The sequence below is a fragment of the Amborella trichopoda genome, chromosome 9 (assembly GCF_054954075.1).
Source record: "Amborella trichopoda isolate Santa Cruz 75 chromosome 9, AtrichopodaSantaCruz75HAP2 v2.0, whole genome shotgun sequence".
NCBI lineage: Eukaryota > Viridiplantae > Streptophyta > Magnoliopsida > Amborellales > Amborellaceae > Amborella > Amborella trichopoda.
Genome location: NC_142344.1, coordinates 31,448,577 through 31,520,665, shown reverse-complemented (window position 1 = coordinate 31,520,665; position 72,089 = coordinate 31,448,577). Strand labels below are relative to the sequence as shown.

Sequence of the window (72,089 nt, the reverse complement as noted above, 5' to 3'; positions counted from 1 at the left end):
ATAATGTGTTGTATGATGCACTATTTATGGCACTCAAAATCTTCTTTTTTTTCATATTCATACATCTCAATGTTGAGATGATCAATTCAAGAACTTTTCAACATTAAAACAACCTTTTTCGATGGATTTTTTAGGTGCATCTTTATTTCTACATTTTAATGTTGCAACCTTATATAATTTTTTTCTTTATTTACATAAATATCCATTTTATTTTTCGTTAGTACTAAATAATGACAACTTTCATTATTACTCATATGTCCCTTTTTTTTGGACTTCATAAAGATTTTTTAAAAACAAGACCAAATTGCCCAAATTCTGTTTTTGAAAAACCGAATATGAGGGCTTGAATTCTCTATGCGTTTTTCGACATTCTCTCTCTTTACAATTCACACAACATATGCGAGTTTCGACATTCTCTCTCTACCTCCAATTTATGTTTCGATAGTAGTTCCATATCAAACTCCAAATTTGCTGCATTTGCATTGTGCAATCTCTCTCTAGATTCATCATCTGTGCTTTGAGGCATGAAATCTTTCGCAATTCCTATCAAAAGACCTGCTTTTCTCGACCCTTACCAAAATAGTATTCAATCAAATTTTGCTGAAGCCACATTTGATTCGATGCATTTGCATGTCGATTAGCATATTTGGTAAAAGGGAATTCAGAAGTTCAGATCTTTCTCAAGCATAGAAAGGTCTTGAAGCTCCTTTTAGTGATAAGAGAATATGATGTTTCAACTATTGGCAATACTTCTTAGAGAAAGAAACGTTCATTAATTCACTAGGTGACATTGGAAAGTGACGAGGTTGAGGGGTACTGTGAGAGCCACTAAGGTGGTAGGAGCTTGTTGTTTATAGAAATAGTTGTGACGCTAAAAAAGTGTGCTTAGAAGAGGCACTATAATGACAATGATTAAGTTCAAACGCAACAAAATGATGCAATTTTTGTAGGATCAGGTCATTGGGTAAGGTTTATCAGAGCTGGTTGGGTCAATGGCGAACCAGATGGTTGTATCGGTCAACTTCAAAAGAGAGAAGAGATAGAGAGTAGAGAGAGATCCTCTGAATCTGTGTTACCACTGCTGTGTGTTTTTTGGTCTCTATGGAGTGGGCAGCCACCATGAAAGCAGTGGATGTTGGCCTTTTTATATGGGCTTCTTTGTGTTATGAGCATTTCAAATCAGTTTGAAAGATAAATTTAGCTGGGCATGTTTGGGTTTTGAACAATTAATCTTCAGTGAGAAACTTTTAGTTGGGCGAGGTTTGAGCATTCATGAGAGAGAGACCCCATGATCACTAGAAACTAAAAGGGCTCACTGAGGAGGAAGGAGATCGAGGGAGAGAGAATCACCAAGGAGGAAGCAAATAGATGAAGGACAGAGATGAAGAGAGAATCATCAAGAAGGAAGCAAATAGAGAAAGAGTACAAATTGGAACACAAAGGATCACTAAAACAAGAGATGTGAGCTGCTCTGTTAAAAACCAAAACCCCAAAATCAAGGATGAAACTCGAAAGAGAGAATGTGGAAACTTGTGTGTGATGCAGCCTTGATATTCGGTTTTTCAAAAACCTAATTTGGGCTCATTTCAATTTTTGAAAAACTGAAAAATATTTGGTCATTTTTTAAAAAATCATTATGAAATATAAAAAACAAACATACAAGTAATAACATAAAGTTTTAGATATTTTCGTAATAACAAAAAAATAAAACAGATAATTATGTAATTCTCCTTTTTAGTTTTACAAAAAATTTATGAATATGAACCAAACAAAGAAGCATAAAGAGGTTAAACTCTTTTGCCTACTGGAGGGCCTTATCGCTAGAGTTAAGGGTTAGGGTGAGGGTTAGGATAGGTTTGAGGGAATTCAATAGGTCCAGCAAGATGGGAGGATGATGAGATGGATTCCAGGGTTTAACAGGTGAATTTTAAGGTTCAAAATTAAGTTTGAACCTCAGGAGGTTAGGAATACTGTTAGGGGGGGTGGGAAAGACATGCCCTATTCTTTTTTTCCAATAGTTTATAAGTTAGTTTTCAATGGGATTGGAAACCACAACGTGGTGACTAGGGTATGGGCACTACAACCCTAACCCCTTTCCAAAAAATCCACATTTATTTTGTGGGTAATTCAGAGGGGAATTACCACTATACTTGGACTTTGAAAACATAGAAAACAAATTCCTCAAGGTTCTTAGGAAACTAGCTAACTCAAAAACTTATATTGCAACTAAGTTGGAAACTTTTACTTTCTTGAAGCACTGTAACTTAAGAACACTGAATTTAAAACCAACTAAAATCATTACTCAACAACGGAATGAGAGAAACCTAAAAGACTTAGAAAACTATATTTGTTAATGTGCTTTTTAAATGTAAAATCGGAAAAAAACCTGTAGATATGGGCATTGCTTAGTTGAATAAAAGACATCAAATTCTAGGGTCTTCACTATTTATGTAATATCAAATTAATCTTTTAGTAAGTTTCTTACAGCCAAAAAATAAAAGTACTAAATTTATGATTTTTGAAACATAAAAAATGACTACATACTAGAAATCAAAGTTTTTATAAAAGAAATAATATAATGCAAAGCTAAGAAAAAATAATTAGTAGATCTGAGCTTAGTCTAAATTCACTTAAACAGTATAAAAAACACATTAACTCCACTTAATGAGAGACTACACAGAATAATCATAAAAATTACACAACATAATTAATCGAAATCATTTTAATTAATGTATCATTTTAGTCTCCTCCAATACCTCAACATATTTTCTTCTAAAAATGTAATGCACATTTTTCCTCCAAAATTTAGTGCATAACTGAGAAATCTAATATACTAACGAAACCTCTCCAAATATTTATGGTTTTTGAAATTGGTATCAGAAAATTGCGGGAAGTTTTTGCGGGGAATATGTGGCTAGATGATAGAAAGGCTTTTATGACAAAAAAAATTATCACAATAGAAGTATGTTATTCCCAAGTCTATCATGATAAAGATATGTGATTCTAAATCTAATAATGCAATAGGCATGACAAGTTCAAGTTTGGGTGTACTGCATTCTTTGTTTACGCTCCCAACACAAGTTAGAATATTTTTTCTTAATTTTTTCAAAAGTATCTTTGCTTTATTTTCATGCTAGTCTTCTAGAATAATTCCACTCTTTCTTTTAAGTAAATGATCAGACTCTCTCTCTCTCTCTCTCTCTCTCTCTCTCTCTCTCTCTCTCTCTCTCTCTCTCTATATATATATATATATATATATATATATATATATATATATATATATATATATATATATATATATATATATATATATATATATATATATATATATATATATATATATATATATATATATGTATGTATGAGAGGCATTAGGGCTTGGGTAAAAAAAATCATATAGGTCAAGATAGAGAACGTTGGGCGAGAGGCATAGAGAAAAGCTTTTGAGAGAGAGAGAAGCTTGAGAGAAAATTGGAGAAGTGGACAAGAAAAGTAACTTGGTAAACTAATAAAAAAAAACCTTCTCTCTTGTTTTTTTTTTTGGTTAGGAAGATGGGTACTTGTTGTTTAAGTAGCTAGTTAGCTTTTTAGAAAGTATTAGTAGGATGATGTTGGTGTTGGGAATAGAAACTATAACATGATGACTAGGTTGTAAGGTACTACCATCACGACCCCAGCTTCTTTCTTAACCCTCCCTCTCTTATGCATCACACAAGGTACATAGCCCATAATATAATACTAAAAACAGGTTGGAGGAGCAACACCAAATAGAAATAAAATTCAGTATTCATAGTTTTTAAAAAGCCTGGAAGGTAGAAATTTTTGCATGTACCTTGAAAGGCAATCATGTACAACGCATGCAAAAGAATTTTGTGCGAATGCAACAAATAGGAAAGTGTGTATTACGTCATATAATATATCAGTCATATAATATATCGAAAAGTTTTGATAATGCAAATTGTATATGAGTTGTACACTTTTACTATAGTATTACCACGAGCTTATATATAGTAATTAATGAACCTTGTGTATAGGGCACAATTTTTTTTTTTCAAGAAGTTCTTCTATCTCTCCCGCTCTCATTTTCTCTAAAATTTTATATAGTATGAGAGCATCGCCAATCATTGTATCTCAGCCTTCCACCTTTAAGCCATACCTCTACACTAAGTGTGTCCTCTCTATGCATTTATCTCTTTCTCCACACACTCTCCATACATGCACTAATTGGGAAAAGTTTATATAGAGTCGAGCTCTAAACAATCAAATTAGAGCCTACCTCAAAAATTTCACAAGAAGAAGTTGCTTTGATGCCCAAATATCTCCAAATTGATCATCTCGACATCAAGATGCATGAACATGAGAAAAAATGGATTTCAAATTTTGGAAATATTGTATTTTATAACATATTTTTAGACCGTCAATTTTCAAGATTTTCAAGTTTTCATAGATCTGTCGATTTACACTATGTTTGAAGCATTAAACTTTCTAAATAAAGATGAATAGGCTATCATAAAGATTTCCAATATTGAAACCACATTTCTCGACACTATTTGAAAGTAGGCTCCAATTTGATTGTTTAGAGCCTAGTCTCTGTACAAACGCACTAATTTCATTTTTGTTTCCTTTGATTATTGATTAACAACCAAACCGCCTCTCTTCCCCATCCATTAAACTCTTTCTTTCATTTCTCCGTTATTTATTATCTTTATCGAACTCCATCACTATTAGTTGGTCAACCACGTCTCTCTAGGAAAAATTTGTGGTCTTATCCAACTCCATCCTCTCATCTTCAAAGCCTTCTCATTTTTATTTTTTTTATTTATTCACTTCGCCATTTTCACACAACCCATCCAAACCTGAAATACTTTTTCTCCAATGGACATTTCATCCTTAATGGCTAAAGACCCATGTCCCTCCGCCCTTAATGTGGGAAACTTGATGTCGATTAAATTAACACATAACAACTATCTGTTATGGAAAACCCAAATGTTGTTGTCGATTGAGAATTGAGAACTTTTTGGATTTATTAATGATATTTGCCTTATGCCTAGTCAAAAGATTTCTTCTCATGATGAAATCGAAAATCCAGACTATAAGTCATGGTTAAAGTCTGATTGGCTTCTTAAAGTTTGGATCAACGGGACCTTATTAAAAAGAATGTCTCAGTCTTGTTATTGGCCTTGAGACTTTCATAGATCTATACAAGCACTTTTCAGTCCAAGGAGTTCCAAGTTCCCCAGCAACTCCAACTCTGTAGGAAAGGGAATTCGACCTTATCAAATACATTCGTATATTCAAGGATATCTGTGATGATTTAGCAAATGTTAACAAACCCATACCATATGAAAAATAAAGTATTTTGGCTTATTAATGACTTAGACTCCACAATGATAGCTTTGCTACCACTATGCTTAAGCCATAAATCCCTTCTTATTATAATATTATACATCTTCTTATGAGCAATGAGATTAGCAATCAGCCTCATACTTTGAAGAACACTCATATCTAAATTAAAATATGGTATTTGTTGGACAACAAAAAAATTAGACCCAACAAAGGTAACTGGAATTACAAAGGTAGAGGCAGGCACAATTTTGGTGGTCAACAATTTTTCAACTCTCAGGAATATGCATTTGTTCAAAAAGGCTAGATTAGTAATGCAGGATGTGGTGTTGGCCTAGACAAAACAAGAAAACGACTGTACACCTCCTATGCAATACATGAATCAAGGCTTCCAACAAGATTCTCATATATAACAATTAACTCAAACACCCCAAGATAAGTATCAAATTTGTGAAAATTTGGACATATTGCATTGAAAATTGGCATTGGTTCAACCACAAGTAACATGTAGAAGATATTCCTCATGCTCTTCTTGCAGTGATTATAGTTGATTCGTAAAAGTAAGAAAATTTCCTGGACACAGGTGCCTCCACCCATATGATAAGAGATCTAGGTAAGTCCCTTGTCCCTATAGAGATATAAAATAATTATGGTCGGGAATGGTGAACATTTGACTATTTTACATGCTGGTGATGCAAAACATAGTTATTAAGCCTTATTATAGCCTTTTCAGGTCTTTTAATTTTTCTTAATTCAATATCATCTAAATATTATTTAAGCTCATAAACAATTTTAGGCTCTCGATCTAGAACACTATCTTGCTGGTTCTCATATGTGTATTTTACCTCAACAGGTTTGCATCTGGCTTATCTTTCGTTTTCTTCATGGAACTTTCATTAAAAATAACATTTCGACTAACAATAATCTTGTGGTCAGTAGGTTCCCACACTCTATACCCCATTGTGGCATCAATATAACAAAAAAAATGCAGTTTTTGGATTTTGCGTCCAATTTTGTTCTCTTATACTTAAGAATAGAATATGCATCACAACTAAAAACATAAATGAAAGAAAAAGATCTACCTTTCTAAACCTCTTATGGTGTCTTGAAATCAATAGCAATACTGGGAGACCTATTAATTCGGAAACAAGTTGTACAAATTGCTTTCACCTAAAAACATTATTCTAACCTTGCAACATATAATTAACGCTTGGCACTTCCATAAATGGCATGGTTCATCCCTCAATAACATCATTTTGCGGTGATGGTCCAAGAACTATCAACTGCCTAGAACTATCATCCTCACTATAAATTTACTAAATTTACCAAAAAAAATTTTTTCCCTATTATTAGTTTCTAAACACTTGATGCTCTTTCTTTTCTAATTTTTTACCAAGGCTTTAAAATTTTTGAAACAATTGAAAGCATCTAATTTGTTTTTCAGCATATAAACCCACACTTTTCTTTAAAATTCATCGACATGTGTTCCAATGAATCAGTTCTAAAAAATCCTTACTTCTTGCAGTGGATAATGCAAAGTGTAATTTATTATGCTTTCTAAATAAGTGTGACTCACAAAATCTATATTGAAATATTTTAAATTATGGATGAATTTTTAATCTAGAAATACCATCAATATACGCTCATTCATGTGGCCCAAACACGTATGTCATGTCATGATGGAATCGACCTCTATAATATTAGCCTCTCCCAAATTATTTCTTCAGCCATTAATTCTCATTTTGCAACTAGTATTACTCCCTTTGAAGTTTTCTAACATCTACTACTATAGTAAACTTAAAAACTTGCTTTTCCCAATGATAAGAAACTCCTACTGAGACTTGGAACGTATCTGCTACTTGGGTTTATACAAGTTACTCAATTGAATATATTGATTCTCACATCTCTAACTCCTATTATTTTATGTAGTCATCTTTTCCCATATGAAAACATACCTTTATCAAATCCTTATGCAAAAGGATGCATCTGAATCAAGTAACCAATAATGTTTCCTCCCTATCCATATAAGAAGCTTCTCAATCTTCAGAAAACTCAATTTCTTGTACGCGATTTTCTTGAAGCTTTAATGAATTAGGTTATTCATTAGGATTAGATTTAAGGGGCTTCTTGGTTTTTTTTGTGCCATGCAATCTTGCTTCACATGACCTAATTTTCTTCAGCCCCAAAACTTCACTTTCTTAGCTCTCTCATATTGGATATTGTCCGACCACTTCCTTTAGTTCTCTCAATTGATCTACCCTACGTTATAAACACATTCCGAGAGTAATCATGTCTAGAATCCACCCATACTCTATCATAAGTGTTAAAATAATAGAATCAAATCAAAGGAACTTCACAATAATGATTTTAATGATTAGCTCATCTTATGATTCCAGCATAGAATAAGGTAATATAGTTGCCTTAACATCTTCATTGATTTTTATGTCAAGTACTATCAACTTGCTAATTAGGGCATTAAACTCATTTAAATGCCCATTACAAGAAGCATGATCATTTATATTGAGAGTATAAAGTCGACGGAGGAATTTTTCATCATATAGAAACTTTATCTTCATAGGTCTTTTTCTGCTTGTCTTATAAGTATTTTACCATATTTTCTGAGGAGACTTCTGAATAAAATGGATTCATCTAAAGCTAAAAGAGTATTTGTTATAGTCAATTCATCCTTCTTATCAAAATCCTCATCATTCTTCTTTGCAGGTTTCTTTTCTTCGTCATTTAAAGTCACTACGTAGCCATCATTTACGAATATTGCATGCATCTTTAACTTCTAGATTTATAAATTCGAACCATTGAATTTTGGGATTTTACATTTGGGTGAACTTCCTCCAGCCATCTTCAAAGATCTGCTATCTAGCACAAATTTTGTGCCCAACAAGAATATTCAATCCTAAATCTCTGAGACCAAATATAACTTACCCTTTTTCTCTTGTACTTATTTTCTCTCCACACAAAATCTGTTTATAAAAATAGAAACCTGAAAGATACCTATATGATGCTCTTCTATTCTCAAACCTTTTAGATTTAGGTTTATCAAAATGATATCCTATCAACTAGAAACATGGGAAATCCCATAGTACTAGGTGTCTTAAAATTATCTCCTATAATATATGAACTTAAAAAAATTAGGAATAATCCTTATGGAAATAGGACTTCACCATGCAACATAAGAATTGGGTCATGAGGTTTCCTTTTGACTTACTCTTATATGTAATTGTCTATGCACAAATCTGAGACCAACTATCATAAAAGAAGTCTATTTCTTCTTGGATCATGCGCAAATTTAGTTATTTAGAGGATTCGATAGAAGTAGGTCCCATGAAATTCAAAAATAATGAGAAATCAACCTCGATATACCTATTCTTTGCAAATCTATGGTAGAACCAGCTTAAATAGTGTGAAATACAAAATAAATACAAAAGAACACAAAAAAATAGAAATAATAGATCTAAATAAATAATTGAAGCATGAAGATCGATAATAATAGAACTAAAGAACATAAAGATTGATGAAAATGAAGATAAAATATTAATTAAACTAATGAAGCTAATAAAAGGATAAAAGAAATAAAGGATGATGGGAATAATAAATTTAATAAGAAAACAAAACTAAATAATTAAAGAAAAAATAATAATGAAGCAAATCAAATAAAAAATAAAATAAAAAAGAAATAAAGCAAAAAGAAAGAAAGAGCCTAGAGCGCTGAGCTCTAAGACCCGACAACCAAAGTTGGGCCGGATCATACTATGAAGATTAAATCCTCACTTCAAGATTGTTGATCTGATTGAATGCAATCCAGGAAAGAGGGAGATGCTTAGATATTCTACATCGAGGGCTTTTGTTGGCTAAAAAAAGTTTTTTTTTGTCCCTAATAGAAAAAATTTAACCAATTAGTTTACTTAATGGAAGTTTAGTAAGACAAAGTTAGGCGGCAAATACATAAAATTGAACTTTGTCAAAAAACAAAAAAAGGATTGCCACTTTTTTTAATCTTAGATATTTGATAAGATTTTAGTAAAAACAATTGTAAAATAAATAACTATAAAAGATAAAGCTCAGGTTAAATAAAACTCATCAATAAGGTTAAATAAAACTCATCAATAAGAAAAGCGTCTTAATAATTTCATAAACCCATAAAGAACAAAGTTGAAAATTCTTGATTTGATTTCAACATACTGAATAATCAAGATGGGAATTGCTAACTTCATTTCAATTAAAATTGAAATCAACAATTAATTCTTAGCTTTGGTAACCAAACTAAAGCAAACTTATTTTATTGTTCAAATTGAGAAAACAAATTAGCCATGACAATGGCTAGAAACGATTAAAAATCCTTGATGATTAAAAGGAGACACAACAAAACCTCTTAAAAAAAAAGAAGATGTTGTACATAGAAGAAAACCTCTCTGTTCGACTGAAGAGTGATGTCTGGCAGGTAGCAAATCACAGACTTGAAACCCTAATCCTACACTCTACTTACCTACAGTCCACAAAATAAATAGGAAAAATATCTCCTTATCCCTTGTTTTTAACTTATATATCTCAAGAGACCCAATGATTGAAAATATTACTTGTAAGCAAAATGTCTTCATCTTTTTTATCTTACAACCCACTAGACCCCTTTAACCATGAATTTTTGACCCAAAGAAACATTAAAATGACACCCTCTCCAATTTTTTTTATTTTTCATTAATGTTCACTCTATCAAATCACCCTCCCACTCTCTCTCAACTCCATCTCTCTCTCTCTAAAACCTAAAGTTGCAAAGAAGTTCCACTCTCTACATCGTTTCTCTCTCTAAAAATTATCTCCCCTCTTTACATCGACTCTAAATCTTCTCTCAATATGTGTTGATCAATGTGACCATCCCTCTCCCTCTCTCTCAAATCATCACTCTTTCCCTTTCTCACTTCACGCGGTGATCAAACTTTCAACCATTTGAATCCTGCACCGGCCTATAATCAGTCCTTCTCTCTCTTCTCTGGATTTATCAAAGTTTAAATCTCTTTCTCTCTCTACGTGGTGACCAACCTCTGTGAACAGGTGTTGCAGAAATGAAGGCATCACAAGTAAAAGTCTTCCATCTCTAGAGTCCACCCCTTCTATTGATGTTTCCCTCTCTTTTGGTTGGTACCCATCAAACTCTAAACTCAAACCATTCTTCCCCATCCAAAGCTTCATTGCCTCTCAGGGTTTCATCCATGGCGCTCTCACCTCCTGTCCCTCTCTACCCATCTCCACCATGTTCCCCCTCCAAACGTTTCCCTCACGCATTCAAGATGACAAACTTGTACAATTCTCTCACATCTTTGGTACTCCACAGCTTCTTAGACAAAAACCATGGCTTTCTCTCTTTAGCTATTGAAACAATGAGCTCTACCAAAACTCAGAGGAGTACAAGCTCCAATGGAAATATGAGCTTGAGTGGGGAAATGGTTTTGCTTTCACTTCTGAAAATATTGGTGATGTTGGGTATTTTCAAGATCTCTTTGATCGCATAGCGAATGACAATATTCGAATGCTCATTGTGGATTCAGTTCAAATGCAAAGGCAGGGCACCCTAGAATGGTTGAAGTGGGTTAGAAATTTTTTTGGAGAGAGTGTCATTTTAGTGTGTCTATGGGTACAAAATTAATGGTCAAAGGGGTCCAGGGGATTGTAAGATACAAAAGATGGAGACCTTTTGTTTACAAGTAATATTTTCAATCATTGGGTCTCATGAGATATAGAAGTCAAAAATATGGGATAATGAGATATTTTCCCAAATAAATACAAGGAAACGAGAGAGAGGGAGAGCCTCAGAAGTCTAGCACTGAAAGAACCAAAAGTTCATATTTCCGGTATTCCTGATGGCCCGCCATCTAATTATGCTCACTAAGCAGCCTATTATACACCGCACGACTACCAGATATTTGTCCTCAATAAACTTCCCGTGGAAGCTATAAAGTACTATTTTTAAATATATGGAAAAGAGAGAGCGAGAGCCTCAGAAGTCTAGCACCGATAAAAAGAAAAGTTCATATTTCATGTGTTCCTGATGGCCCACCATCTAATTATGCTTACTACGCAGCCTATTATAAGGCGCACGACCACCAGATATTTATCCTCAATAAACTTCCCTTGGAAGCTATAAAGTACTATTTTTTTCTATGCTATGAGCCCGCATATTGTAGAAATGTGGGCTTGACAATAAATATATTTTTAAATATAATTTGATCCTAATTTTTAGAGAATATATAATATTTAATATGGAGATTATGAATACGATTTTTTTTTTGAAAACTAGAAATAATAATTATATTAAGAAAATTTTTGGACCATTTGTTACAATTGTTTTTAGATGGACCACCTATGACGGTCCACCCTGCATGAAACAATTTTCCTTTTATAATATGTATACTGCTTTAAATATGGTAGATATCCTGTAAAGATTTTTTCTTTCAATAAGAATAAACTAACAAAAAAGGAATAAACTAACAATATAGTATAACATAATCACTTTAAACGTTTTTTTATTCGTGGTCTTATTGGTTAAAATATGGCGAAGGCTTTATGGAAAAATGTAAAGTCTCACCTCAAGAAACACTTTTTCAGTGTTGAAAAACCTTCAAATCAATCATCTTGACATTGACTATTATGGTTGTGGAAAATAATATGATTTCGAGCTCTAAAAATAAAGTATATTGTAATATATTATCTAGACTGTCTATTTTCAAGTGTTCACATATCCATAATATTTGTACCTTATTTTTAGCTTAAATTTTATAATCGATGGTAAGAGTAGAGTTTAGACCCATCATAGGGATTTCCCATGCATAAAGTGTTTTAATGTGAAGCTTTACTTTTACTCTTTTTATTTTTTTTCTCAGTGTTTCAAAACTCAGATTGACGGAGCAGATTGTTCACCCACAAATCTATGTCAGATTAATGGACCGACGATTCAAATCAGGTCTAAATTGGTTCGAATCGGTGATCTAGAAAATAAAATAAAATAAAATGAACTAAAATTAAAATAGGCATTTATGCGATGGTGAGTTAGTAGGGCCCTGAGAAAATATTAGATCATCATCGTGTGAACTTTATCTCGATTATTTGGTATCGGCTTAAGAAAATAATAAATAAACTTGAAAAAAAATACAAAAACTATATTAGAGATATTTTAAAAAGGACACGGGTTGAGACATATACTCTTATGAAGCCAATTCACGACTACTTCGTATACAAATTGGAAAATCTAGACAAAAAACTGTTGGGTTTGAAAATACTTTTATAGAAATAATTTATCTACATTGCCAAACACAATATTTACCAATACCAAACATCCAAATTCCCAGCTAATTTATCTACATTGCCAAACACAATATTTACCAATACCAAACATCCAAATTCCCAGCATCCAAATGCTAAAAGTAAAAATTTTGGACTCCGTTGCCAACTTTTAATTATCAAACGTCCCCCTAAAAGTTCTTTTGAACAAGACGCCGCATTTTATTTATAAAGCCCCGCTTCAAAGTGCAACGCGCATGCCCCTGCGATTTAAGAAATCTAGCAATGGCCAATCCAGCGCGCCTAAATTAATTGAGAGTTTCCGGTTTCTTGGAGTTCCTTAATTCTCTACCTTTGGTCACTGAGAGCGTGTGCGAGAGAGAGAGAGATTCCGGCGCTCTCCCTTTCCAGAAGATGTAAGTTGCTCTTTGCTCGAAACCCTAATCCATTTTTCATATTCTGTTTACTGTGTTTTTCTCACTCTAAGTTAATTTCTTGTTTCAGTCAACAATACTCCGATGAGATGTAGATATGCATGTGTGCAGTTTTCTTTTAGTCTTAATCTTTCCTGATATTTTACCAGATTTAATTATTTCACCGTTACTTTGTTGAAAGTTAATTGTTTTTGGTGTTATTCAATTATCCATGGACTGGATTTCTTGCTTTTTAGATCAGACTGATGTGATTATTGCTGTTATTTTTCATTTTTAGATTTTGTGAGATGGTCTTCTTTTATCTATATATATTTTGGACGGATAAACTGGTATTTATTGTTTTGGACAAGATTTATGAATCCACAAATATGATAATTGTTTTATTTGGTGATTATTTATGGGGAAAAATGTGCTGCTCATGAAAGGCTGTGTGCTCAATGTCAGGGTTAAAAGATAATGCATTTCTTTATATACATGTGCTGAAATCTTCTCTAGCAAATTCTATGTAGTCATTTTAAATATGAGGAGCATGAGGTAAGATAAGAGCAAGCGCGTCTAGTTAAATTTCTGGGCCTCTTGTAATATCCTGCCTCATTACCTTTCTAAATGGGTTTAATCTATCTTACCTTCCCTTGTCTCAGTTCCCGAATCTTAAATCTCATGGACTGCAATCTGGGTCTGTAACACTTGATATTTTATGTTTTTGGTGAGTTCCCCATTTTTTGATTCAACTCGTCTTTGAGGGTCCTTGAGTTTTGTTATGAAAACCTCAGGTTTGGAAGAGCTTTTAGTATTTGAACTAAATGCATTGGAACTATGACATAAAATATTGTGGTTTTGCAGTGGCATGTGCTTCTTTATTTAGAATAGTTCCCATATTTGAATCCTGCTGTTCTCAAACTTGGTTGCAAAATTCACCTAGTTTTTAATAAAATCGAAAAACTCAGGCAAGTTGACTTGGTTTTGGCTCTCCATGTTGGATACTGAGTTCAAGTTATTAGACACTGATACAATGATGCATGTGACCTTCAAAATTGCACCGAACAGATAAGGGGCTTATCTACTTGGTCTCGAGGTTATTTTTCCACTATCCTTCTTGGATTGCAATTGGCATGTGTTTTTACTTATCGTGGGCTCTGCTACTAGTTTTCACTGTCGGGCTCTCTTTTTTCTCGTTTTTAGAATTCCTGGCTTGATTTCTTGCAACTAACTTGCTTCTCCTATCCTATCTTAGGGTAAGAGAGCACCATATATGCTCGTGAAACCCACCTTTTGCACTCAAAGAATCAATGTTTTCTTTCCTGTTCTGTATTTATATATGTAATTTTTTGAAAAGATTAACACAATGTATTTATATATTCGAATTATCTACAAAGAAGCCATTTATCTTTTGTACATGGAGGTCACAATCATTCTCATTCATTAGATGTCAAATTGGACAGCTTGGTGTGAGTCACAAAGTCTTAGATTTTTTTTTTTGGAACTTTGTGTCTATTCAATCAAACTCTTACAACCACACAGTTTGGAATTTAAAGGACAAGAATGATTGTGACTTCTATGTACAAAAGATAAATGGTCTCTTTGTAGACAATTCCTTATACATTTGGCTACATGTGTTCACTTGGAAGTACTTTCTAGGTATTTGTAACTCACTATGATTTGTTCAATTTTTTTTGTTTAATGACCATTTTCCCCTTCTGCGGTTCCTTTTGTAAACTTTAAGCTTATCTAGATACTTGAGAGCAGTATTCTGTGTGCTACCTCAACGAATTCGCCCTCGAATTCACTGGCTCATCGTCAGAGTTATCACCACGATATTGAATGAGATGCTTGACTTTGAAAACACCAAAAGTGCGGGTATGACTGGGAAACTTCAATTTGTAGACATTGTCATTAATCTTTTGCACCACTTCACACAATCCAATCTTGCGCTGGCTCAATTTATGATATACAGAACTACTTGATCAGTTGGTTGAGAAGCGTAAGAGGGAAAAGTCTTGAATCACTTCTAATCATACATCCTTGAAGATATCCATTCAAAGTAACTGTATAGGAAATCTCACCTCTATGACTTGTAAGATTGAGCATTGAATCCGCCCAAAGGATATTGCCAATCTTACAATGAATTGATGAGAGGACAATGCCAGTTCAAAGATTACTGCCAAACCCATGTTTCACAACTTTAGCATAGGCCTGGTTAATTACGTCCATACTCGCTAATCATCCACTACACCATTTTGATGTAATAATACCATCAAGGGTATATTGAGAAGACAAAAAAACCCAAAATTTTTCATCTCTTGGAAATATTGTAACTCAACCTTAAAGATATACAATTCAAAGAATAACTAGAGATCGATGTTTTCCCGATCATGGCGTCTCTCATAAGCATTTCATCCATCACGTTTTGTGCAAATTGAAAACTAACACTGCTGCAATACAAGTGCGTAACACTATGAATTACAAACATACCTGAGGAAAACTCTTCTTTTAGGATGCAAGGAACACTTTGAACTATGAGGCTCGTTCTTGCTGAATTTGGTGAGATTGAGATGCAAATATTAGGCTCCTTAGGTTTAGGTTTTGGGGGAAGATGATAAGGAACAAATTTGGTTCTTCCATTAAAGTAGAGCGACGACTCAACCTGAATTTTCTCAAAGAGAAAGATTTAAGCGCTAACGCGCCGCGCTAGGTTGGCCCTTGCTTCTTGTTTCGAGTAAGCAAAGACAAGCAAGAAAACGGATGCGTTAGTGCTGCGCTAGCCGTTGCTTCTTGGCTTTCGAACCTACGCTTGCTGGTTTTTTGCTCTTGCGAGGCCCTCTAAAGCTAGTGCTTTGATGTTGCAAGCCCCGATTTGATATGTAGCCTATGCAAAGCAAGCCAATGGTGGCAAGGGCAAAGCGATTGTTGAAGAGAGCTTTTTGCTCTTGCAAAGCACTCTGAAACAAGAGCTTTGCTTCACCTGCTAAGCACTCTGAACAAGAGCTTTGCTTCACTAGTTGAGAGTTTAGAGGAAACTACCTTGAACTCTTTGGTTTGAACATAATGTGACACCCTAAATTCAGGTAAAATCGAAGAAGAAGAATATCATCATCCTTACCTCCATCAACACCACTCTCCTTACTGCTTTCTCTAGAGACTAAGAAACCAGTTACCTTTAATATTTTGGCAACAACTCCTTGACATCCACCTTGTTTTCATCAAGAATAGAATCATCCACAAAATCCTCTCCAATTGTAGGATCTTCTTCTTGATCATGTTTTGGATTGGATCATTATTAAAGCTATGATCACCCACTTCTTTCTCAACACCTAAATCTTCATCCAGGTATTTGTCAAATTCTGGCAGTGACTCCCAATCCACACGTGCTGAGCTTGAGTACTATTTGATGAGAACAAAGTTTATTTATGGTTGTCCTCGGATAAAGTTCCATAACACATGTTCAAACCATTATCATTTTTGTGCCCAGGTTGATGACATTGTGCATCGAACTCTTGACTGGGATCACACCATGAATTTGACGCATCTGACACCAACTTGGTTATCGACTCATCTGCCTCAATCTCATCCTCCTGAGATGGGGCTTCCTTCTGTGGAGCTAGGGTTTCCACTAATCTCCTCAGATTTGCAATCCCTTCTCGCGAACTAGTATCAATTGCTTCTAAGGTTGCCTCTTTTCCTCCTTTTCTTCTACTTGGAAGCATGACTTGTGTTCTAGGGCACAAAAATTGACGCTACAGTACCATGCTGCAATATTGTGCTACAGTACGTCCATACTGATTGTCGGGCTTTGATACCAACATAGAGCAAACCCAGTAGCTTGGAGCTAGGGTTTAGCAACGAAGAAGGTAAGGAAGATCCAAATATAAAAGGAGATTAAAAAACCAGATATAAAAGGAGTATTTGCTACTCTAGGGTTTTGAATAAAAGTCTATTACAAGATGCTTCATTATGCTTGAGTACATTTCTTATATAAGAAAACCTTAAACAAGACTTGTTTTGAACCTCCCCTGGATAACCTTGTTCCTGAATTCCCTGAGCCACTGTTGATTGCTCTTAGTCCAGATCCTAGCTCATTGCCGCCGGACCTGTATACTTCTGTTTCCCCTGGTCAGCCGTCCAGCTCTGCCAACCCTCCTGCGCTACCCCTTGAGTCTATAACATTTGCAAACTCTTCTTCCCATCTGGTTGAAGGCGACGAAGAGAGTACAGGTGGGAAAGATAGCTCTCGGGTTTCTGACAGGATGAAGGAGATCTATAGGGTAATGGGTTTCGAACATACTAGACCTGAAGGCCTAGCACGCAGGTTTTTGCAGGCGGACGCTCAAAGCAAGTTTAAGGTGAATTTCACAGGCCAGCGTGAATTGCTTAACCTCTTTTCCTCAATTACTTACGACAAACCTACTTCGGAAGTCGAGGCTCTTCCCTCCACTAACCAATCCCCCTCTTCTCTCAGCCGATCACCTAGGACTGCCCCTTCCCCAGCTTCTTTCCATTCTTAATGAAGATTCTTTCCTGGAATATTAGAGGGCTGGGACTAAAGTCCAAGAGGGACTCGGTGCGAGACCTCTCTGTAAAAGTTTCCCCGTCAATCTTGGCCTTGATTGAGACAAAACAGCCGGAGCCCTGCAGTCCGTACGCAGTGTGTGGGGCAGAAGGCCGTGTCAATGGGTTTCTTTACCAACGATGGGGGCTTCTGGTGGCATTTGGGTAATTTGGAACCCAATAGAGTTTGACCTCAGTTTCGGCCACTTAGGAGAATTCTCTGTCGCTGTCCTTCTCTCCAGGTCTACAGATAGTGTACAGTTAAAGTTCTCTGCCATCTATGGTCCAAATTCCGTCTCCCTTTGCGGTCGTGTTTGGTCTGAATTGGACAGGGTAGCTACCCTACCACATTCTGTATGGTGCCTGGGTGGTGATTTCAACATCACCAGATGGTCCGGTGAAAGGAACCACAACTCTTATATTTCTCAAGGAATGTTGGATTTCTCTGACTTTATTTCCCGACAAGAGGTTAGTAGAGATTCCAATTTAAGGGAATGCTTTCACCTAGGCCAACCACTCGGCTCAACCCACTCTGGCGAAACTCGACAGATTCCTTCTGTCTCTGGATTGGGAAGTTTTGTTTCTTGATTCACATGCTTTAACCCTGTCAAAACCTACCTCTGACCATTGTCCCATTCTTCTGGATACTTAGTCGATTTTTAGGGGGCCAAAACCTTTTAGGTTTGAATTGGCGTGGTTGGAAGAGTAGTCCCTTCTAACCCTGATTCCTAGTTGGTGGAATTCTTTCTCCTCCCAAGTCTCGGGTAGAGATTACAAACAAAAATCCAGCTACTCAAAAAGTCTTTGAAAAGCTGGAGGCAGTCTCGGCCCGGTAATTTTACTCAGTTAAAAAGCTCTGCTCAACTCAATCCAAGACCTAGATAATATCGAAGAAGCCAGACCCCTCTCAGCTTCTGAAGCACAGCTTAGAATCCAAGCTAAGACGGATTACCTCTCTACTCTTAAGAAAGAAGAGTTGTTTTGGTGCCAAAGATCCCGGGTCAAATGGTTAAAAGCAGGGGACCAAAACACAACTTTTTTTCATCGGATAGCCAACTGTAGAAGGAGGGAGAATTTGATATCCACCATTAAAGTGGATAATAGGATTCTAACTCTGCCACATCAAATTGAAGGGGCTATCCTTAATTACTTCAAGTTGCTTTATACTGCCCTTGTGGGTCTCAAGCCGAGGATGACTACCTTAGATTTCCTTACTGGTCCCGGTCATTGGTCCAGTGTGCTGGAAGGACCTTTCACAGTAGAGGAAATATCTAAGGCCATTGACCAATTAGCCAATGACAAAGCTCTGGGGCCGGATGGTTTCCCCATGGCCCCCTTCAAATCTATCCTGGGAATCTTCCTACCTGATATTAGGAGTTTCTTTGAGGAATTCTACCATAGGGGGATTGTCAATAGAGCTATCAATGCTACCTTCTTAGCCCTTGTCCCCAAAAAAGAAGGTGCTGAAGGGCCCAAGGACTTTCGCCCTATCAGTCTGCTTAACTCGACTTACAAAATTCTTGCCAAGGTCTTAGCTTCTAGACTCAAGCAGGTACTTCCTTTCATCATCTCACATTCCCAATCTGCCTTTATCAAAGACAGGTTAATACTGGATGGTGTGCTAGTAGCTCATCAGTGTATCCACTCTAGGCACCTATCTAAGAAACCTGGATTGATTTTCAAAATCAATTGGGAAAAAGCATATGATCATGTTGACTGGTTATTACTAGATGAGACGATGGTGAGAATGAATTTTGGACCTCGATGGAATAAATGGATACATGGATGTATTTCCAATCCCCATTTCTCGGTCCTTATTAATGGAAGTCCCCAAGGCTTCTTTGTTGCTTTGAGAGGGCTCCGTCAAGGGGACCCGTTATCTCCCTTTCTCTTTACAATAGTTGCTGAAATTTTTAGCAGGTCTCTCTCTCGTCTCTACCTAGAAGGTCTGCACTCGGCTTTCCACTGCAGTTCACATGGACCTTTGGTATCACAGTTGCAATACGCAAATGATACCTTAGTCTTCTTAGACGTGGACTCTCAACCAATAGAAAACCTCAGACTTTTCCTCAAATGCTTTGAAATCACCACTGGTTTCAAAGTTAATATGGAAAAATCTAAGATGATAAGAGTGGGTCTTACCTCCCATGAAGTCAAAGCCTTGATTCCGTCTTGGAATTGTATTGTTTGAGGATCTCCCAACCACCTATTTGGGAATACCTCTAGGATTAGGGAAACCCCATAAGAGACACTGGACCCAAGTGATTGATCGAGTTGACAAGCGTCTTGCTGGCTGGAAAGGAAGGTTCTTATCTCTGGCCGGTTGCTCTACTTTGGTTAAGGCTACACTAGCTAACTCCCCCATTTACCTAATGTCCATTTTCCATATACTAGCCTCCATGGCCAAAAGGATGGACCAGCTAATGAGGAACTTTCTGTGGTCTGGCCAAGCGAAAAAATCGAGATATAACCTAATATCTTGGGATAGAGTCCGACTGCCCAAAGTCCAAGGTGGTTTAGGAATCAGAGACCTTAGAAAGCATAACTTGGCTTTGCTGGGAAAGTGGTGGTGGAGATTAGCCACCTAACCAAACTCTTTCTGGGCACAGGTTTTTCGGAATAAGTATAATATCCTGGACCACTTGTGGGTTCCTGAGAGGCTAGCACAAAGCAGGGGTTCTGGAGTTTGGAGATCTGTAGCATCCTCCTTTGCTCAATTCAAGAAGGTGCTTCTATTCCACCCAAAACAAGGCAACAGAGTTCGCTTTTGGTCGGACCTGAGGATTGGACATGCTCCCCTGAGGGACCAATTTCCAGCCCTTTTTCAAATTATCGTTAACAATGAGTCCACAATTGAAGAAGAAATGGTTTTAGCAGGGGGCGTAGAACTTGGAATCCCATTTTTGGAAGGAATCTTAATGAAGAGGAGACCTTAGCCTTCACCACCCTCTCGGCTGCTCTACATTATGTTTTCTTACCTCCATCAGGGAATGACTCGTTGGTATGGACTCCTGCCACCTCGAGGAAGTTCTCAGTAGCCGCTTTCTACAAGCTACTTATCCAGCGTCCTACCTTCCCTCTAAATCCCACCTCCCCTCTTTACATAGTTTGGAACACAATCGCCCCACCAAAAGTCCAGTCTTTTAATTGGATAGCTGGCTGTCAGTGGGCCCTCACACTGGACCAGCTTCAAAAAAGGGGTCATCCACTTCCAAACAGATGTGTAATGTGTCTACAAGAGGAGTCCAATCCCCACCTCTTCCTTCACTGCAATATAGCTTTTGAACTTTGGACTCTGATCTTGAAGCTTTTCAATCTTAATTGGGTCCTCCCACCTTCGGTAAAAGATTTACTCCATCATTGTTCAGGTGGTCCTTGGCCCTTGCAGGAAGAACTTTGTGGAGGGCAACTATTGCTGCTACATTATGGGTCTTATGGCTTGAAAGGAATGAGTGGATCTTTCGTGGCCATAGAAATGAAGTCTCTGGGCTATTCCACAAGGTTACAGCTCAGGTAGTTTTTTGGGCCTCCACCCATGGAGCCTTTAAAGGGATCCCCATGAGTTCTTTCCTCAGCCAATGGGACAACATTGTTCGACTCCAGCCTAGAAAGCTATAGAGAGCTCACAACTGGATGCCCGCGCCTGAAAATGCCATAAAGTTAAATTTCGATGGCTGTTCATTGGGGAATCTGGGTCATTCAGGAGTAGGGGGAGTCTTCAGAGACCACAACCGCAATGTTCTCACAACATTTTCTGAAGATGTTGGCTATGGAGACTCACAACTTGCTGAAGCATTGGCTCTTCTAAAGGGCCTGAAATTTTTTGACCCATCTTGGGGTCAATCCTTAGTGGTGGAAGGAGACGCTTAAAACATTTTAAGTTGGGCAGCAGGCATTATTGATCCTCTCTGGAACCTATCTACGATATTTGATGAGATTTACCACCTATGTAGGGATATCAACGTCTGCTGGAGGCATACGTGGCGGACGTCGAACGAACTAGCCGACCTTCTAGCTAAACACGGGGTGAGGCGTCGAACAGACCTGGAAGACAATGAATGGTCCATCTCCTTTTTTGCATTGGACCATTGAGGTCTCTAGGACTCATAATTTCTTTTGTGACTTCTTGTAAAAGGGTGTGCCTAGAAGCCCATTTTTGTTTTACAGTCTCTCCAACAGTATATAGTTTGTATAGGGGTTATGGCTTATTTTTTACCGAGTTACCCGTCTCGAGGGTAAGCTTGGCTCTCTCTCTTCCCAATCTTTTGTACTCCTTTGTAAAGTAATACAATGTTAACATTATAAAAAAAAAAACCCTAAACAAGACTTAATCCTGGCCATCCACCTAATCTAATCGTAGCCAGTTATTATCATCATCATCATCAAAGCCGTTTCTCAACTAAATGGGGTTGGCAAAACGAATCTTGGTCTGCCATTCTGTTCTATTAAGGGCCATGGCCTCAGAGAGGCCAAAAGTCCCTATATCTTTTCTCACTACTTCCAACCTTGTCCTTTGGACCTACCTCTTGCCCTTGTTTAGCCTTCTACTTAAACTAACTTGCACCTCTTAACAGTGTTCCAGGTCCGCGCCACACATGGCCAGCCCACTTAAGTCTGCTTTCTCTCATCGTATCGCCTATTGGTACGATACTTACATTCTCTTGAATGTATTCATTTTGAATTCTGCCCCGTCTTCTCTGGCCAGTCATCCATCACAACATCCTTATCTCAGCTATACTCACTCTATAGGTATGTTGTTTTTGAGTGCCGAACTTTCCGCCCTATAAGTAAAGCTAGTCTCATAACTGTCCTATAGAACTTACATTAAAAAAAAATGTCCTATAGAACTTGCTCTTCAGCTTCATTGATATGCCGCGATCATATAAAACTCTGGTTGCACGTCTCCATGTCGCCCACCTAGCTCTAATTCTATGTGCAACATCTTCCTCGACCTCACCATTTTTCCTGCATTATCGATCCAAGATATCGAAAGTGCACACTTTTTGTTATTTGTCAATCTTAACTACTTCCTCATCTCTACTTGTACTATTACTAAACTTGCATTCCCTGTACTCTGTTTTTATCCGACTAATTTTAAAACCTTTAGATTCTAGAGCATCCTTTCAAATTTCTAATTTTGTGTTGACGCAGTTTTGGGTCTCATCAATCAAAACCATGTCGTCTGCGAACAATATCCACCATGATACCTCATCTTGTAGGCGCCTAGTTAAGTCGTCCATAACTAAGACAAAGAGGTATGAGCTCAATGTTGATCCTTGATGTAAACCTATTGTCATTGAAAATTCACCCATCTCCATCCCACCTAATCTACTCATGACCAATTATTATAAAAGACTTTAAGTGAATAAAAAGATATAAATGACTTCAGAAATTACTAATGCCCCTAAGTGAATAAAAGAACTCAAGAAATAAATAAAAGACATAAAAAGGACATATTTAATGACTATTTTGCCTTTCTGCAGTTAAACTTGTCTCTCTTATCTGGATACTCGAGAGCAATATTCTGGGCTGCATCAAAGTTGCTTATACTGTGTGAAATATTTCTAGTTAGGAGGGCCATTGCTTCAGCTTGAGTTGCATCACACAAACTAGCCAGCCCTGAAAAAGATAGCGGCCATTGTCCTAGGTGGTTTTTTGGAACCCCTACTCCAGCCTGCCATGGGTTACCCTAGGAGCTGATATTGAAGTATAGCTTGATTGTTTTGTTCTCGTAGGAAGTGGAGTCCAATGGGAAGATTTGGGAGCTCTGTGGGAGCCATTTTCTGATTGTTGTTGAGGGTTGTAGCCAAATATCGCTTGAACTCATTTTGTGATAAAGCCCATGGAATGGTGGTAGTTTTCATTCTGTCTACTGTGGCATTTGCTTGAGTAGATAGCCCTTGGAAGGTTTTGATTCAGTCCAGATGCACCAGACAGTGGCCTGAATGCTTAACCTCCAAAGGACAGATCCAACATATGGGAAGTAGGCTGTGTAGGGTAAGACTGCATGTAGAAATAGATGTTCAACTAATGTGGGTGCAGCCCATTGTATGCGAAATACTTCAGTCATTGGTGATCAAATGCAGGTTGCTGTCCTGCAATGCATGAAGAGGTGTTTGACAGACTCTTCAGCATCCTTGCACATGATACATCTCTTCCATGTGAGGATACATCTATGTCGAATATGGTCTATGTCCTGTGGCTCTATCAGATATAACCAACCAGCTGAAAGCCTGTACATTTGGAGGGCATCATGTGGACCGTGCTCTGTGTGCATGTGAAGGGCAACGCAGGACTGATTAAGGGCTTTGTACAAGGAAGAAACTGCGAAGATGCCTGTGGCGTCCAGGCTCCATATGCCATGTCTATTCCATAACCTGGGAGGTAGAAATTCTAAGATAATAATAACATGGGCTCCAGATCACTAGCCTCCTCATCATCTAGATTTCGTCAAAATGGGTTCTCCAGATGTTAGCACCATCCATATTCTCATCAATGCTAGAGGTGGGAACATCTGGGTCTGATGGAACATGAAATAATCTGGGAAATGGATAATTTAGGGGATTTGTGCAATCCAAAGGTCCTTACAGGGTCTTATTATGGTTCCCTTTTCTCACTACAAAGCATATGTGTTTGTGGAAATCCAATCAGACTTGGCTGATTCTTTTCCACGCCCCTGAGTAATTTCTGGTGGAAGTTCTTGGGGTTTGACTACCCAGCCTGTTGCTTCTATGCCATATCCATGAGCTATGACATTGCGCCATAGGTGGCCCTGGTGGTAGGCAAAGCATCACCACATCTTTCTTATTAGTCTCCTGTTGCCAAACTCATGTTATTTTTGGACATGCATACTTTCTCCCACTTGATGAGGTTGTAATTCTTCTCATCACCATCCCTGCTCCACATTTTTACATTCTTGACTCTCAAAAATATTATCATCTTTCCTTTCAAGTTCTCCAAGGAACTAAACCAAGAAACCTTCCAAGAAAGGCATGTACATGCTCCATAATATATATGTGAAGCTACATCATATTTGGAGATAGTCCGTCATCTCCTATGCATCCATGTATTAAAGTAAAACACACCAAAGCCAATGACCTGCAAGGTTAAGAATTGTATTGATAGTAACTAGTCAAATGAAGGCAGTGACACTAGAAGAACTTTGTTCAGATCGTGCCAAGTGGAAATGTGCCGTCTTATTCCCATGTCTATTGACTTTTCTTACATCAGATGCACAAAATAAAAAAGGACTCTAGGATTCTTAACCATTGTGTTGTCCTTGATTTTTATGCTAAAATAGAGCTATTAGACCACTTCAGAATCCCCCTTCACTTCCCCAAACTCCAATTAGTAAAAGCTTTTAATTTGTTTTTTGAGAGTTAAAAGCTTTTGATTTGTTGAAAATCGTGACACTTGATAATGGACCTCTTATGATGGATACTCACTAGCAGGTAGGAGCATCAAATTGATTCCATAGCTCTACCGGAATGTTTTCTGCATGATATTTCTCATACAACATATACAAAGTGTTATAATGCTACCCTCCTACTCTCTAAAGTGAGCTACCATACCACCTGGATTGTAGCCTGCATTAACTTTGATTGAGTACTTCTGCGAAAAGGTAAGCTTGAGCATTGTATGCTTAATAGTAGCTCTCTAATGACCTTGTTCAAATCATTCCTGAATAACCTACTTCCCAAAGTCTGGCTCGGAAGACTCGGAAGGAGGGAGGGGAAGATGGTTGGTAGGGTCAAGGTCAGGAGGTAAGGTACTAGGTCATTGACTTCCCAAAGTCATTGACATGTAGCTACTAGGTCGCCAGGAGTTTGTCTGTCCCTGATGCCTTACTTGCCGTAATGGAGGCTAAAGATTGGATGCATGAAGAATGCTCAAGCAGCTGATAGGTGTGATTTTCAAAAATTTCCACTCTTGAACCTCAATCGCACGATTGTCTGTCTCTGATGCACCACAGCCTGAAGATGTGCATGGGCTTATAAAGGCATGGCATGGCATGGCATTTGTACTAATGCTTGGAAGGGTAAGCATAGCTGCTGGAACCTTGTAGGAAAGGTCACGGATCCGCTCCAGAACCTCGATCTCACGATTCCAGCTAGGGATCTTGGATGGAACGCGAATCCTCATTCCCAGAGGGTTTGAACTGCGGTTCTCAAGTGCATGATGCAGTGCATATGATGTTTCCTCTATTCGATACTGATTCATATGCACTGATTCAGGTTTGTGCCCACTGGTACTGTGAACCCACGCATCGTTCGCAATGCCTTAAGACTCGTTATTGTGATTCCTTCCTCATGGAATTGCACTTCCCTGTGACAAGGATCGCTCTCCCTTGATATAGGATAGAACGGATGACGATCCTAACCACATGGAGCTTCCAGCAATCCACGGTCTTGATGAGCCAGCTCTCGTGCCCTCTCCCGGGAACGCACCCGCACCTGACAACTATGAGGGTAAATTTGTAATGTTGCAGTCATACATCGATAGTAATGGTACACAACTTTCTCAATAATGATTGAATAATCAATTTGGTGCATCCTCTTGTGAGGGGCTTGAAACTGACAATATTGCATGCACATGTTATTGCATAAGATTTCATGACATTCATATGCTTTAATTGTGCTAACACAGTTTTGATGCTTGAATCTTTAAGAGTGATTTTGAGCATTTATGCACATAATCACTTTATGGACTCTAGTATATGATGTAATTTTCAAACCAAATTTTTTCATAGTGATCTGATTTTGAGATTTCTCTCGGTATATCTTCTCATTGTGGCAACCATTTCATTATGTTGTGGAATTTTTGAAATTCTCATATATAGCATGTTGTTTGTATGTTAGGCCATGTATCTTTAACTATTATATCTAATATTGTATGGTTTTTATCTATTCACTTATTAGTGTGCATACTTAGTATGCCTTGAGAAAAGACAATATTGCATGCGCATGTTATTGCATAAGATTTCATGACATTCATATGCTTTAATTGTGCTAACACAGTTTTGATGCTTGAATCTTTAAGAGTGATTTTGAGCATTTATGCACATATTCACTTTATGGACATATTCACTTTATGGACTGTAGTATATGATGTAATTTTCAAACCAAATTTTGTCATATGATCTGATTTTGAGACTTCTCTCGGTATATATTCTCATGGTGGCAACCATTTCATTATGTTGTGGAATTTTTGAAATTACCATATATAGCATGTTGTTTGTATGTTAGGCCACATATCTTTAACTATTATATCTAATATTGTGTGGTTTTTATCTATTCACTTATTAGTGTGCATACTTACTCTGTCTTGAGAAAAAAATACTGAGCAACATCAACTGAAAAATAATTTTCACAAGTTACCTCTTGAGGTGGTTGTATGAAGAAACAGGTAACTAAGTTATTCTTTTGTAAACTCTATTACTTCCCATAACATAATCACTTTGTGTATGTTAGATGCGAGGCACTTGGACATTGAGGAGCTTCTAGGGAGATTGGGATTGAGTGGGAGAAATTTGGAGAAATTGTGGGTGTATTTCTTGCATATGGGCATGATCATATCCCCGCAAACTGCAGAAGAGTGGGGTTAATAGGGTCACTTTTGTTTCAATCTAAGATTGCTTTGGGGCATCTTGGTGGAAAAAAATCAATGGAGCTAGTGGAGCACCAGTCACATCATGGATTGCTATATTGGTTCGCTTCATAGTTTTGGCATTGGTTCAAATATCTTGTAGTCAATGTGTGATGGGTGCTGAGCTATTAAAATTGTTATGCATTGAACTTTTCTCTTTCTTGTGTCTTTTCGGTGTTATTTACTTTAATTTTCTGTGCAGCAATACATGTGCACTAGAGAGGCTTTTTACTGGTAACAATGAGTGGCCGTGCTGCTCGAACAATATTTGTTGGCAACCTGCCAGGGGATATCCGAGAATGGGAAGTGGAAGATTTATTCCACAAGGTCTATATTGAACTTTTATTCTGTACTTCTGTAATTCTATTTTAGAAATTCAATGTTTAGCTTATTCTTTTGACTTAACTAAACTTTGAAGCGGGCATTATGTTTTATATTGTTCCATACTAGTATAGATAAAAATGTTGGCTTTGTGATGTTTGTTATAGTTCAAAACAGATAAACATGTGAAACTTGTCCCTGGTTAGTCCTATTTATGTCACTTATTGTCTCATAAAGTGGTATATTTAATTATGGGTTTAACTATGGGTGACACCCTCGAAATATGACATGATAGAGAATGGATTTCAACCTTTTTAATTGTCTTTACAATTTCTGATCTGAGCAGGACTTCTTTTTGGACAAAAATTTCCAATGGAACCATATACACTTCAGTCTTTAGCTGCTTGTGATCTTTTATTGGAAACAATTTTGTACATATCTAATCTATTTTTTTACTATTTTGGATGCTTTGGCTTTTTTAGTCATCCTTCATTTTATGCATGAGTTACTTGAGATCTTTTATTTTCTTTTGATGGTCCTTCAGAGAATTGGTGTCCTTTGATGTAGTTTGTCATCTATTTTTTGTTTCCATTGATTTCCAGTATGGGCCCATCATTGATATTGAGTTGAAGATTCCACCTCGCCCTCCAGCTTACTGTTTTGTAGAGGTATATTTCCTCACTTAAGTGTCAGAATGATTTTCTAAGATTCTTATATGGTTCTTTATCAATTTTATAGTTCTTAAGTGTTACAATTTCCATTTTGTAGTTCGAAAATGCTCGGGATGCTGAAGATGCCATTTATGGGAGGGATGGTTATCCTTTTGATGGCAACCGTTTACGGGTAAACAGGAACTTTTTTGTAGAGTTTTTAACTGAAGATTATTTATGTGCAAGTTTTTATTATCTTCATTTTGTAGGTTGAACTTGCCCATGGTGGGAGAGGACATTCTTCTTCATTGGATCGTCGTAATAGCCATGCCAGTGGAAATGTTGGCAGACTAACTGGAAATTCCAGGCATTCTGAATATCGAGGTACATTTCATTTTCTATCTTCAGTTTTAAAACTTTGCTCGACTCTAGACCAGGTGAGAAGGAAACTCGGTCAGTTTTAAATTGAAGCAGGTTTACTCCTAAGAAATTATAGAAAGCATGGGAGGAAAAGAGTTTGTTTGAAACCTTGGCAAATGTCCCCCAAGTTTTTTTCTGAGTTTTAATCATGACTTATCATCAACTAATCCTACTTCGAATTTTATTGGAGCCTTGCCAAATCACTGTTGAAGGTAGGGCTACCATGCTCCACAGTTGCAACTGGAATGTTGGGATTATTTGATATTGTCCACAGTTATGTTGGCATAAATGCAGTTCTTGAGGGCAACTAACCTGTGCTATATGTTTTCTTACTCCTAGTCATTGTGCGTGGACTGCCCTCTTCAGCATCATGGCAAGATCTCAAGGTTAGTTATGCCTTGTTTCCCCCAAGTTTACACGTTTGGGTTAAGAAATTTGGTGGAGTTATAATTTTAGGATCTTTATGATTGCATATTTTCAGGATCATATGAGAAAGGCTGGAGATGTGTCTTTTGCTCAAGTTTTTCGTGATGATGATGGTAGGTCATATTGTACTGTCAATAATAACATATACTGTCAATATTGGTTATTAGTGGTATTATGTATTTTTTGGCATGTGTAACTAATTCTTAAAGAACTTGCTGGGTGAAAACATGGGTGGTTACATCCATGCATCTAACTAACTAGAATGTCTTTTTTTCAATCTAGAAATTGTTGTTTTAACAACTTCATTTAAGCAAAAGTGAATCTTATTTCATATAATATTGTTTTTATTTCAGTGTACTAACCTTTAATGGCAAAGGAGATGTAAATCAATTAGTACTGTTTGAATTTTAATTTTTGAGGAACAGTTGGCCTCCTTGAGAGTGAGGGAAAGATATATATTAATGCTCTCAATGTATAGGATCTGCTCCACTTTCTATCAGTCTCTAGGAGGGCTATTAGGACTTACCTCACACGCACCATATAATGTTTAGGGAATCTTGACTCTGGTGTACACAAATATTTCAGTTCGGCTAGAATTGCTTTTACCTTTCGACATAATGAATGTGAACCCCTCATCCACAATGAGAAACACAAATCCAATGGATGATCATTGTTTGCTCAAAATGTGATCCAAAGAGAAAAAATGAATAAGGCAAAGATGCACACATTGAGCAACTAAAGCGTTTTTCCGATGAAGGAATTTTTATTTAGAGTCTAGGATTACAGTCACAAGGCACCCATAGATACCTTGTTTGTTTTACACCAAAAAAAATTTAAATGGATTACCTTTGTTTAATCAGTTATGCATACGAGATGAAGAATATAGCTCTCAAAGAAGAAATACAAGTTAAGAGTACAAATTTTAGCTCTCGGGATATCATACCTTTGTACCTTGCTTCATATGTGGATATCATTGGCTCTTCTGATTTTCAGCTACTGCTTGTTGACTTCCCTGTTCTTAGATAACCACATGTAAGCTTTAATTTGCAAGATAATTTATATGTATCTCTTTATAGTTGTCAATTGTTCTCACTGTAAGCGGGAATCACTCTCTAGCTATCACTGTCTCTCTATGTTTCTCTTCTGTGCACGTCTCTGACAGTTTGACTTATTGTCCACTGTATAATCCTTTAGCTCTCTCTGCTTCTGTGTATTTCCCTATTGGACTCTGTTCGTCTCTTGCACAGATTTAGATTTTTCTTGACGGAGATGGTTGCTTGTTGTTGGAGCAGTTAATGCTGATATGTCAAGGGGTGGTTATGTAACAGCTTGATTGTGGAATTGCTAACTTTCATAACTAAATTGGTGTAAAACATTGTGTGCTGACTTCCGGAACAAGTATAAGGCTTTCATGGGGAAGTGAGTTGTGTACTTAACTACCATGCCATGGTCGTTAGAGAAACTTTATCCAATTTACAGATAATGCAACATGCAATGTTCTTGTCTATCTGTTAGATCGTTGACCCAATACTTCTGAGTTGGTGATGGCAATATTGAAGTGCATGAGTTACCAACTCACAGTCGCCAATTCAATGTCGCATTATGTGAAAGCCGGGCAATATTACAAGCATCTTTGAAAGATCCTGATGAGCATTATGATGATCGATTAATAAACTTGTGGCATGGGCTTTATATTAGATCATAGTCTACTGATTAATCATAGGTTTCACATGAGCCTTGCATTAAAGCATGAGTCAATTGCATAACAAATGGTCATCAGCATGAGCCATATCAAATATTTGCCATTTCTCAACACTAGCTTGCATAAGCATGATTCATTTGAAAGATTGATCCTGTTAGGCATCAGCATGAGTCAATTGCATAACGAGTGATTATCTGGGTGTTCCCCGTAAGTGATGTGTTGTACTGTAACCTAGGTATAGTGGGAAATGAGCAAGGGTTAGCTAGGGTGTTCCCTAGAAGTGATGCACTGCAGCACCGCCCGGTTGCGGTGAAAAATAGGCAAGGGTTCCAGTGACACTTTGGACGAGCGCGGATAAAGAAGATGTAGCACCAGGAGGATTATTACCTAGTGTGTATCATCTTATGAGAATACAATATGGTGTGGATCAACCAAAAGAGGTATGTATAAAAGTCTTTGCCCAACCAGATCGGCTAAGGCTCCCAGGTTGATGCGATGTATTCCACCAGTTTACGGGCTATTTTGTTATTGGTGTATCGATCGGTCTAGCACGGATTGAAATAGGAGCCGGTTCGACAGTAGGCTTTTGAAAACACAGTGCACTCAGGTAAATAAGGAGCGAGAGGAATACAAAGGTTAAACAAGCATCCCAAACCAAAAAGGTGCCCCACATAGGTCTTCCCCACCGCCCAGTAATTAAGGTAAACAACGTAGAAAAAGAAATAGACCTTATACATGGCAGATCTGATCTCCTTGGCAGTGGCAATGGATCTCCCAGATCTGGCCATCGTGAGGCTCTTTCTACTGGTTTTCTTGATGGTAATGGTGATGAGCCGAGATCTCGAAAAGGAAGAATGAGCCAGCTGGTTTGGACCTTCGTCAATCGGTTCAGTGAAGTAAGGGAGCCTTATGGCATCCAAGCCTTGCCGATAGATAGGTGGAGGGAAGCGAAGCTAATCCAAGAGAATAGGATTCGTCTCGCCACATGGAATGTAAGAACGCTTACAGGTAAGAGTATGGAGTTAGTGGATACAATAAGATGAAGGAGAGTAAACATAGCTTGTTGACAGGAAACTAAGTGGAAAGGTGGAAAAGCTAAGGAAATAGATGGGTATAAACTTTGGTAGATACGAAAGGATAATAATAGAAACTATGTTGCTATAATGGTAGACAAAAATTTAAAAGATAAAATAGCTAATGTCAAGTGAGCAGGTAATAGGCTCCTATTAATTAAACTTGTATTAGGGGCAGAGATAACTAATGTAATTAATGTGGACTCAAGATTAGTTGAAGCTAAAGACCTTGATCATTTAGTTAACATCTCCCAAATATGGTGAAGCACTTGTGACTGAACGCTTGTTGTCCATGGTTTTTTTTTGAATTAGGTTGACTGTATTAATAAGGTAAAAACTTACATTTCTATCTAATCCTAAAGACAGCAGTCCCACATGTTGGGTGTTCAGACAACATAAGTAGAGATAGGAAGAGAAGAGAAGAAAGAATAGAGAAGAGTGAAGGGGAAATTTACATTAAAAAGGTTGGGCAGAGCACTACATAAGCTCAAAAGGTACAAAACCTTGGCGCGGAGGCTGGAGCAGAGGGCCTTGAAGCGTGTGGCATGGACCTCATATAGCGAGAGCAGGCCATGTCAAAAGATCATCGTCGGCATGCTTAAGACAATCCGTTAGTGGCCTCTGCTAGCAGGTGAAAGAGCTGGTGCGAGCACTTGGCAGCATACTGTGCAAAAAACCTTGTTGTACTATGCAAAGAGATACAGGGAGCCCAAGGGTGAAGAGATACAGGGAGCCAAGCGTGAAGAGTTAAAGGTTCTAGAGGGTGAGAGGACGATGGGTGAGAATGTGATTAGTGTTGGGATTTTATCGGGAATGTTGACAAGATGGAAGGGGTTTCCGTCCATTCTCATTGAATCCGCTAAACCAAACTCCTTCCTGATTCCCAAGGCAGATGAGCTCTGCCTAGTTTATCCTTTTTCCTTTCCCTGGAGTTGAGAGGAGACTCCAGGAAATGAGTGCGAGTACAGAGAGCTAAAAATTGGAGGAATGGAAACAAAAGAGCAGAGGAGAGTGAGAAGAGAGGGCGTATGAGGGGAGAGGTTTTGGAGGGGAGCGACGATGAATTTAGGGGAAGAAAGAAAGTGGAGCAGGCGAGGTCTTAGAGAAGTAGGTTAGAGAGAGAAAGTGGTGAGAGAGGGAGATGGGTTGTGAGTGAGCAGAAACAGTGGTGCATGGTCAAAGGTTTGGTATATGAAAGGCAGGTGATTTAATGGGGGATTGAGGATAGAAGAAATAGGTGAGGGGAAGAGAGGTCAGGGTTGCAGTAATGCGTACCTGAGTTTGGTCGCTAAGCATTGAGGACAGTCCAGAGGTTAAGTGCTGGCTGATGTAAAAAGTGGTAGCAAGATGGAGGTCAGCCTTTCTCCAGGTGTGTTTGCGATTGCCTACCGATGGTGGTTTGCTTTGGCGAGGTCAAATGAGGGCCCGGGGGCTCAAAATGAGTTGAGACTTTTGCCCCCTACGGTCCCTTTGAATTTGAGCTTTCTATCCTTTTTTTTTTCCCCTTTTTTTTTTTAAACAAAAGAATAGGTAAAAAATCTTGGGGGAGAGAGAAAGGGGAATTGAAGGAGAGATAGAGATAGAGGTGGGTGAGAAAATTAGGGTTCTTGCTAAGTAGATGGGCTGAGTGAAACTCCTTCCTTAGGCACAATCGATATGCCTCGACATTTACCTCTTTAAGAATGTGAGAGAAGGAAATCTGAGGAAGAAGATTGCAAAGGTAGTAGATGTAATCAAAAATGGAAAATGGCCTCCAGGGAGGCTGTTGCTCTTGTGTAGCCCATCTAACAATGTTAATTGAATCTTACTCCACCAAAATCCCTAGAGCTTCCGGTGCTAATACAAGCACCTTGTTAAGACCTACCAAAAGGGCCATAGATTCAATGTAGGTAGAGTCCTAGTGATCAATGAACTCTAAGAAGGTCATAATGATAGAAGAAGGTCCCGCTAAAGTTCCTTCAATGCCCAAGGGACCTGGGTTACCTAAGGAGGACATGTCTATGTTGAGTTTGAGGAAACCTTTTGGGGGGGGGAGGCCTAGGTCTGTTCGTTTGGGCTGCTAGGTGTAAAAGGCTGTCCCAATTGTTAAGGAAGTGAGAAATCTGCATGGTGGCCAAGATGGGGATGGAGATGGCCCAGTATGAGATCAGTGCAGTAATAGAGTAAAAAACATTTTCACCAGGTAGAACCATTATGCATTGAGGGATCAGTATGAGATCAGCCCAGTATGAGATTGAGGGATTTGTTATGCATTCAGAGATCCGTTTTCTCCAGGTAGAACCAAAGCCCATTTAGTTTGAATGCAATCAAGGATATCCCAATCTACCCTATCGTAGGCCATTTCCCAATCTAATTTATGACGAGACCTTGCTGCCCTGAGAGAGATCGAGCATGTATGGCCTTATGGGCAGTCACGACCCTGTCAAGTATTTATCTGTTTGCTACAAAGGCTGACTGAGAAGGAGAGATGATGGAGCCCAGTAGCTAACACTTTAACTAAGATTCTATAGGAGGGGTTAAGGAGGCTGATTGGGCGAAAGTCCTTCATCCTGTGGGCTCCCTCTATTTTGGGAATCAAGGCTGGAAAGGTATATTTGTGTGCTGAATTTAGCCTACCTCTCATAAAGAATTCATGAAAGAAGGCTAGGAGGTCCGGGGAAGTAACCTCCCAGAGGTTTTGGAAACTTGCTATGGGGAATCCGTCTGGACTTGGGGATTTGTCCTTTGGAAGATCAAAGGCTTTGCAATGAGTTCTATGTGAGGAGGAAGTGCGGATAGATGCTCTTAAGGTGGTTGTTACCTGTGTTCAAGAAGGTGGATGCAGGTACCCAGATACCTGGGCGTCCTGTAAAAAAGTGGGGGCCTCTAGGCCCTTGAGGATGACATTAGCATTTATTGGTTGTTAAGCCCCCCTGATTGTGTCTTTTTTTTTTTTGAACAACAATTTTTCATATTTTTTTGTGTCATTCTGTTGTGCTGTTCAAACTTAAACATATATGACTTTGAACTGTGAAATTTGATTATCTAAAGCATGAAATGAGTGAAAATTGGCCAAGATTCATCGATTATGCAACAATCGAATATCTTAGTAACTATCACATGTCAATTTTCCATTACGAGTCATAACTCGCATAAAGTAACAAAATCATCAAAAGTCTAATGCAACATATATGACGAACTCAAATTTGAGGTTGAGTTTCTTGATCACTAGCAACAACTCGTCCATCTCTGCAACCACCATCAAGTGCACCTAAATCTGATGATGATGCCAAGCCATCATTATTAAAGTCGTCCCCCTCCTCATATCCATCTTCTCGAACTATGAGTCTGCATCCTCCTCCTCCTCTCTGCTCTCATCAGCCTCTTCCTTCCCCACCCCCTTCCCCTTTCTTTGAGTTTGACATATGGTAGCCCACACAAGGCTTGATGCGGTTCCAGCCGTATCATGAACTTGGGTCCATGTTAAGCTTTTGCCTTCCTCCTCGACCAACCACTTGCTCAATTCACCCATATCTTTCACAAGGATGGGGTTGATTTATTTTTCTCTAGATGGAGCTCCTTTAGCGTCTAGTTATATTGAAAGAAAACAAGGTCATTGAGTCTATTTTGCTTGAGCCTATTTCTCTTCTTTGATTGTATTCATTGCATAATGCATGATTGCGATATTAGACATTTATTACTTAAAAATGTTATAATACAAGTTAGGGTAGTAGGAGATGAGGGAAAATTGCAAATTTACTATCTCGAATGTGTTGAAATTGCACTCGCAATTGGATGATGTACAAGTTAAGTTCAAAATCTGTTGAGCCATCTTCTGCAAGTGGTTAGCGCTTTGTCCATGATTGGCCCACTATGAAATTACAATACATAAAGTAAATAAATATACGAGTAGATTAACAAATACACCATCAACGTATATGGATATTTTTTTGTCCTTTGCTTTATTGTAGTATTCGTCCCAAGCATAGTTCAAGAGTCGACCGCCTGCGTGGCCGGCCCACGCGCCTGGTAGGCCCCATTGCTTTGCATTGGGCCTATGCGGCCTGCCCACACAGTTGGGAGGCCTCACCGCACTGGGCCTATGCGTCCCAGTGTTGAGGGGGTGACTGTAGGTGGCTAAAGCCTCGCCCAGGGCACCACTTGTGCACCCTCCTAGAGCCCTTTTGACGAGGGCGGAAACTGCGCTTGCCAAAAGGACAAAAAATGTAGTTTTCTCCCTCTGAATAGGGGGAAATAGTGTTTAGGGGGCAATTTGCCCCCCCCCCCCCCCCAAACCCTAGAGAACTATCTTTGTGCCCCAAAAACTTTTTTTTTGAGGGTTTCATAGTTTTTTGTGAATATTGTGTTATGTTATGCTTTTTTTATCATTTTCTTGTGTTTTAATTTTGAAGTTTAGCTTTACATTTATGATGAAATTTCACAAGAGGTTTTTTGTAAGGTTTGATATTTTAGTGATTTTAATATGTTTTTTTGCTATGTTTCTAATTTATAATGCAAATTTGAGAATTTGTGATATATTTTTGGCTTTGTTTTCTAATTTGTAATGCAAATCTGAAAAAATTACTCTATGTCTGGCCATGTTTCTAATTTTTAATGCAAAATTGAAAATTCATAATATATCTCCTCAACTTTCCCTCCCTCCCCCCCCCAACAAAAAAAAACCCAAATAAAAAGAACCAAAAAAGCGCCTCAAATAAAAACCAATGCCCCTACACAGTGCCACCACGAGGCTGCCCGAGTGGTTGGGACCCCCGATTGGGTTGAAATTGTACCCTGCTAAGTCTAGGGGCCTCTCCCGCAGTGAATCCCATTTGTCTTTGACAGTTTTCAAAATAGGGGCATGTTACTTCTTCATTCTTCAAGTTTCTTCTTGACTTCTTCTTTTGCAACCTCCATTGCCTTGTAAACATGCCTAATTGCTAATTCTTTTTCATTATTCACGAGGCGCAAAACTTTGAGAAGTGGCTAAGAAAGATTGCGGCAGTAGCTAACCCCATTCCAAAGTTGTGGTGTCATATTATTTCACATTCCCTTTTCCCCTTTGCATCGTGGACCACTTGCTTTGGTTCCAATCTAAAGAGAAAAAAATGCTTCTACGCCCATCTCTTTATTCCTTAACAGATCTCAAAGAAAAGTATGTATGTAATCTCTAGCCTCACCAACTCTCTATCTTCTGTATACTATTTATATTCAAAATTGTAACAGTCTCTGCTTTCTTTAGTATCCCCTCCATCACTTTCAACTTGTTGGTTGCCTCAAGCATGAGTTCAATGCAATGCATCGTGTAATGCCTCCAGAAAATGCACGGCCTCCTTACCTCCATCATTCTAGTGACCACCATAGTGGCCTAAGCCATTTTACAACGACTTGCATCACATATGCCTCCCCCACCTCCTTGATATACTTATCTACTAAATCACCAGTTAATTTTGCATCATGCATCTTGTCAGACACGTTAATGGACCTCAAAAATATTAGCCCAATAGCACAATTCACCACTAAGTTCATAATGCTTCTAGCCCTTTTATCGGTCCAAGTATCTGTCATAATAGTGACTCTACTCTTGCCTGATGGATCACTATGGGTCTTAAAGTACTCATTTGTATGCTCCATCTTTCTTCAACAAGGGCCCCTTGAGCTCATAAGGTGTGAAGGCTTTACATATAGACCCAAGCTGTTCCATTGCTTTCAACATAGCTTGGGAGCTCTTCAAACTAGCAGATGTGAGTGGCAGACCAGATCGATAATGCCATTGGACTACAAATTGAGACACGCAATCCCTATATTCCTTTTTAAAGTGGCTATCAATACTAGTATACCCCTTTCTTTTATTGCTATCTTAGGATCGAGGATGGGGGGGCGAGAAGAATCAATAAACGATCAAGGGTGGGGGCAAGAAAGAATCAATAGACCCTTTCTTCAAGGCCTCTAATGCACAAACAAACTTGGCCTAGAAATAGAGCCACCTTCCCAGGTATGTTCATCTTCATCTTCTTCTCTTCCAAAATAACTACAAATCTAGAGATGTCTTCATAGTTTTTCTTTGTTGATTCTCTCTTCTTTTAAATGATATAACATCTCTTTTCTAATATTTTAGGCACTTGAGTACATGGGGCAACATCCCCTCATATGCTGGCTAAATGCTTCTTCAAACGATTAATACCAGCATTATACTTCGTATGACACTTGCAGGTTTGTTGGGACAAAATCCATGTTTCCAATGTGGATCAACTTGTTTATTCGAACCTGAAGAAGTCACTACCACCTACATCCCCAATTATCACCTAAGCTTGAAAATTGCACAAAACTATCAAAACCAATCTTGAATACATATAAGTCCAAATAAATTCCTAAAATAAAAAATTTCAATTGCCAAATAACCCAATCAAATTCAATTCTTGAATATAATAAACTAAGCTAGAAAACTTTAATAATATACAAAGGGAATATTGATAATTCTAATAAAGAAAATTTCAATTATCAAAATATTAATAAAGGAACACAAACCAATTAGGAAGGGCCAATATTTTAAGTATCTACTATCAGTGATTTACAAAAATCATGTATGTAATCTAAAATGAACTACACAAGTAGTGAAACTCATTGTTGAATCAATAATGTATCCCATTCTAGAAAACACCACAAAATGAAAATTCCAATCACCAAAATATGCAATAAATTCAATGTTCATTAATGCCACAATAAAGATAAATCATCCAAAAAAATATGAAGGGGCAATAAAATACAAAAATATAAAATTATTCCCCTTTCTAACATTTGAACAATCTAAGGAAGTAAAAAACCTTGCATGCTTGAGTGAAAGCCAAAAATAAATGTCAAAAACTCAAAATAAAACCTACACTTCAGTGGGCCAATGATAAAGGGCAATAAAAGAAAGAAAAAATCACATAAACGATAATCCAATTGAAAAGAAAAACAAATCAATACCCCTCATTCGTAAATATCAACAAATCCTAAACCAGGAAATGAAATACAACCCCTCTTGAGATGCAATCGAACTTAGCTCGAATCGTTAACCTTTGGTTGCCAAAATATCTTTTTTGCAACCACTTCCAAAATCTCAAAAAGTTTTGGATTGAGTACTTTCCGATTTGGAAAAGCTAGAAAACAACACAAATATGTTTCTTTTGCTTTGTTTTGTTTTTTTTTTTTCTTTTTGTTTTTTTTGGTGGGGGGTGACAAAGTTTTCCTTGGCTGAGGTCCGTTTCCGCTTTCGGCCAAGGGGTTTTATTTCCCCACCTAGGCAGCTCTAGGGCCTCTAGGTGGGCGCACCAATAGCAACCTAAATAGGACTTCACCTGGGTCATACTCAGTTTGGTCAGCCTCCTAGGCCACCTAGGTGACCTAGTGGCCAAATTTTCATTCACTTTTTTTTTTTTTTTTTTGGAGTAAGTTGACTTTGTATTAACAAGTGTAAAAATACAAGTAGACCAATGTAGGCAGGCGTAAGAAGTGAGTGCCCTGTACAATAGCCTCGTAGGGTACAAAAAAATTCTTTACAGCAAAGGCACTAAAAGAGGAAGTGGGAGGAAAGCTTAAAAAATGCTTGCGGCCTTGAAAGAGGCGTTGAGATTGGCTCTTGCTCTGGCTAGCGTGTCGGCAGCGTGATTGGCTTCGCTATGGATATGACTCCAAGAGATCATAGTAGAGCTGCGAATATGGGCTATCTCCTCAAAAACTTGGTCAAGTCTCCATGGGCTTGGGGCTAGACCAGATGCCCATGTGATAGTATTACTGGAGTCTCCCTCAACTAGCAATTGAGTACTCTATTCTACGAAGTCCATGAAGGGCAGTAGCCTCCGTTGTGGTGGAGTTTGCAAAACCAATAGGCAAAGAGAAGGATAGATGTCAAGGCCTTTGGAATCTCTGAAGATGCCTCCAACACCTGAGAGGCCTGGGTTGCCGAGCAAACGACCATTGAAGTTCAATTTGATAACCCCAAAATCAGGCAGCCTCCAAAGAGAGGCTCGGGGAATCCTAGGAACACGGAGATTTAACGAGTTCTCCCAATTGTAGAAAAGGTCAGTGAAAGAGTAGCTATTGAAGAGATTTTGGTTGAGGGCCCAAAAGGTTACAAGGGACCATCTCTTCTCCAGTAGAACTGAGATGGTGGCTTTGTCACCCCTTAAAATCCTAGTGTTTCTTTCCAACCATATGGGTCCATAGGGTTGCCGATATAGATGCCCTCCAAAGTAGTTTCCCAGATTTTCCCCAAGGAGTGACGAGGCAATAAAACGTTGAGGGACAGAGTGAGGGGTAACCCACTGCCAAAAGAAGCAAATCCGTCCACAAAGCCCTTGCAACCTCACAATGCAAGAAAAGGTGCTGGTTTGACTCTTCGACTGATAGGCACATTGCACAGATGTTAGGTAGGGGTAGTTCTCTACGTTGCTGCTGGTCCAAAGTGAGAGCCCTCTTGTTGGAGGGTAATCCAATTAAAGAATTGGATCTTGGGAGGTGGGAAGGAGCACCATGCCTTTGCTGCAATGGGTAGAGGAGGTGAGATTTGGTTTGATGACATGGAGAAACAACGGTAAAAAGATGCCACAGAAAAGTTGCCAGAGGGAGGGGGGACCAAATGACCTTGTCATGGCCATAGGGTGGGAGGAACACTGAGTGTAAAAGGGCAGAGAGCTCTAGAAAAGGTCAAGCTCATGGTCTGCTAAAGGTCAACGAAAATTTGGATTCCAAGATCGAGGGAATTGAGAGGAGGCGAAGCAATCAACAACTGATGAGAATGGGTCATGGGCTAGGAGGAAGAAGGATGGGAATTGGTCTTTGAGGGTGTTAGACCCCAGCCACATATCATGCCAAAAACTGGCTTTGTGGCCACCTCTAGGAGAGTAATGCATCTGATTGAGGAAAGGTTGACAACAATGGGGGATAGACTGCCAGAAACCATAGATATTCCCCCCCATGCGACATGAGGGACTCCATTCATGGTCATCACGGCAAGTTCAGGCCTCCCGTCCCTTGAAAGGAGACTGAACGATGCCCTCCAGTACTTGATTTTAGTGAGAGACCATCCAGTTCCTTCACCTTCGGATAGCTATCGTACTCAGTCTCACCTCCCTGGGAGAGGGAGCGAGGCAGCTGGTCCTCCCTTGATTCTGAACTCAACTATGCTCGCCAAAGATGGTTTGGCTGGGGAGCATAGCGCCACCATCATTTACCCATCAAAGCTATGTTGCTGGATTTGAGGTCTCGACTACCAAGGCCCCCTTGGGCTTCGAGTCGACACACCTTGGCCCACGAAATGAGGTGAAACTTGTGGTTTGCTTTGCCCGACCATAAAAAATTCCTCATGAGCTTTTCCAGACTTGCAATACTTGCTGTTGGCATGTAAAAGAGAGACATGAAGAAGAGGGGAATATTAGAGAGTGTGGCCTTAATGAGTGTCACCCTACCAGCAGGAGATAGGAATCTCCCCTTCCAAGTAGCCAAATGCTTTTCAATTTTATCTATAATTGGACTCAAGTGGTGAATTCTGGTAGGTCAAGGCAAAGGGGTAAACCGAGGTAGGTTGAGGGCAAAGAGTCTACAACACACCCCCATTTGTTGGCGAAGGAGGAAGTGGAGGCTTGATCAAGGCAAATGCCCATCATCGTTGTTTTGTCCAGGTTGACTCTAAAACCTATGGCAAACTCAAAACATTGGAGAAAAAGTAGTCGGTTACTGGTTTCTAGCTGAGAGGCATTGCAAAAAATTAGGGTATCATCAGCATGTTGGAGGTGAGAGATCGAAGGGCCGAACCTGCTAGTTTTGAAACAGAGAGAAGTACTGAACACCTCGTCCGCAATTGCAAAAAGGAAGGGCGAGAAGGGGTCTCCTTGGTGAAGACTGCGAGAGGCTTGGAATTAACCCTTAAGGATGCCATTGATGAGGATTGAGAATTGAGGGATGGAAATGCATCCTTGAACCATTTTCACCACATTACCCCAAAACCCATTTTGGAGAGGGTTTTATAGGGAATATTCTAATCCACATGGTCGTAGGCTTTTTCCTTGTCTAATTTGATGACCAAACCGGGTATTTTGGAGGAGGACCTAGAGTGGAGGAATTCATGGGCAATTACAGCCCCATCTAAAATTTGTCGATCCTGCAAAAAAGCTCCTTAGGAGGGGGAGATGACCCATCCGAGAAGCGTCTCGAGTCGGGATACAAGGCCTTTGGAGACGATTTTGTAGGAACTATTTATGATTTATCAGACTAATAGGCTTAGAGTCTTTGAGAGTGGAATTCTTTGAAGAAGGCCATAATATCAGGTTTAAGGGTATTCCAAAAAGATTTGAAGAGGGCAATTGGGAAGCCATCGGGATTAGGGGCCAGGCTGAGGTCGGTGATAGCCTGGACGATGTCGTCCTCAGAAAAAGGTTCAAGGGAGGCGGGATGCAAGGGGGATAATAGAGAAGGAAAGGTCCTCCATCATAGGTCGGGGTCAAGCCGGTATAGAAAAGAGTTGAGAGAAGTAGAGAACGGCTGCCTGCTCGATGAGATGAGGTTGGTTAAGGATGTGATCTCCCACCTTCAAGTGGGTAATGGAGTTTTCGCGCCTTCGACAATTTGCAATTTTGTGGAAATATGCAGTATTTTGATCACCTAGTTTCAGCCACTGGATTTTAGCCCTTTGAGACCAGTAGATTTCTTCTTTCTTGACAAGGATATGGAAGTCGAATTTGTCCTTGGCACGAGCCTCAAGCTCAGAGGGGGAAAGGTGCCTAACTTCCTCAATGGAGTCCCAATGGTGGATGGAAATTAGCAGGGCATCTTTTTGGGCACACAAATTTCTCAGCAGTTCGGAGCTCCAAGATTTTAGGGTCTTGAGAAGTTGGAGTTTCCGTTGAAAATGGGAACCCGCCCAACCTTTCATGGTTGGAGAGAAGGAAGCCCATTGGGATCGAACTAAGGAGGGGAAGTTTGCTTCTTAAAACCAAGCAAGCTCGAGTCAAAAAGGTTTGGGCACCTGTGAAATAGCTTGAGTGTCAAGAATGATGGGTCGGTGGTCAGAGGTACGTTTTTGGAGGACCAAGGAATGGGTTCCAAGAAAAAACTGATCCCAATATAAAGACGTTACAAATCTATCTAACTCGGAGCGGTTTGGGCAAACTGAAAAATTTGACCAGGTGAATTGAGCCCCTTCGAGAGGGATGATATTGAAATGGTTTGAGGAGATGAAATCTGAAAATTGTACCATGGCTGGAGTAATTATATCGTGTGAGTTTTGTTCATGAGACTAATGGTCACGTTGAAGTCTTCCCCAAGGCACCAAATGGAGAAGGGTATGGCCCCAACAGATTGGAGCTCGTTCCAGAAGGTCTCTTGCAATATCTACATTGGGTCCATAAACAAGAGTGCATTTCTATAGGAAAGCATCTATGTTTCTAGATAAGGTAACAATGATGGAATACTAGCCAATATGGGAGGCCACCAGAGAATGAAGGGTGGGATCCTAGAGGACCCAGATGCCGTCAGATGCCCCTTGAGCATCTAGGGCGACCCATTGGTGGGGGCGGAAACCTTAAATTTTCCTGATGTGGAAAAGGGGTGGGGATGGGAGTTAGGTTTCAACCAGCCCAAGAATAGATGGGGAGCATTTGGAAGTAAGCTAGCATAGAACTTGTTTGTTCAGGTGTCCTAGCCCTCGGATGTTCTAAGGATTTTAATAACAAAGGGAGGGGGGGGAAGGGGAGGGGCTCACTTAGATGAGCGGCGAGTTGCCTATCGGCCCAGAGAACCCATGTAGGGGTTTGCGGGAGCATAGGACTCGCCTCTCACATATCTCATCCCAAAGGTGAGATTGGAAAGTTCACAGGCCCCTTTGGGGGTGGGATTGTGGGACTTACCTTTGGTCTTCCAGGTACATCTTGATTCAATTTTTGCTTTGATGAACGCCTCAAGGGCTTCGTGCGGGCCATTGAACTTGAATCCCATTACTCTGAGCACTTTGTCGGAATTGCCTTGCACTTAATCAAGGGTGTTCACAAAACCCGAGTCCATTGATGGCGGCAAGGAAGACTGCAAGGAAAAGGGGAGTGATGGGATGGGAAACTCAGGAGACCGGGTTGAGGAGGGGCTTTGCTGGGATCACAAAGATGGCTAGGGTGGTTGATTAGATAAATGCGTGCGGCCAGGGGCATTGGGTTGGGAGGTAAGAGGGAGAGAAGAGAAAGAGGAGAGGGGTGGGAGCGACCAAGGAGACAAGGGGCTAGGCTGGTGTGATAAGAAGATAGGAGGCATCACGAGATGAGGTTGGGCTAGGGGGAAAAGATCATCCGCAGCGTGGTCTTCCAAGGGAGGGATGGAGAGAGGGGAAGGGGTCGCCATTAGGGCAAGAGGTGATGAGTACAAGGCAGTGGCGGCGAGGAGACCGTTGGGAAGGGAACGATCAGAAGCCGAGGGGAGATTTGTCTCAGGGTTATCTAGGAAGGAGGTTGCCGGAGGGGGGAGGGTGACAAGATGGGTGATGGCTCTAGGAGGCAACGCATGTCCTACATCGAGGGGAGAGATAAGGGGCGGTTGTGGGCTCAACGAGGATCCAGAGTCGAAATAAGGTGTGCTGGCCATCGTAAGGGGAAGGGGATGTATGTGGGGGGGCAAAGCAAAGATGGATGGGGGTCTTTTGGGAAATGAGTTAAGGGGAGCTGAGGAAAACGTGGTGGGGGTACATAGGAATACTTAATGTATTCATGAACCATCTTAATTGCATTGGTTTCAACTGAAATGGTATTCTTGGAAATGCCCTTTGTGGCCTGTGAAGTTCTGACAGAACTTCATTCGCTTAAAGTTAGCCGATTATGTCACTCATATAGAGCGACTTGTTTGACAGGCATTTGATCGGTTTGATAATTGAATGGATATTTTGTTCCCCATAAGCAAAAGCTTGACTAAGGCCACTCAAATCCAGTCGCAGAACATAACTGTTCCTTAAAAATTTTGATGAACATTTATGAGGTGCTTGACCGTCAAACTGTAGCATGATATGACCGTTTGGCGACGTTTATCTCTTAGATGTCATATGCTCAGATGTAAAGAAGCCATTGTAGGCTTAAGCACTTCATATTCCTTGTAACAAGGGATTTGATTAATTACTGTGAATCTTTAGGTTTTGAAGCAACAAATCTTATTTCAGTATTTTATGCAATGAGTTGTCATCTTTATCATGATGACCAATTGGTGGATATTGAAGGTATGCCCTTCGACAGCTCTATAAATGGGTGCTTTGAGGCACTGGGGGAACTCATCTTAAGCTTCAGTAGTTACAACCTTTAGGTAGAAGGAAAGCTAGGTGGTCCTTTCTCTCACCTCTTCTCTTAGGAAAATGTCAAACTAAAGGGTTCTTCGTTTTGGATGTAATCATTTCAGAGGCTGTCTGCAGAGGGAAAAGGGTAGGGAAGTTCTTCTACCTTGGATGACAGTTCTGAGTCCATGCTGGTTACATCTCACAGTCGGGAGACTCAAGGCTTGGTGACCACTAAAATGGTTGCCGATCACATAAGGAAGCTTGAGGAGGCCATGGAGGAGGACTTCTGAATTGAAGCGTCTGAATGCTGGTCGAAGAGCACAATGTGCATGTTATGCTCTATCAATTCAAGCTCGAAGCAATAGAAAAGGAGATAGATTGCCTAAAGGCTGTATTTCAAAAAAAATGGGAAATCACTCCAGTCGCTGTAGTTAGACTGTGGTTTCCTCCCACCAAGTTACCTGAGGTTCAGTCCAGGGGTATACAAAAGCATGATTTTTGCCTGGTCTTAGATTGGGAGTTGTTAGCCTGTGACTTTATGACTCAAGGGTTGAACCTTGGGGGGCTACTATGGGTGAGTTCCTTGGCTTGGATTTGCCTGTTTTCCAGCTAATCTCACAGGAAACTGAGCCAGGAAACAGTGCTAGAAACAGGCCAGGGAACAACATTTGATCTAGCATCAAACGACAGTGATCAACCTTTAACTCAAACATAGGCCGGTCATTTTGCTAGTCAGTGGCTCAATCATAGTCAAGTCATGTACAATGTATATCGTATTGTACTTTATGGAATATCCATAATGTACTCTTCCTTTTCTGAATGAAATCTATTTATTTTGGTTAATTGAACAACATTCTATCAATTAATTTTTATTTGAATTGATTGAGAATCGCCATTTGGATTGATTGTCAATATTGTATGATGCATTACTTTTTTTTGTGATGGAAAGGGATAAGGACATTTCCATTATAAATTGCGATTTTGAGTATCGTGTAGGCAGTTTCCCTCATCATGGGTGGGAAAGTTCATTTCCAATATAGGATGAACTCAAAAGTTGCCATGTATTGTGTCCAGAACTGAGGTGATGTTGTGCATGCACTGCCTCATCCTTCATATAGATGTGACGCATGGTCAGAGTTGCTTCTACTTTATATAAGCCTGTTAGGATTGAAATCCATATCAGGGCTTACCTCCATTAGAGCTTTGATTTGCTTCTTTGCGCTTTATCATCTTCAGTGCTTCAGGCCTTTTCTTTTCTTTTCTTTTTTTTGGTTATTTCCCCCTTTCTGTCACCGTGTCTGTTGAGGTTTACTCCAAGGAAGTTCCTCTCGTTGGGGAGGAACATTTGTCTCTTGCAGTGGGCACCCCCCTGGTTAGGCGCATGCCTTTCTGTCAAATGGTAGGGACTGACTGGCCAAAATAGCCTGATTGTGTCATCTTTCTCGCTTATGATGCAGAACTGGTTTCCATCCAAGGTGGTGAGGTTAGGCTTGCTGTTGACACAATAGTGCTCCATCATGCCTCTGATTTCTAGACCATCGTCCCTCAGAAACTTCCAGGTCTCAGTTATGGTTACCAGACTCCCTCACTCCAGGTGTCGATTCCTGATTAAGCAATTCCATCAAGTAATTTTCATGGAACCCAATTCCGTAAAGTTTAAAGTTCGACTCCACATTTATTGAATCTCAATTCAATTTTTTTGGAATCTAGATCCCATAGCATTAAATAATGCAGTTCGTGAGTGCATGAAACCGTGATTCAATCAGCATGGAATCTCGCTTCCACCTTTATAGAATCTTGATCCAATTTTTTTGGAATCAAGTCAACTAAATAATATATTCTAAAAATAATTTTAGGGATTCTTACACAACTTGCTCTTTTTTAGTACTAGAATTTGCCAACTACTTCTCAAAGAAAATTGAGAAAGAGCATTGGGTTTGATTCGATTCCCATGGATTACAACATAGAGCATCACAAACACACAAACAAAGTCTCATTTTCATGTGTGTCTCTCTCTCTCTCTCTCTATATATATATATATATATATATATATATATATAACAAAACCTCATTTTCAAGTATAAATGAGATAATGTTTGTATGTTTCCTTAACACAGGCACGACTTCCCTAGTCGATTAGTGACACATTCAGCGATTTCAAATTTATTATTATTTAATATATGATCAGTGCTTGAGAACTCTATGGGTGTCTGCAAACTGTAATTAACATTATTCCTAAATTTTGAGAACCCGAAACACATATCTTGTTTTTAAATTTTCATTATTAACAACTCAAGTATTTTTACCAAATCAAGTATTTTTGTATTTTTATTTAATCCAGAACCTCAATAAGGCCATTCAATACCAGGGGAACCCTTGTTCATGTCATTAGGATTGTTAGAGGTTCTTGCTTTCAATACTAGGAGAATCCTAGCTAAGCGTACTAAATACATCGATTCCAACACTAAGAGATTCCCTCTAGGACCTTGAACCTTTTGCCCTATGAAGCTCGTTTCTTGTTGTTTTACATTGCGGTTCCAAGTGCTTGGGTGCGTGATTCCATAAAGGTAGGAATCTCTACTCCAATTAGGTCGAGACTCGATTCCAAGAAGTTATGAATCTTGATTCCAATTGGGTTGGTGTGATTCCAAGAAAATATCCATTTTTTTTGGAGGATGATTCCTAGAAAGTAGGTAATCTCAATTCCTACAATACTTATTGTATAAATGGGGTTTCCAACAATAGGAAGCTTCTACCACCTGCGATTCTACACTTCTAATTCCTATTTGTATTCCAAATCTCTGGTGTTCCCAATAACTATGGTCTAAATATCTTTGAAAAGAGGTTCGTCTGGGGAAAGAGTTTGACCTTCTAGCGAGAGTCAATTTCTGCCTCGCTAAGCAGCATGGGCTAAGGCGGTTTGCCATCAATACGAGGATACTTTAGGAGGCGTTGGTCTTTATAGTGCTTGGCAGGCATCCTGACTGGTGTATGGCCGCCTCTTGAAGGTCATCCGAGGGTTTATGGAACATTGATGCTCTGCGACAAACACCTCGTTCCTGGATATCTGTGAGGCTGGTATGTCGCCATGGGACCTACATTACATTGGTGACTTTTCATTGGAAGGGGAAAAGTATGAGGAGTAGGCCCCTCCCAACGTGTCAATATTTGTTGAAGTGACTCTCAGTGGTAAGGACTATCTAGAAGGCTTGAAGGAGTTGTTCAATGAGTACCCCATACTGTCTCATTCCTGTTCTCATGAGCCCAAACTTATCCGTTTTGAGTTTTGAGTAATGGGTGACTTTTTTTTATAGAGACCAATCTTCCTTTGAGATGGATAGTCCTTTGGTGCAGGAAGTGGAGGCTTTCCCAAGCCTGAATTTGTTGAGCCTTCTTCTACCTACAGGGTTCGTTTGGGCCATGCCTGGGCTTATTTCTCTGCAAATTTGCCCCCCCAAGTTTGACGGGAAGCTCTATAAGGCTTGAATGTGTTTTTGTTACCTCTAAGATTGCCCAGGGCAACAGATTTGCTTTGGCATAGCCCTTGCTTGCAAGCATATATTGAGGCTTGTGTCGTGTTGCATCATGCTTTGATATTGAATTGGGTAAATCTTGTGGCTAGTGGTCTTCGATTGGCAAAGCTGTAAATCGCATTCCCTGCCCACTGTGTTTGGGGGAGGCTCTGGATCTATTTCCCAGCCACATACAAGCCTTACCCTTCTCTGGAGGAGTTGGACTGCCCTTTTCTTTTAAGGGTAGGGAATCTGCATTTCATTCATGCTGAGGTACTTCGGTGGTCGGCTTCCACCAAGTCTTCAGAAAAATGGAAGCTTTTTCTAGTTGGACTTGCTGCAGCCAGGGTGTTTATGGACATGAAGGCCACTGGCTGGAGAGCAAGGTGGTTCTTGATGAGTGTGCTAGTCTGCTGTTCTGCAGAGGCTTTGCTATGAGTGTCAAGGCATACAAAGGCCCATCATTTTGCACAACAGCATGGTCTTGATCAACATCATCATCATCAAAGCCTTTTCCCTACTAATTGGGGTCAGCTACATGAATCTTGGTCCTCCATTCTGCAATATTCCAAATTCATGAGAAATTTTGGTAGAGTTTGTCGGCTGCCTACTTAACACAATCCACGCTCTTTACCCAGGCTTGGATGGGTTAAAGGAAAGTTTAAGGTCCTCATCCTTCTTAGACCAACATGGTCTTGATCAACATGCTGTTGAGATAGTATGGCCCAGCCATGCTGACGCTGCCACAGAGATGCATGTAGACACCTTATTCGTGGCATCGAACTATGAATCTCTTGACGGATTTACCTGATGATATCCTTCTCGCCATTTCAATGCTATGAAGACATTGCTTTCTAGGCAGGATGGCTTACATCGTTTGGTGTGGTGCTAGGCATGTTGTCATTCTTCAAGAGTTGTCCATTCCTGATCTCTCCTTCCATATTTTCAATGGGTGGGCCCTGACCGCATCGATATGTTATCGATCTGTTCTCCCCACCATTATGGGCATATTTCAGGCCAAGCTCTGGCACCATCCAAGGGGCACAAAGCCCCGTCCTCTAAGAAGAGGAAGCCTGCAATTGGCAGGGCCAAGGCTTCTAAACCTCGTTGGGCAGAGGAGTCTGCTTCATCCTTGCCTGAAGGTACATTATTTTCGTTCTCCCCTGTTGGTAACAAGCATAGAAGCAGTTGGGCAACCCATGGTGAGCTGCCAGAGCGGGAAGCATTGGGCACTTTGAGCTATCATTGTCCCTCACTACTTGCAACATCATTGGCCTTGAGAGGAGCAGACGAGAAGGAAATACAACGAGTATTGGAGCAGGTATGATCCTCGTATGTTGCAATGATACGAGCGCCTTCAGGTATCTTCATCTTCCTTACTATTGTTTGTGGTCTAGCTCTTTCCTTGCATAGCTATTAGAATAACGAGATCACCCTTCATGGAGGTATAGGGCCTCTACAGTTGGTGGTCTCTACCAAGGTGAACATTGGTGTTGGCGTTTGATTCCAACTGGCTGCCAAACAGTCCAGTGTCCAACGCAAGGCAACTGAACCGCGAACGAGGGCTTTGTTTCAATCGGGGACTCATAATGCAGAGGTAGAGGCCCCCCTGTGGAGTTACGACAATGGTGGAGTGTCTATCCCAGGAGTGGACTACTTTCTAAATTCATTTGCTTTGGGGTTCGTTTAGTATACGTCAATTTTTTTCAGATGATAATGTTTGGACATTTAGATATATAGGAGAAGTTCCATATGCGCTTCATTCTAAGGCCAAAGGAATTTGATCTAGCCTTTTGCATCATTCTCCACCTCTTGTTGTTAGCATGAGACAGTTGAAATTTGGTAGATAAGGCATGTATTGGCATATAATGCATGTATTGCAATCTCATATGACATCGGTAGAGATTGTTTTAAAATGTGAGTTGACATCATTCCCATTTTTCTTGTTCCTCTATACTTTAATGAATTTGATTAGCATTAGAAAAGCATATCATAGAGGTGCATAGTAGATTGAAATGGATTTTGATACCTGTTTGCTACAGTACTCGAGATCAACTAGGTGTCAACCACTTTTAGTTATGGTGCTTGCCGTATTACTATGAAATGAACCAGAAAGATCTTAAAATATATGAACCAGAAAGATGTTGGAAGAGCCTGTGCAATTTTCATTGTTTTTTCATTGAGTATCAGTGTATTGCCTGAGAACGTGTGTACTCCTGCTTCAGTGGTTGTGAAATGGTACCATATATCTCAATATTGAGATAGAACAGTGTTGTGTTTTTTTAGTTTTTCAGTAATTTGGTTGTATTCATTTCCTGAAAAAAGTGTCCAGTACAGTTACGATAGCTGTGAGCAGTGTAGCTATTGTAGCTAGGGCACCATGAACGTGTACTGAGCATAATTATGATTTGTGAAGGATTTTAAAATAAAAATGTCAGTCAGATAATGAGGATTCTGATTCTGGTGCTGTTGTTTGAGTGTTTTTCTTTACATTGCCACATTTAGTTCCCGTCTTTTTAATTTGAATTCTTCTTCTTGTAATCTTCAGGTGTGACAGGACTCGTAGACTACACTAACTATGATGACATGAAATATGCAGTAAGCCATCATTTTGCTTCTTTCTACATCTACTATTAATTTCTGTAACCTTTCCTTGTCTGAACTGATTTTTTCTGTTTTCTGCTCAGATTCGAAAACTTAATGATACGGAGTTTAAGAATCCATTCTCCCGGGCTTATATTCGGGTAAGTTTTCTTGACACGATTAATCTACCATCTTTCAAATCCCAAAGGATGCATGCAGAGCATTCCCTCATGTGTTTCAAATCCCAAAGCACATCATCAACTCTCTCTGATGGTAAAAGTGAACCTGCTTGTTCGATTTGGTACTTCGGTAGATAGCCATCTCAGAATGTTGTAATTGAAAAATCATGAGAAAGTACCAGAGGAACTTTCAGAAATCATTTTTGGAAACATTTTGAAAACCACATGAATATCTTTTTCTTGATACACTTGCATACAAGTGAAGAGCTGAATAGCGATGTGAATGATGATATCTCCCGAGTATCTTAGACTTGGCATGTGGTAATGAAACAGGTCAGAAAGTATGACCGTAGTTTGTCCAGGAGCTGTAGCCGAAGCAGAAGCCGCAGCAGGAGCCACAATAGGAGCAGCGGCGCACCGCGGAGTCATAGCCGTAGCCTTATGTATGATTGTGAAACTATTGAAATATTTTTATGAGTTTACCAGTGACACGACTCTCTCTCTCTCACACACACACACGCACACACACACATGCATATCAGTGTTGTTAATACCAGACCTGTGACTGCACTAATGAGGGAGCCAGTGCGGTTGGAGTGGTTCTTCCTGACAGGTTCACAGGTCGAACTGGTCAAAGAATTAAACAATAAAATTTTTGAAAAGTGCAAAAAATTGGGTAGAAAGAAGAAAAGAAAAAGGAAAGAGAGAGATATGATAAGATTCAGAAATTTAGAAAATGTAGAAAAATCAGGAAACCAAATATGAAAAATATAAGGAACAAAATACAAATATAACACATCCATATGTCCAATAACTCAGCAAACATTACCAAAGAAACATTATGAAGTAAATAATGAACTACTGAAGGAAAAAGGCATGTTTAGATGTACTTGTTATCACTGATAATTCACAGTTTCAATAATATTGATTGTGATAATAAATTATTTGTTGTCGCTGGTGGCTGTCGTAAAGTTATTTGAGATAGCTTATAGGCGATTTTACATGTGAGTTTTTCTCTTTGAAAAGTTGTTTTGATCTTATTCAAGTAATTTGCTGGAAATCACTTTTTTAAGCCAAAAATAGCTAAAAATTGTTGAAACAGTTAAATAGTTAAATAATATCCTTTTTTGTTTTTTAAATATGTTTAGTTTGTCCTTATCATTTATTAATTAACATCATTATTATTCAAATACGAAGATGTACATGCCTTAATGAGTGTTACCTTTTCCCATGTAACTTACCATTTCCCATAGTATCATTTATTACAAAATAGTTGTTTGTCATTATTTATGATTTTTTATTTGTAAAGCATTTATAGTGTATTTACTCTCTCTCTCTCTCTGTTGCTCCCCCTACATGCATGCCTCATCTCTTCCCCGCAATGGATTATCTCTCTTTTTATCTTTCTCTCTCTCTTAAATGACTCATTATCTTTTAGATTTTTCTTCTTATTTCTATGCAGTCTTTTTTATTATAAAATTGTTAATTATAGTTTCATTAGTAGTAAAGTTATCATTATGAAGCACTATTTAAATTTTAACTTAATATTACTAATTTATTCTAATATTATAGTAATAATTTTATAAATTTGCATATAACTATTTTGTTTTTTACAATGTAATTTATCAATAATTGTTTAGGACAAGTAATACAATGAGACCATTTACCTTTACTATTGGATGTGAAATTAGGTGGTTGCATTTATTCCATTGACCAAGTTCAAAGTTCAAAAGAAATTTGCTTGAACTTTGTGATACATCCAAGCTATCGGATTTCCCATCGGATGGTTCTAAATAACTATGACCTCCTTGTACAAAAGGTGACTCATTGTATACAATCTTAATTATTTAAACTCACTACTTTATTAATGGTAATAGTAATTGTTATAATGTTCAAAATCATGATATATATAGATGCAATTCATTATACCAAAGATATAATTGAAATAAGATACAAAAACAGTTAGAATCCTAATTAAATATTTATAATATCTCGTAATCATATAAGTAAATTTTGTAATTATTTAGTATAGTAAACAAATTCTAGTCTTATTTATAGAATTTATTACTTTACATTAATTAGTTTAGTTCAAAATTAATAAATATATTTGTAATTGAATTATGATCATAATATTATCATCTCTAAGTTACTTAGATGTCAATTTTTATATATTGTTTAATATTCAATTGCGTAGTATAAAGAGAAAGACATATATATCGATTTGATTTTTTTTTGACATGCATACCAACATTATTATTAGTTTTAATTGCAATAGATATCTAATTATTATAGGTTATTTGTTAATATATCATGTGACATATTTTTTGTATTTTTATTTTTTCTAATTTTTCAGAATAATATTTACTTATAAGTAAATACTTTGTTTGCTAATATTAAGTAAAAATAATTTCAATTATTTTAAAAATAATATAATTAAAACTAAGAAAAAATAGAAGTAAAATAAAAACGTAGTTAACACAAAATGAAAAGATAATTCATTCTTTGTTTTTTCTTGCGTTTTTAGTTTCTCCAATTTTTAAAATAATACTTATTTCTAAGTAAATAATATACTTATATAAATTAAAATAATTTTATTTATATTTGTTAATGATATACTTGACTATGTCGAAAAAGGAAGGATAGTAATTAACCATAAATGCAAATTAGATATGTAAACAATATAATTGAAATTATACTTTGAGAAAAATAATTACCCCAAAATGCAAGTCATAAGTAGATTTATAATCACATTTTGAAGTTTATATGATATGTCTTTGCATTTTTATTTTTATAATTCTCTAGAATGATATTTACTAATAAGCAAATATTAAATTTACTAATATGATTAATAATAATTTTCGAGTGGGTTAGAGAATAATATAATTAAAATAGAAAAAATTATTATCTAATAGAAGCAAAGATGGATTCACCAAATCCTCTCTATAATCGAATATATGTTAATTTAAGATGAAAATTTTATTTTAGTGATTAATATTTAGTACACGTGCAACACACGTGCATATCACTAGTTATACATAATATAGGATACGTACCATAATACAAGATACATACCAAACAGCTGACAAAATAATTTCATACAGAGTATATTATTTTCGGTAAGATAGTCTATTTCTGATAAAATTAATTGTCATCCAAACAGGCCTTAGAGTGATAGCATAAAGATACAATTAATTGCCATTCAATCAGGCTCTGAAGTGATGAATATAAAGATAAAATTGCCATCCAAACAGGCCCTAAAGTTATAAACATAAAGCCACATCTCATGAGATGATATGGAACCAAATTTGTAAGCTAAATCAACAAAATGATACTCAAGCAATAAGAACAATTAACATGATTAGAGAATACCACTTATTGCGTTTTTCAAGGACAATTTGAAAATATATTTCTTGCAAAAACCCTAAAATTTTGAATTTTTTTCTGGTTTCACAAATATATAACAAACAATAAAAAAGTATTAAAAACTTGGGGTTTGGTCTATTGTGGATTGATGGCGGGAATCATGTCAGAAAGTCGCCGGTTTTTCAACCAAGATAAGAGGGTTTCGGGGCATATATATATATATATATATATATATATATATATATATATAGAGAGAGAGAGAGAGAGAGAGAGAGAGAGAGAGAATCGCCAAACTTGCTTTCTCTGTCTCTCTCTCCCTCTCTCTCTCAGCAACCTCTTTTTAACCCCATAACCTTCCCTATACAATGACCAAAAAAGGCCAAAAGTTGTACCTTTTTTTAGAAATTGGGTTTTTTGTCACTTTTCTCCCCCCATTAGGACTGGTTGATCTGGTCAGGCCATTAGCCCTGCACCAGTTTGCTAGGCAGGCCCATCCAGGGCTGAACCGGATGATTTGGGAACTGATTTGCCAGTCCACTTGTTGAACCAGCATCCGGTCCAATTTAAACACACTCCTTTGAACCATCGGAGAAATGATGGATTTTAGGAGAGTTGCGTCTTGCTATTCCCACATCAAAATGTGTACTGATTGTTTTATCTTTTTATCCTTGTGAATCAGTTGACAATTAGATATCGTTTTCCCTGATATATATTTTTTTAATATTTTATGTGCCACTCCTAAAATGGAAGGTTTCTTTCTTCCAAGTTATTTTAAGATATCTTTTTATCCTTGTGTTTTTCTTTTATTTGTTGAGTAACTCCTGTATGGTTGTTTTATAAAAAATAATAATAAATAAAATACAGATAAAATAAGAACTTCTGCATATTCTTTCTTTTAGCGATTTAATAGAGCAGCATTTTTAATTGGATTTGTTATAAAGCTAGAGTCATCTCTGATACCCAGTGTGCACGACTTTGTCATTGTACTTCTGCAGCAAATCAAAGGAACCACGTTCAAGATCTGAATCACGATCAGTTTCACCAAGATCCAGATCTATGTCTGTCAGAATCTCTTCCAGGTACTTTGTTAAGATATTGATAATATTGCAGCTTCTATATTTGTATTTATCACCTTGAATATGTTTCCCCTTTCTTGAGCATTGTTAGATGGATCTTGCATGTCAATCTCATAGCTTGTTTCAAATGCACAGGTCAAGGTCCAGGTCCAGGTCTTGATCACATTGTAAGGTATGCGAATAGTGCCTAGCTAAAAAAGAACAATGGGAAGTACTTGTTTTTGTGGAATGTGATTTTGTCATTTCGTGGTCACTGAGGAGGGGCTGGATGGTTTTAACTGGTAGTTTTCACTTTACAGTCTATTATCAGCCTGCCTAACTAGCTGATTGTTGGGTGTGGATCCTTTCATGAAGCTTGAAATTGTGGTCCTTTTCAAACTTTTAATTGTTTCAATCAGCCTTGATATTTGCAGGAAATATTGAGTGGTAGCGGCAAATTTTTTTAAAATGACCATTACGATTGATTCTTTGCAGCATAACATGAATGATCCCAGTTATACAGTTGGAAATGGGCGTGCTTTTCCACAATATCCTTAAAATGTGCAATTTCTTCCCAAATTTCAGTTTTATTCACTCTCCTCTCTCTGGTTTATTGATTATTGGTTGATATTTTTCCTTGATTCCAATACTGGCCTATGAAACTTGCATACAAATAAAAAACTTGAAGAGGGAGTTTGGGAAGCTCCTATGATTTTTGTTGCAGTCGGATCTCTCAATTTTGGGTGGTTTGTTAAAAAATGAAATCCAGTCCAAAAGACTTATGGAAGCATGTGGATCACAGGCACTAAATTTGAAAGGAAATTTTATAGGGTATATGGAGACATGGACAATCACAAGGCGGCTTTTGTGGAAGTTGAGATATTGAGATGTGGTCCCCTGGAAAAGTTTCTTGTTGGTTCCTTCTCTCTGATGAAGATAACTCTTTTCAAAATCTGTTGATGGGCAGCTAGAGATTGGGGGACCGCTGTCCCTTATTGGAGAGGTTGTTGTTTTATATCTGATAGATTTTGAGTATGTGGCCTTGTGAGTTTTTGAGGGAGAAGTGAAGAGCATGGATATGACAAATTATTCCTCAAACCATAGACATCCCTTCTCAAATCCATTGGTTCACAGTTGAAGGAGCTGAATCAAGGCCACGGGGTTCACCCGTATGGGTTTTTCTATGAGACCTCCAGGCCATTGGCAAAGCCTACTCATTAACAGAAAAATCAAGTCCATGCATAGTAAGTGAAAGTAGTTTTAGCAGGGTTATTCTCATTATGCGGCCTTATGAAATGTCCAAATCCTTTGTTATATGTTCCAAATTCCCATGGGGGTGTCTGAATCTTGATAGAATTTGTTAACATTTTCCCTTTCAAAGTTAATGGTGATGAGCACAATTTTCAACATTCACATGATATTGAGAAGAGGCATGCAGGCCTAAGAAACTAAGAGGGCTTGGTACTAGGAAATACAATAACATGAACATGGCTCTTTTGGACAGTGAGTTTTTAAGGTGGTTGTGGGGGTGTGGGATCATCTCTGGAGAATGATTGCTGGGGTTAAATGTTTTGGTTGGGGACTGTAATAGGTCCAGTGTTGTTTTGCGATGGTACAGGGGTTGTGGTAGGTCCAGTTTTACCCTGTGCCTGGTACTGGATACAGTGGCACTTATCGTGTTCCTTCGAAGTTTGGTGGGCGTGCCATCTGATTCAGAGGGCACCATTACTGATCCACTGTGGTGCTCTCATTCAAAGGGAATTTATCTGGGAGATTGTTGAATTTGAGTAGTTTGTTGGGATTTTTTTAATAGATTATGATTTCTAGGGTAGGAAGAAAGTAGGAGAGTTTGAATGAGGAAGAAGTCTCTCTTACTTACCTGTGAGAGTTTGATTGAGGTAGAAGTCTCTCTAACTTACCTTGTGAGAGTTTGAATGAGGTAGAAGTCTCTCTCACATACCTTGTGATTGAATATTAGTTACTAGAAATGCTAAGGCATACTCATGGTAACAGGCTGAGAGTTGATTCTTATAAGGAATTGTGGGGATTGCTTTTCAAGGGCTAATTTTGTAAAGGGAAGTGCAATGCTTATGAGATGTTTGTGTAACTAGGGGTGGGATAGCCGATTTTGTCCCTTAATCATCCTGATCCCTCTTAGGGTTATGTTGGCTTTAGTTTGCTGGAGAAGTTCTACAATTTTTTTATTTAATCATTTTTAGCATCTAGCAGGCCTTCAATTCCTGTGGGGTTCTTCCACTACATCATGTGCTGTGCTATTTGCCCCATCGACTATATCTTAATTTCTTTTTATGCACTTTATCAGCAGTAATTTTTTGAATTTTCTGAGTGATTTTGACTTTTGTGGTTGCTTGTCATGAGAGTTTTGGTGCCTGATTTATTCATGGACAGAAGGCACATCCACTGGAAGCTTGCAAAATCTCTTGGGGACTTCTAAATGTGTGGAGCAAGTATTAGATAATGATGCTACAGTAAAAATGTTTTGGAGGATGATGTTCTAGTTTTGAGGTTCTTACTGATCACATTCAGGCTGTCAAGTATGTCTTACATTATTCTAGTCATAGGTTGGTTTTGTCCTTTGCATTATTCTAGATCATGTATATCACATTATTCTAGTCATAGTTTGATGATACTACACTCCTTTTGTCATTTGATTAACTGTGAAGCAAATTGCCATTTGGTTGAGCCCCTTGCAGGCAGGACCACATTGGCTTCATTTTCACTTTTGAGAATCATTCCATCTCTCGTAAGTTTACATGGTATTGGATTCCTAGTGACTTATACTGGACTCTAAACATTAACTTGATTAAGAACAAAAAACATAATTGCAAAGAACTATCACAGGGGGGGCATGATAGGCATTGGATTGAGTCAGCAGCCTCGAGCTTTATGCTGTTGGCTTTTTAAAAGTCTCCTAAAGCTCTTGCAATCATTTTTGGACCTTCCCATTTGTATCATATAATTTTGTTAGGGTTGTAATGGGACAGACTTTCTCTGATTTCTCTTTTCACTCAAGGGAAGCCAGACATGCCTGGTATAGGCGGCAACTGGTTTGGCCAGGGATGGCTTAATATTTACTTGAACAAAGTCATACCCTTCAAATGTAATAGACCTTTGCTGTATGGCTCGAATTTTGTAACTGAAGTAGGTAAGCAAGATCTCAGGTCTTCTAGATTAAGTGACTTCTAATTAATTATAGAGATGCCTTTACTGGGTGAGATGAAAGACTGTGACACTAGGGGGGTTTCTAGTAGGGGCTTACCATTCAAAGCCACTCCCTTTACATTGGCATGGCTTCACAACTCCATGCGTCGCCCTTATGTTTATTGTATAATATACAATGTTTTTATTTCAAAATAATTGAATTTGAATAAAGAAAACAGAAGGCATTGCTGTACCGCAAGCATACCTTGCTTTTAATTTTTATGAGAAAGCAGATCTAGATTATCAATGATTCAATATGGTTTAAGGTAACTGAATAGATGAGCAGGTTTATCTATAAAACTTGACTGCTAAAACTCGACTGCTGGTTGCTACTTTTTCCAATTTAGTTCATCTTTTTTCTTCTGCACTTGCTGGTTAGGAAATTGATTTTCGTTTGATTTTTTTGTTTTTTGTTCCAGGCACAATTTGATGGCAGTTGATACTTCATTGCACCAAATCAAACCTTAACGCAGTTTCCGGGATTGAGCTTGTCAAAATATTTAATCTTCTAACCTGTGAAGGGACTCTGGTATATCTGACGTGACATTGGCCTTTGTTGATGTTAAAAACTCAAATTATTAGGAAACTATTTCGCTTCTCAAGCTTGTTATAATGTTGCATTCTCTGTTCGTGGACCTTGGGCACATCTCACATAACAATAGCCATTTTTATGTTACATTGTCATGTATATTTTACTATTTTTCCTCTCCTCAATTTGGTTTCTTTCTGCTGCAGTTCATAATGTAATCGGAGTCTTATGGATGGATGGATGGTTGTCATTAGTGTTGGATTTGGTGCTTGGATTTGCTTCTTTGAAACTTCATGACAGTGTGGTTTTGGAATATTGGTCCCACTTGACAATGCTGACTTTCGTTCATAATGCTTTGACAATGCTAATTTTCCTTTCAAATTTTAATGTGAAAATGTGACAAATATCTAGTGGAATGGAGAGGTAGGGAAGGGAAGACAAATGTTGGAGGAAACCCTTATGATTTTGAAGAAAGGAAAAAATGTTGAGAGAGACAGTAAGTGAAAAAGTTGCATCACGACTATTTCCTTGCCATTTTTTGATATCCTCGTTCTGGTTTTCATGGTTGGCAGGGGTTCCGTAACTAGAATAAGTGATTTTGACAGTGACAAAATGTGTATGTGTGTGTGGAGAGTCGAGCTGGGATTCATGGGAAAAGGGGTCCAAAGCTAATATATATTTGGAAACTAAACTTAAAACTATGAATTAGTTCAGGGTCTTTTTGGAAATGAGCCTATCGGAGATGGCATAGCAATACCGAGAAACTTCCATTCTGGTGCAAACATGTGAGACCTATGATGTCGAGGTATTGTAGAAGAAAAAATTGCAAAATCTGATGCTAATCAATTAGTTAACATGTTGGTTAACTGTATTCTAAAATAAGGAAAAAAAATCATTGGCTTATCAAATTATCTATTGAGTTCTGAAAAAGATTCAACCAAAATGAACAAATCCACTGTCTGTTTTCTGTGGAGCAATATATGGAGTAACTCCTGATATAGTAGTAAAAACAAGGCGTGTAGGCAGATTGACTCAAGTTCCCATTGAAATAGGATCTATACAAGGAAAAAATACTTGCCATTCATTGATTATTAGGGGTATCTCAAAAACAGTTCAGGTCGCTGATTGATTGGACCTCCACTTAGGACACGCGAGAGCCTGGTAGGAATGAATGGCTCCCTGGCGTTGAATGGGACGGATGTTGGTTGTCCCCTTCCCTATAACCCTACCTCGCTTGCCCAGGCCTGTCGGCACAATATGTTGCTCTGATATAGATTATTATTATATTTTTATAAGGTGCTCTTTTTAGGGAAATTACAAAATTAGTGAAATATATATAGAGAATAAAGAAATTTGTTGTATAATCCTGATCAACATTGATTATGTAATGCTTTTACGGTGTTAATTGATTTCCATCGTTTAAATCTAAGAGTCTCATTGCTACATGACCCTTGTGAGTCATTATCCACAGCAGGTATGGTTAACATTGGATGAGACCTTGTCTAGTCGCAATTGACCACCGAAAGTGTTAAGTAGATAGTTAGAAATATGCGTCACCTTAAATACTCTTTTTACGAATAAACATAGTTATAATTTTAAACTTATTTTTCTATTAATTAATAATGTTTCTCAATTATAAAGTTAAATTTATAGTAGTAAATTTAAATTTAATTAGATATATTAATTATAAATTTTTAGGAATTCACTTTTTGAAATTATGCTAAAAAATGAAATTATTCTAATTAATATTTTTATTTAAAAAATTGTGGCATTCTATATAAAATTTACATAATTTTAAAAGAAATATTAGGATGTAACATGCAATGTAAAATTTATCTAAATGGAATTATTATTTCAATTTTTTAACAAAAGTTACTTCAAAGGAGAAAAGCATCAATTACAAAGTCATTGAAACAACCAAAAGATCGAGGAAGGAATTACCTTGCTTAGCCAATTGCTTCCCGGTTTGCCTCCCTCAAATGCGACCATAATATTCATAATTTGAATCAAAACTGATCTATACGCTTCCAAGGAATTTGCTACTCCTTAGTACAAAACTGCATACAACATTCAACGAGTCACCTTCCGCAGTAAGTGCATAGCCACTTTGTATTCTAGCAAATAACTTCAAACCAATAATACACTTAGTTCAGCCTCATTCGTTTATGTTTGTCTACATGGCCTCAAATATGTCAATGTAACATTATTACCATGATCTCTGATTAAACCATCCACTCCATGGAATCATGTTGCCCAAAGAAATCCTGTTGAAATTCAGTTTAAGCGTACCATGAGTTCTTTTGCTTTTTACTCTTAACTATGCTCATCTCCACAAGATTTTCTAAATTAACTTGCAAAGTCCATTTTTTATTACCTACCCATACCGTGCTAATTCCCATCAGGCAAAACAAGCATCCAAAGTTCTGCCTTTCACGCCCTCCACCTCCAGTAATAACTCCCTAAAAAACACTTCTATTTCTTTCTTTCCAAATATTTTCCAAATAACTTTCACAAATTTTTGGTAAATTTGGGAAACTAAGATGGTCCACTATGTCTGAGGTTCTTCTTGAATATTAATGGACAAGCCCACATACTAGCACAAACCAAATTCCATATTTGTTGAGTAAACAAGCATTGTTAAGAAAAGATGTCTCCATTTCCCTCATCATGCTTGTACAAATTTTTGACATTACTCTCTCTCTCTCTCAATTGATCAGCCATCAATACCGTACCAAGGCTTACCACCCACATGAAAGTCTAACTTACATGAGGTATCGCCCATTTTCAAATCTTAACCCATCTTGGACTTGCCCATCTTAATCTATCATGCAACAACACCAAATATAAGGATTTAACCGATAAAATATGGTCACTTTCCACCTCCCAAATAGCCTCATCTTCAACCTTAGGAGTGATACAAACCTCCTCTAGATTTTCCAACAAGTAAGTTGTCATATAAGACAATCCAACACTATATTCTAGCTGCAAACAATGTTGGAGTTTGTTTCAAAACCTCTACGAGAACAACCTCCCCAACCTTCACAGACTATCCTCCACAATCCTATATAATTATGGGAATTTTAATTTTCAGAGATGTATCACCTAACCATTTATGCAACCAAAACAAATTCTTGTCAACCTTCCCAATCAATCATATTAATTCCTTATAAAAAGTGATTTATATTGCAAAACCCCGTCCATATTAGTAATCCCTCACTTCTTCTTATCATTGTTACATTCCTTATTAACAATACCACTCTCTATTACATATATGTTTTGCAATCAACACTTCTCTCTCTCTATAATTGATGATCCCTCTGAAGACTTATCCACCACCATTTGGATATAAGAGCCAAATTCATTACCTTCAGCTCTCTAATACGGAGGTCTCTCTCATTCTTTGGTGTGCACACCATATCCCATCCCATTGAACAAAATGATATTTTTTCAAACTTGCTTCCCTACCCCAAAGGAAAGGCTTCATTGGCTTTTCTAATTTTCTCGCATCATCATTAGGAAGGATAATTAGAGACACTAGGTAATTGGGCAGCCTAGATAAAGTAGACTCAATCAAAGTAGATCATACCACTAGGAAAAGATAGCCTTCCATAAATCTAGTTTGAAGCTAAATCTTTGCATAACGAGGTCCTTGACTAATCTTGGCAATTTGGAGTTAAAGATGGGAATACAAGATCTTTCACCTTCCACCTCAAGAAAGAAGCAAAGCCCTCAGCAGTTAGTCTTAAACAAGCGATCCCCACTAACATTATTTTCTCAAACTTCACTCTCAATCTCAATACCACTTCATGGCACCTGAAAAATCTTCTCAAATAAACAAAGATCATCCCAAAACAACTTAAAACCAGATAAAGGCCCTCTACACCCTACTAAACATGATACTAAAAGCCTCCACAATTAAGGTAAATAAGAATGGTGATAAGGATTCATCTTGTCTTAATCCTCTACTTGCCTTGAAGAAACCCATCGTGGTGTCATTGATAAGGATAAAGAAGTGCTCACTAAAAAGGCAACCCTTAATCCACCTTCACCACCTTACACCAAAACCCATCCTCCTCATGGTGGATTGAAGCATATCATTTTCAAATTTAAAACTTGTTTTTTTTTATTTTTTATAATGTGTTTATTTTTAGGAAATTATAAAATTAGTGAAATATTTAATTAAAATAACAAAGGATTATATTGTGTAATCTTGATCAACATTGATTATGCTTAGACTTTTAAGATGTACAATCATATAGTATTAGTTATCATCTTTTAAAACTCTCAACATTCTCAAATGATGCATGATCCCATGAGTTATTTTCATAGCCTATATGGTTAGCATATTCCCATGACAATGAAGTTGACATTGGGCGAGACCTTGTCTAGTAGCAATTTTAGGACCAAATAAACTATGAAGAGAAAAATCATGCATAGAGTATATGTTCTTAAAGAAAAATGTCCTAAGATTGAAAAGAGACTGCCTAATTTTGGATACCCTCAATATTTATTACAGAGAATAGAGAAAGAGTTATCCGTATGATTTTGGATACCTAGATTGTATCTTTCATCTTTCTAACTTATTAATAATAGTAAATAGGGAAAGTATAAAATGAAACCATTTACTTTGATACAAGGTGGTCACAATTAATCTTGACCATTAGATGCGCAATTAGATTGTTGCAATTATTACATTGGCCAAACTTAAACTTCAAAATAAATTTTTCTCAAACTTTGTGACACATCCAAGCTATCAAATTTCACATGGTTGTGTAAGGGATTATGACCACTTTGTACAAAGGTAAATGGTCTCGTTGTATACAATCCCTAGGAAATAATATTATTTTCATTCCTTTACAATGTGAAGGTAACTAATCCAATCTCTTATTGTATTATCCTAAACTTGGTAAATTATCTTCCCCAATTTGTTTTCTTCAATAAATTTTTCGTCTAAATATGTGGCATGTCCTATACCCTTAATGGCGTTCAATACATAAGAATAAAGAGTTATGTTAGGATGCTCACACTATAGAGCATTTTATAATTGTGCTCAACAAATTTTAAGCACTTATATACCTTTGTTTTGTGTTTATACTCGAAAATACGGGCAAGGGATTTCGTTCCTACTTTGGTTTCAGGTGCAAACAAATCAAAGAGTTGGAAGAGAATGAGTCTTGTCAAATTGCGTTATGAGGAAGAGTAGGGTCCTAAAACCTTATCCCTCTCGAACCGTTGACCAAGCTGACTTCTCTCCTATTTCAACCTTGGAATTTGACAAAAAGGTTTTAAAAGAGATTTAAAGATAAAAAAGAGATTTCAGATAAATAGATTTAGAAAAAAAAGAAGAGAAGATAACCACAGATAAACTAACAAGCTAAGAAAATAAAGATAAACATGGGTGAAGAATCTAACTATAAAATGTAAAAAGAACAAAAAGATTAAAAACGTGAAATCTAAACTACTATCGAAGTTAAGCATGCAATATCTAAACAAAGGAAATAAAACTCTGAAGATAATAAGAGAATAGGGAAGATAAAGAGAGAGAGTTACATTAGAGAGAAAAAAGAAAAAGAGGAGAATAAGACATTAAAGATAGGAGGCAAACCAATGAGAGAATGAGAATAAAACATTTAGCAAGACAAAGAGGGAGTGAATGCTAAATAATAAAGAGAGATAATAAATAATTAAAGAGGAGAAGAGGAGAGGAAGAGACTAAACTATTGAACAAAATATAAGGTAGATAACAAAGTAAATGTAAGAAAAAGAGAAGAGAATGAGATGAATAGAGAGAAGAAGAGATCTAAGTTACAAACTGATAAAAAGAGGAGAAAGATAATAAATACTACTAATATGAGGATAAATGTAATAAAAATAGAGGAAACTAGCTACTGATAGAGAACGCGAGAGAAAGGATGAGAAAAGAGATATCTGCTGTACGAAAAAAAGAAGAAGAAAGGGGAATAAATATCAACTAAAAAAAAAAATGAAAAGAGAACTAAATACAAACCAAGGAAAATAATAAATATAACATGTAGAAGAAAAATGAGGAAGAGATTAAGTCATAAATGAAGAGGAAAGAGAAGAAATCATAATAAAAATAAAAGGAAAATTAATACAAGAAGTATAAGGAAAGAGAAGAGAATGATGCTTTAGGTTGGGCCCTCAAGCCCAGCGGCGATTCAAATCAAATGATTGCACAGTCAATCCCAAACTTTCGATTTTTTAACTGGGCAAATAGAAATAGGAGGAAGAGGGCCAGAAAAATCGGATTATCCAGACTGCCTTCGGTTTTATAAGGTAGCTTAAAGGGGTTAGAAACTTAGTTTTGGATTTGAGGGTTTAAGTGGGATGATGGGTGCTCAAATAGACCCACCTTGAGGCTTTTTCACAAGCTCAAGCTTGAATTCAAGATTGAGGATTTTTTTTAACATAATCTAGGTTCAAGATCAAGGAAGCTCAAGCCTTAAACCTGAGGTAAAAGGACCTATTTATAGGTAAAACAGATGCTGCATAGCCTATAGGTCGGTTTTGTGTGAATTTCGGACCATCAAAGTTTTGGCGATGTTTGGAGTGACGTCGGCGACATTTGGAACAACGCCATGTCATTAATACCGTAATAATGACAATCAGCAAATATTAATTACTCAGTAATGAAGTTGATATGGCCATGTCAGTAGTTGACGCCCATTGGCAATGGCATTAGCGACCTTCCGACTGCCTTCAATTCATTGCCTAGACACATGTCGCGTTCTAGTGATTCTGATTTGATTTGGATGAACCAATCACAACTTGAAGCTGTTTCGATTGGCACCGGCTAGCTGGCACGCTGCCCTGGTTGTACTGTCTTCTTATCTTTGGCTAATTACATTTCGACAACCACGATATGTACTGACATTTGATGTGTCAGCATGACCCTTCCATGTCGGCTGGTATGGTCTGACATGTCAACATGTCTTCTCAAACTCATCAGCCAGGTTGTGTCCTGCTTGTTGGAGGTCTTCGAGCCTGACGTCGTTTGAAATGGAGGTCGCTAGACTTCTAGTTATTTTTTGTGCTCATGGAGGGTCTTGGGTTTGGCGTTGTTTGGAGTGGCGTTGATGCCACTGAGAATGGCGCCAAACTTCTGTCCCTTTTGGCCACCTCATCTATGATTGAAGTGCCTTCGGTGCTTTGTCTTCAGGTTTTTGATAAGGCTTCAACAGCCGTTGGGGCGAATGCTTTTAAGTCCGGTAGCTCTGAATATGTCTTGCCTTGTTTGATCCCATTAGGGCAATGTTGAGTCAGTGGAGGCTAGGTTTACATAAAGGTTCTGGTGGGGTGAATGGTCTGAAACATTTGTGACATTTCAACCTATCCATAATTTCTCTAGTCGTGATCAGGGTGTATATATTTTGTAATACAATATTTTGTTAATAAAGATATTTTTTGTCATTAGGAGAGAGATGACATCATCAACATGGGATGTGACGTCACTCCCCATGGAGCATTAAATGCCACTAGTGTGCTCCATGTGGGGGATGTTATATCCCATATGGATGATGTCATACTCATCTTAATGACCAAAAATGCCTTTACTAAAAAAAAAGCTCCATACAAAACAATGGTATATAGCTTTCCAAAATTTGTTGAATATAATTATAAAATGCTCTATAATGGGAGTACTCAAACCCTAGAATAAATAAATATCAAAATATTTTACCACAAAACTTGGCAAAATTTTAACTCAAAGAAACAAGTTTGAATTTAATAATTTTAATTTAGGGGAGAAATTTGTATGACTAAAAATGGTTTAAAAATGTATGAATTTTAATTATATGATTATTAAAGTTTGTGAATTTGATGAACTATTTACTGAAAATGAAATTAGATACTTTATTAATAAAAAATTATAAAATTTTACAAGTACAATCTTTTAAGTGAAATATCCAAATTTCAATACTACAATGGAAATGATGGCCCCCTTTAATTTTAATAAATAAAATTCAAAATTTTCATGTGTTTTGACCATGTTTAATTAATAGATGCGAACATAATTTGAAATAATAGTAATTCCAAATTTATAAAAAATAATTATATTCATGAATTTTGTTAAGTTAAAATTTTTATTTATTATATTGGAAAACTCAAACAATTAATTAAAATTCAAAAATTATGATTTTATAATTCTATTATTTGTAAGGTGATATTATAATTATAAATAGTTAATTAAGATTTAAAATTCAATATTTTGTTATGAAAATACTTTCGTGACCGACTTTTGAATTGTTATTTTTTTGAGAACATGAGTCGTACTTTTGACACAAATATTAATTTTACTACACAGTATAAGGTAGATAACTAAAAATGTGACTAACTCTATATATTTCCTTTATAATCAAAAGTACATATAATTAAATTTTAGTTTTGCCTATTAATCAATTATGTTGTTGATAATTATCAAAGTTTAAGAAAATGTTGATCCCATCTGAATCGGGTATCGGTGGAGCTATCGCGAATTCGAGCATGTAGCTATAGGGAATCGCATATCATTACGTCATGATTTGGACAAATCACCGATTCCCAAGTTACGTCACCGGTCCCTATAGTTTTTTATTCATTTCTCTAATTTAAAGTCAAAGTGAGACCCTGTACATAGCCTTCTGTATGCAATGTTGTATCATCCCCACATCACACGTGGTATTAAATATCCACTGCACTTCCTCGAGCATTGGCATTAATTGTACAACTGCCACATAAATATGTTTGCTGCTCACGCATGCCTTTTGTTATCCCTCACACAATCTATTTTTATTTACCGATTAACTTTTCAATTTTTTTTTCATGATAGACCATCTTTTCATTTTTTTTTCAAGCGGCATAAAAAAACTCATAAAGATTTCACCATACCTCCTCATCTCTTTTCTTGCTATTGATCATAAAAATTAATCCCAAATAATCTTTTTATATCATTTCAACCCAAAAACGTTTTAATGGGTAGAAAGGGAAAAAGATGGTTTAAAAAGTTTTTGGATTAAAATAGTATAAAAGATTTGTTGGAGTTAATTTTTATGATAAAAAATCAATTAAAGAGGGAAATAATAGATAAGGGGATACGGTGAAATCTTTAGGGGTTTCTTTATGCTGCTTGAAAAAAAAAAATGGAAAGAGAGTCTACCATGAAATAATATGAAGAATTAGGGTTCTATATGATAATTTCCCTTTTTTCTTTTTTAAACATGGTTGTTAATAGCAGTATCGACATGGGAAAGATTGAAGGTTTTTTTTGCACGTCATCCTTTTTTTTGGCATCCAATAACATGGTAGTTGTGGGTGCAATAATGGTTACTATTGCACCCCTTGGAAGGGGTGCGCCTATCTAAAATATAATTATGTGTATATATCTGTTTCATATTGATATATATCTAAAGAGCGAGCTTTCTATGCTTCTCCTATAGCATAGAAGTTCTATTCTCCCTTTTATCCAACCGTCTAATTTGAATGGAGGGCTAAGATTGCCCCAATCACAATGTCACGTCTCTACACTATTTTATTTTTAATTTTTTTCTATAAACTATTTTGACACCAAATTTTGGACGTCCATTCCTCTATTAAACTCGTACTAGCAAAAATATAAAAAAAATATTTCCAATAAAATAAAATGGTATGTTGGTCATTATATTTTATCAAAAAATTATTTAAAATATTTTTTATAGGCGCGCCCCAATGAGAAGATACCACGTACCAAATTTTATATTCATACAATTTGTATAAAAAAACTAAAAATAAAATACTTTGAGACGTCAGATCTAAGATCAAACAGTGAGTGGCTCTCTTGATCAAAATTAAACGGCTGGATGGTAAGAAGAGGATAGAACTTCTATGCTATGGGAGAAGCATAGAAACTAAAATATATCTCTCAAATGAATAATGTCGCTTTCCCTTAAGCAAACGAGTTGTTCAAAAATTGAACAAAAGATAATTTATGAGGATTTGTATAATCAAAGGAAGCGGTGCGTTGATGATTATATTGCACCCTTTAGAAGGGGTACTCTTTATTTAAAGTGATCCTTACGTATGTCTCTCATAACGGATGTCCAATCTAATTTTCAAGCAAAAATATATCACTCTCTCATTCTCTGTCTCTCTAACACAAAGCTTTGATCAAGGAGAGAAGTTTGAGCACCCTTATTGTCCAAGAACACACAAATTTTTGTACACTGATTTCCTTCAAAAGCCACATCAAAGGTCTGAAGGATCTCAATTAATTTTTGTCCTTTTAGTTTTAGAGAACAAATTAAGTTTCATTGATATATCTTGCATTTGGGGTTATTGAGATCTCAATTCATTGTTTGTCGTTGGTAATGGTTTTTTTTTTTAAAACAAAAAGAATTTAAGTCCAATTTCGTTTTGGTTGTCCGTACATTCATTTAGAGTATCCTAATCTATGTTTGTTTTGAATAAATGTACACCTAATAACAAGTGCAAGTTTTAAAATTATGATTGTTCTATGTAGATCATGTTGCTGATTTTCATTTTTTCTTTTAATTGTTACCTATGGGCTGCAAATGAAGTTGGAAATGGAATGTTGGGATTGTACTGTAGACTGTAGACTAAGTGTTGAGAAGCATACTCTCTCTCTCTCTCTCTCTCTCTACCTGTGGCCAAAGATCTTCTCCATATTGTTTTGTAGAAATATGTGAATATTAATTTTGCAATAATATCCGAAAAAAGGCTTTTCCTAATTTTTGGATTTGAAAACTCTAAAATTAAGAATTTTGAATAATTTTAAAATAAATCACAAGCTCCTATTTATTATGGAACTGAAAGAAAAGTGATTAATTACTTCCCATGTAGTTCGCGGCAAATTTTAGTTATTCATTCCCAGTATGTAGAAAACACTGGCACTCGAACTTGATCTTTCAGTGTTATGTTATTGGTAAACTTAACGGGTTTTTTAACTATTAAATTTCCCTACGTATAGCGGGATTCACGATTAACTGATGTATAGATATTTGAATTTTCAAGTGAAACTGAATAATGAAATTTGAATTATTTTTAAGTCTTTGTGAATATCGACTTAGAAAACTATTTTTCAATTTCAAATAAAGAGGATATTGATAAAAAATTGATGTTGTAGTCATATTAAAAACTTAGTGAATATTGTAATTACGTAAGTTGGTTGCATTAATTTGGAGTTAATTATATTTAAAATAATTAAAAATTAGATTAAGGTTTCTTCAATTTTGGATAAAAAAAGAGATAATTATAGCTGTCAAAAGAAGGGGTGCTTAGACGGTTATATTTTACCCTTTAGAAGGGTAAAATATAATATTTTACCCTTTATATATATATATATATATATATATATATATATATATATATATATATGAAAATATTTTACAGCTTTGACATTAAAACTTACTTCAAAACCATGAAGTGCACTTTCTCTCCAACAAAAAACAAGGCAATGCATAAATTTCATCTTTCTATCACTAATAATGCAAACCCAAGAATTGCACTTCTCTTACCGACAACAACAAAAATCATAATTTCAGTAAAAACACATGAATGCATCTCTCTCTCTATCTCCAACAGAAAAAAAAAAAAAAAAACCATGCAATGGGTTCTTTGCCCTCTTGTATTATTCACGAGTTCCTCTATCGTTCTGTTTGTCCAGTTTCACTCTCTATCTTTTGCCGATGTTTTTCTCTCTAAAATTGTAGCTTGTTTTGTTCTCTCTAAATTTGAAATTGTGTTTCCCTCTAACCTCTGAGGATGTGTTTCTCTCTAATACTATAAACGGTTGCCTTTGCTGCGAATGGCTTGCTTCCTCCGTAAATTCGTAGGTGCTTGAGATTTTTAGATTTTGAAAATGGCTTGTCCAAAATTTAGATACACAAAAAACCTTAATTTCTATACGAAGAACATACAAAAAATGCAAAGAAAAGGAGGAAAGATCAAAATTAATAGGGATCAGAGAGAGAGGAAGTAAAAAATAAGAACACAAATAACAGTGAGAGAGACACAGTGAAAAAAAGAACAATGACACAAGGGGTAGAGAGAGATCGAAAACAAAAGATAGACACAACAACAGCACCAAAAAATTGGAGGAATGGACGTTTCGAAGGCAGAGAGAGACAAAAAGACAGTACTAGACGGTGAGAGCAATGGGGGTTTCAAAGGCAAGGGGAGAGAGAGGAGAGAGAGAGAAACTTACCATGAGAGGTGAGCAGACTTTGCCGAATGGAGAGAGAGCCCTTGCCATAGTAGAGAGAGATTACCGTAGTGAAAATGAAAACAGGGGAAATGAAGGTTAAACAAGATTTTGGATTGAGATGGAATAAAATAATTGTTAAAGTTAGTTTTTATGGTCAAAAGCAATGGTTTAAAAAACGGATCGGTGACCCGGATAAGGCTTTCAAAAAACCGATCCGGATCGGCGAATCGGCGATCCGGATCGAAAATCGGGTGAATCGGTCAGAATAAAGCTTAAAAAAAATCCGAAAAAAATATTAAAATTCATTATAAATATTGTTTTTTAGGAATTCAATAAGAAATGA

General features: G+C 37.5%; 1 protein-coding gene across 12 annotated transcripts; it reads left to right on the top strand.

Moving 5' to 3' along the window:
• Nucleotides 1-12,891: 12,891 nt before the first annotated feature.
• Nucleotides 12,892-59,863, top strand: LOC18428464 (serine/arginine-rich splicing factor SR34A). Of its 12 annotated transcripts, none has more exons than XM_020663771.2 (14): nt 12,892-13,046; nt 27,080-27,316; nt 27,457-27,581; nt 28,178-28,243; nt 28,344-28,418; nt 28,495-28,609; nt 28,985-29,031; nt 29,127-29,184; nt 51,168-51,217; nt 51,307-51,363; nt 51,715-51,824; nt 55,740-55,823; nt 55,956-55,992; nt 59,441-59,863. In XM_020663771.2, exons 3-13 carry the CDS (start codon nt 27,495-27,497, stop codon nt 55,978-55,980), a joined length of 774 nt encoding a protein of 257 aa, XP_020519430.1. In that variant the 5' UTR covers nt 12,892-13,046; nt 27,080-27,316; nt 27,457-27,494; the 3' UTR covers nt 55,981-55,992; nt 59,441-59,863. The 12 variants fall into 12 exon arrangements, with proteins under 12 accessions (XP_020519430.1, XP_088703972.1, XP_088703973.1 ...); XM_088847846.1 differs by having other exon boundaries at nt 27,080-27,362; XM_088847847.1 differs by having other exon boundaries at nt 27,080-27,371.
• Nucleotides 59,864-72,089: the final 12,226 nt, after the last annotated feature.

Coding starts and splice junctions, on each gene's coding strand:
- LOC18428464 (XM_088847840.1), top strand. CDS start 27,495: ATGAGTGGCCGTGCTGCTCGAACAATATTTGTTGGCAACCTGCCAGGG. Junction 29,185..51,167: donor AGTTTTTCGTGATGATGATG/GTAGGTCATATT, acceptor TGTAATCTTCAG/GTGTGACAGGACTCGTAGAC. Junction 51,825..55,739: donor AGTCATAGCCGTAGCCTTAT/GTATGATTGTGA, acceptor GTACTTCTGCAG/CAAATCAAAGGAACCACGTT.